The sequence below is a fragment of the Rutidosis leptorrhynchoides genome, chromosome 2, assembly GCF_046630445.1.
Source record: "Rutidosis leptorrhynchoides isolate AG116_Rl617_1_P2 chromosome 2, CSIRO_AGI_Rlap_v1, whole genome shotgun sequence".
NCBI lineage: Eukaryota > Viridiplantae > Streptophyta > Magnoliopsida > Asterales > Asteraceae > Rutidosis > Rutidosis leptorrhynchoides.
In genome coordinates this window covers 701,300,831-701,372,919 of record NC_092334.1, presented here as the reverse complement: position 1 = coordinate 701,372,919, position 72,089 = coordinate 701,300,831, and the positions used below count along the sequence as shown (strand labels likewise).

At 34.8% G+C, this 72,089-nt stretch overlaps 1 protein-coding gene and 1 pseudogene across 2 annotated transcripts; both read left to right on the top strand.

Moving 5' to 3' along the window:
* The first annotated feature begins 24,987 nt into the window (after positions 1–24,987).
* On the top strand, positions 24,988–25,940 carry LOC139894249 (amino acid transporter AVT6E-like; annotated as a pseudogene).
* Positions 25,941–33,771: 7,831 nt separating this feature from the next.
* LOC139894677 (uncharacterized) lies at positions 33,772–58,429 on the top strand. Of its 2 annotated transcripts, XM_071878080.1 has the most exons (8): positions 33,772–34,177; positions 51,620–51,775; positions 52,091–52,165; positions 54,864–55,022; positions 55,165–55,230; positions 55,611–55,754; positions 55,889–56,035; positions 56,124–58,429. In XM_071878080.1, the coding sequence occupies exons 1-8, from the start codon at positions 33,781–33,783 to the stop codon at positions 58,334–58,336; spliced, it is 3,357 nt and encodes a 1,118-aa protein (XP_071734181.1). In that variant the 5' UTR covers positions 33,772–33,780; the 3' UTR covers positions 58,337–58,429. The 2 variants fall into 2 exon arrangements, with proteins under 2 accessions (XP_071734181.1, XP_071734182.1); XM_071878081.1 differs by lacking the exon at positions 52,091–52,165.
* Positions 58,430–72,089: the final 13,660 nt, after the last annotated feature.

The window sequence follows — 72,089 nt, the reverse complement described above, 5'->3', positions numbered from 1 at the left end:
TCAACGGAAGTACTATTGTAAACTATTATTTACAGTGATTGTCTATATGTAGAAATCATCAGATGTTGAAAACCTTTGATTTAAAGATTCATTTATGGTGTGCCTTTTCAAAAGAATGCAATGTTTACAAAACGTATCATATAGAGGTCAAATACCTCGCAATGAAATCAATGAATGACGTATTGTCCATATGGATTTGGAGCAATCGTCACATTCATAGTGTACCGCTCTCGCGTGGCTTGGATTGTTGATCCAGGGGTTCACATTGAACTATCGAGCATCCTTGTGCATGTGATATAAGATATACCCATTAAGACAAGAAGCTAGAAATATATTTACAGATATGTACTCTAAGTTATGCTATTACAGATGAAAAGCATGAGGTTTATAGAGTTTGTGTATGCACATCTCAGAATATTCAAAATACTATGAGATCTACCCGAGCCATCTAAATTGAAGGTATAGGTTGAGGTAGAAGCCCATGGCTGACAGGAATATTCAAAATACTGAGAGAGTACCTCCTGATCAATTAGATCAAAAGTACGTGCTAGTGATAACGGACAGCGTCTGGACTTTAGTGCTCAATTGACTACCTAATACATCGTGCGATCTCAAATGAGGACTGATTCTACGATCTAATCTGACATATTAATATGTTAAAGTGATTAATCAACATGATCATCAAATGTCTACGAGAAAAGAATATGAAAGTTTAATGTGACTTGATATCTTTAACGACCCGTCAAAGTACACTTGACGACCATCGTTATCTTGGTCCCACAGCTTGATCATAACTCTATATGAATTTAATAAATAACCTTGCATTCTTTATTTCAAAATGATTTCCTATAAAGGAAACCTATCAAAATATGTAAGTTTAGAAAGAAAAAAAAAAAAAAAAAAAAACCTACATTATTACTTAACCAAAAGTTGACCAAAACAAAGTCAACAGCATCCACTATTAAATGTATCAAAATAGAATGCAAGTTATTGTTTAACAAAAGCTGCCATCATAAATATGCAGACTCTCTAAACACAGCGGAAGCAATCAATCATGAACCTGAGAATAAAACATGCGAGTAACTGTCAACAAAAATGTTGAGTGAATTATAGGTTTAATATTACAAACAATATTTAATTTAAACCATAAAAATTTATGTTTGAAAACATAAAAACTCCTTTTTGGACCACAAAATTATATGCTAGAAAACATATAATAAAACATTATTTCATTTTCCGTGAGCCACCTGGTAACCACTTAACCCTTTATTTACCCTTGCCAAACACAATAAATAATATACACCGAACAAGTGTATCTACAACAAAATACGAAGTACTAAACATTCCGATTATAAATTGCTAGCGCGACTAGCTCGAAATGGGATTGTCAAACCCGATAGATCTATCCGTAGGATTCGCGTTCACCAGTAGAAACCAGTGATTACAGTTACCAGACTAGGGAATATTTTTGTTCAACTCACAATGAATAATTTAAACCAACTTCCACATGTGTCCAAAATATAAAATAAATTGCATGTATTCTCATCCCAAAAGATTTAAAATAGAAAGATGGGACTATAACTCACCTTAATAGTAATGAAGTACCCAACACAATTAAATGAACAGAAAATGTAGTACAATGATCAGGAATGATCACAACGCCGACCTATAAATAAAGCAGGTCGATATAAATAACTAACTTAGGTCAAGTCTTAATATGATAGCTATTGTACATGTTGCAAGTAGTCATAGAACAATACTCAATATGCATCGGTTTGATCGGAACAGCTTACGGACACACACTTTCTATTTTTAGAAAGTTTCTATTTTTAGCAGGTTTCCATTTTTGGAAAGTTTCTATTTTTGGAAAGTTTCTATTTTTGGAAAGTTTCTATTTTTGGAAGGTTTCTATTTTTGGAAAGTTTCTATTTTTGGAAAGTTTATAAGTTAGGAAAGTTTCCTTAATTAGAAAGTTAACAAAAGTCAACTGAAAGTCAAAGTCAACCGAAAGTCAACTCAAAAGTCAACCTTGGTCAAACATAGTCAACGTTAATTTTAAAAGTGTAAGTTATAATAATAATGTAAGTTATAATGTTTATTAAAGTTAAATATGTCTAATTATGTCATAACATAAGTTTAATTAAATTAAAATGAATTATTAAAGTTAATATAAGTTTAAATGATATAATTAATATAACATAAGTATTTAATTAATTAATTAAATATTAGTCATAATATAAGTATTATTCATTAATAATAAATTTTAAATTATATCATAAGTATTATTAATTAATAATGAATTATTAATCATATCATAAGTTTCTAATTATAATCATTAAATCATAAGTATTTAATAATTAAATTATAATTAAATAATAACTAAGCCTTATAATAATTAAATAATTAATTAATCCTTATTATAAGTCTTATTATAATAATCTCATAATATAAGTTTAATACTTATCATAAGTATTTTCCATTAATAATGAAAGTATTATTAATCACAAGTTTAATTAAAATGTTAATTAAATCATAAGTATTAATTAAATGATATAATAAATATATATCATAAGTCTTAAATAATAATAATAATTACTTTTTATATCATAAGTAATTAAATGATAATGAAATCCATTATTTATATCATAAGTTTAATAATAAATCCCAAGTTTTAAATCAAAAGTTCATCGGGTCGTATCCTGAGCCCCGGGTGTCGGTTTTCGGCGAGCCTTACATATATCTCCGCCTAAGAAAACCACCCGACACTTTGGTACACTCAAGAACACACCATGAACAGCCCACAAGTCGTGATATACAGTCAATACACTACTTGGAACTTCAATTCAATCAAAAACGTGTTTTAGACGTAACGGGTGATTCGTGGCTCGGATTGAGATGACCCGAACATGAAAGTTCGCCCAACCATCAGTCCTAACACACTAACACACCCTAAATTCACCAAATATGGTCACAAAGTCGGACCAAACCTGGTTCATACCAAAATCACATTTCAATCTTAACAAAATACCACTTTGCTCGTATCTAGGGCTCCGGGAATCGAAACGACATGAATCCGGAGTCTAAAATTAATGTCTTGATGAGAGAAACTCATTTATATACTTTATTTTATGATCAACATCAGTTACAATATCAGAAACACACGAAAAAGCTGCTGTCCAATTTTATCAAACCGAAAAAATATGCAATCGAGCAATTCTACGCATACAATCAACAATACAATAACATAATATCATCATACTATCAATATAACATGTAAAAACAGAAAAATAATTGAAAAATTGAAAATCTAGGGTTAGGGTTTATACCCTAATCAACAATCAAGTAATATGAACGCGTAGAGATCGTTGTGTAGAATCCGAATATGTGAATGATTTCTTGATCCAAGTATTATTTGATGAAGATGATGATGGATTATGGTGGTGGTGGTGACGGCTAGGGAGGGAGAAGAGGAGAGAGCACCAAATGAATTTTAGGGTTGATAAAATTAGGAATAAAATGTGAAAATGAGGAGAATTGCAAAAATGAAAGGGGTATACCCCCTCCCCATGGGGTGTCCATCCAAAATCTATGGGGTGGGCCCCATTTCTGGGCCAAATTGATGCTAAGATAAATTGCTTGTGGCCCGGATGCCCGAACGAAGCCCTAAACGCGAAAACACCGCTACGCGATTGATTTTTCGGAGAGATAACAAATACGCGACGAATAAAATATATAAACACTATATATGACCATATGACATTAAAATATCATATTTAAAATAATTAGGACTTAAAAATCCCAAAAGCTCGACCGTTGGTTTGAAAACCGAAAAGATTCGCCGGATAGAAATCCGCGACACGTAGAAACGTACAATTAAAGATATGAATACAAATATTCATATAACACATAATAATTAATATATTATTACAAAGATAATAATATAGGTCATAGAAATGATGTGGCACGAATAACAGTTAACGATCGTTAAATAATTAACGGTAAAAGATAACGAAAAAGGTCGGGTCGTTACAGTACCTTCCCGTTACGGAAATTTCGTCCCGAAATTTAAGCAGGTGCAGGGGTTGACTCGGCATCTGAGAACAAATGCGGGTAGTTCTGCCTCATCTGATCTTTACGCTCCCAAGTGAACCCGGGACAGCGTCTGGCGTTCTATCTAACTCGAACAATAGGAATTCTGTTCTGCTTGAGAGTCTTAACATCTCGACCCATAATTTTAACAGGTTCCTCAATAAAATGTAGTTGCTTAACAACATGAAGCTCCTCCAGAGGAATAGTCTTATCGGCTTTGACCAAACACTTCTTTAAGTTCGATACATGAAAAACGTTATGAACAGCACTGAGTTCTTGTGGCAATTTCAAACGATAAGCCACGGGTCTAACTCTCTCAATAATCTCAAACGGTCCAACAAAATGAGGATTCACTTTCCCCTTTTACCAAAACGTATTACGCCCTTTCAAGGTGATACCCTCAACATAACACGATCACCAACCTGAAATTCAATATCGTTCCTTCTAACATCGGCGTAACTCTTTTGCCGACTCCTGGCGGTTTTCAATCTCTCCTTAATCTGTACAATCTCCTCGGTAGTCTCATGAATAATTTCTGGACCTGTGAGTTGAGCATCCCCAACCTCATTCCAATAGACAGGAGACCTACACTTCCTACCATACAGAGCTTCAAACAGTGTGGCTTTAATACTTGCATGATAACTTGTTGTTATAAGAAAATTTAGCCAACGGTAAGTATCTATCCCAACCATTACCAAAATCAATTTCGCATGCCCTCAACATGCCTTTCAATGTTTGGATGGTCCTTTCATTCTGACCATCCTACTGTGGGTGATAAGCGGTGCTCATATCCAATTTAGTCCCCAAAGCATCTTGTAAGGACTGCCAAAACCTCGATGTAAATCGACTGTCTCGGTCCGAAATAATAGATACGGGAACACCATGTCTAGAAACAATCTCCTTCAAATACAAACGAGTGAGCTTCTCCTTCGAATCTGTTTCCTTAATTGGTAAGAAATGAGCTGATTTTGTGAGTCGGTCAACAATCACCCAAATGGTATCATAACCACCCACAACTCTCAGTAACTTCGTAATAAAATCCGTTGTAATACCTTCCCACTCCCACTCGGAAATCTCAAGTTGCACCAAAAGTCCAGACGGTTTCTGATGTTCAGCTTTAACCTTAGTACAGGTCAAACACTTAGCCACATCAGCTTTCAAATTAGGCCACCAATACAGCTCCTTAAGGTCATGATACATCTTTCCTGAACCAGGATGAATAGACCCAGACTTATGAGCTTCATCTAAAACAAGTTGTCGCCAATCACCAAATTTTGGAATCCAAAGACGTCTAGCAAAATACCGAGTACCATCGATTCATACCTCTAACTGTTTAATCAAGCCTCGGACCTTCCCGTTACAAAATTCTCCTCCTTCAAGGCTTCTTGTTGAGCTGCAAGAATCTGCCTTGCGAGGTTTGTTCAAATGGTCATATTCAAGGCCCTAAACCTACGAGGTTCAGCCCTTTCTTTACGACTTAACGCATTGGCCACAACATTGGCCTTTCCCAGATGATATAAAAGTTTGCAATCATAATCATTCAACGTCTCAACCCATCTTCGCTGTCTCATAATCAGCTGTTTCTGATCAAGAATATGTTAAAGACTTTTGTGATCAGTGTACAATGTACTTTTGACCCCATTAAGATAATGTCCCCAAATCTTAAGTGCAAACACAACAGTAATTCTAAATCATGGGTTGTATAATTCTGCTCATGGATTTTCAACTTACGTGATGCGTAAGCAATGACTTTCTTTTGTTGCATCAAAACACAGCCAAAGCCCTGACGCGAAGCATCATAATAAACAACAAAATCGTTATTACCCTCAGGTAGTGATAATATCGGAGCGGTAGTCAACTTCTTCTTCAGAGTTTGAAAAGCAGTCTCTTGTTCATCCGTCCACTCATACTTTTTCCCCTTGTGCGTTAAAGCAGTCAGAGGTTTCGCAATACGAGAGAAATCTTGAATGAACCTTCGATAATAACCTGCCAACCCTAGAAACTGATGAACCTGAGTAGGAGTCTTTGGAATTTCCCATTTCTTGATTGCCTCAATCTTGGCAGGATCAACTTGTATTCCCTGTTTACTAACAATATATCCAAGGAATTGAACATCTCTTAACCAGAAAGCACACTTAGAGAACTTAGCGTACAACTCTTCTTTCCTCAACAAATCAAGCACCAACTTCAAATGTTCTTCGTGCTCTTCATCACTCTTGGAATAAATAAGGATATCGTCGACGAAAACAATAACGAATTTCTCCAAATAGGGTCTACAAACATGGTTCATGAGGTCCATGAACACAGCAGGTGCATTTGTCAATCCGAACGGCATAACAAGGAATTCGTAGTGACCATAACGGGTGCGAAAGGCAGTTTTCAGAACATCAGGTTCTCTAACACACAGTTGATGATAACCGAAACGAAGATCGATCTTAGAATAAATGGACGAACCTTGAAGCTGATCGAACAGATCATAAATTCTTGGAAGAGGGTAACGATGCTTAACAAGCTTGTTCAACTCGTGATAATTAGTACACAATCGGAACGAACCATCTTTCTCCTTAACAAACAAAACAGGAGCTCCCCAAGGGGACGAATTGGGATAAATGAAATATAGTTGCAACAATGAAGGAAGAAATATATAGAGTAGTCACTTCGGTGGCATAGATATATAAGGCAATTCTCTCAAGGGAGATAACGAGGATCATGGACTTCAAAGTAAATTTTCATTACATTTCCGAAAGGAAGACGTACGAAAGGTGTGATATTTCAACGAGAGTGAACTTCCTTGTACAATGAGCGAGAAAATCTAGGATTCATCCATATTCTTAAACTTATATGCGGATGAAAGGAAACGTGAATCATGGACTATAAAGAATGGCCGGCTCCAGGTGAGATGAATCTCCAAAAATAATTTCGTGCAATTCAAAGTATTGAATCCTAGGATTGATGTTTACGAGGGTGTTGCGGTTGACAGCGACATATTGAGAGTAGAAACTCCTCAAACGGTCTAGTGTAATATATATCCATGATACCCACTATAACAACAGTTGGGGTAGAAACCCACCTAGCGCCTTTTCTACAATAGGGTGACCACCGAGTGTACCCTAGAAAATTGATTTATCGGTCTGCGTTTCGGCAATGTCCAACCATAAGAGGAAAAATTTTATGAACGCGAAGACTCTCGCACAAATTTTATAAAACCGGCATCCAAAGTGGTGTAAGAGCTTCTATCAATGAACTTAATGGTAAGTTTCATCCTTAAACGAAGGATGAGAAGAACTGTGATCCAGACACTCTGTAGAGTAATGCAAAAATTTGATAAAATTAATCAAAGGAGTTTTGAAAAAGCTTTAAACGTTTGATGTGACAACATAAACGGAACGAAGTTCTTAGTAAATTTAGAAGCATGTACAACGTGTACCATTTTATATAAAAACAAATTGACTTCGTTAAACAGCTCAATAAATGAGTGGTCTTAAAATAATTTTGGAGGTATAATTTAGTATATACTAGCCAAAATAGGTAAGGGTAAATTTATTCTTTTGAATCCATACATACATATATGATTTTATAAATTGTATACATGACAAAATATTTCATTACTTCTATTCGCCCATAAATCTCGTGAGAACCGCCCAATTAAACAAATGTTTAAAACTCCCGATGATAACAGAGTATCTGTATTTCAGAGGTTACAAGTTGAAGTAAGATCGTGGAAGATCGAGTAAAGGACTTGAATCGTCGTGCGACATTTGACCAACAAATGTTACGGGGTCATGAAAACCAATGAGTTAAATGTTGTTTTGACTATTATCAGGACATAAGTCCTTGGCCAAAACTGTTCCCGAGCGAAGCTGTTGCTAACAAGTGAGTTATGAAGGATAGAGCATGAGATACATAATTTGGTTAAAACGAGCTTCTCGTATATCAACAAATAAGATAATGAATATTTTCCCTGCCCATGTAATACATCGGAATTTCTGAATAAGTAGTGTAAAAATTTTCTTTGACTCGCTTTCTATTCCTCATGTCACAATATTGGGACTTCTTTATAAATTAACGTAATATAATCACGTTGGCCTGACGCCATTATATTTCACTAATTCATAGTTCCATTCCAATAGCACTACATGAGGTCAGGACACGCGATCAACCTCGAATTTCCACACAATTTCTCTAAAACAATTTCTTAAACAATGTGCTAAGGATAGCACAAGAGACAAAACATCATAAGTAACGAATAGGAGTAACGATGACATAGAAATGTCTTCGAAGTACCAAAAATCTCTAAAAGTCAAGAATGACGTTTTCTGTTTAAAAACCCAAAGCACACAGGCTCAACGGCACAAAGGCACGTAATATAACAAGAATGTTATATACCTAAACATAATAGCTGACATTGAAATGCAGAGCATTTAGAAGTCAGGAATGACATCTCACGTAATATAACTCAAACATTATATACATAATCATAATAGATGACATAGAAATGTCTAGAATTTCAGAAGTCAAGAATGACATCCCTCGGTTTCACTTTCCGAGGTGATCTTATAATGATAAACTCGCATGAGTCGGAGAATACGTTTAAATCAGAATGGGAGTTCTTCCCGAATTCAGAACATAACCAGATGTATGTATGATAACAATATACATACCAATACGATACAAATAATCACATATAATAATACATTATAGGCCGGGCTGTAGACTAGACTCACTAATGCACCCTATTGACTCGGGTAACGACATCAATGCAGCCTAATTCCCTACAACCAATGCTCTGATACCAACTTTAATGACCCGTCAAAGTACACTTGACGACCATCGTTATCTTGGTCCCACAGCTTGATCATAACTCTATATGGATTTAATAAATAACCTTGCATTCTTTATTTCAAAATGATTTCCTATAAAGGAAACCTATCAAAATATGTAAGTTTAGAGAAGAAAAAAAAAACCCTACATTATTACTTAACCAAAAGTTGACCAAAACAAAGTCAACAGCATCCACTATTAAATGTATCAAAATAGAATGCAAGTTATTGTTTAACAAAAGCTGCCATCATAAATATGCAGACTCTCTAAACACAGCGGAAGCAATCAATCATGAACCTGAGAATAAAACATGCGAGTAACTGTCAACAAAAATGTTGAGTGAATTATAGGTTTAATATTACAAACAATATTTAATTTAAACCATAAAAATTTATGTTTGAAAACATAAAAACTCCTTTTTGGACCACAAAATTATATGCTAGAAAACATATAATAAAATATTATTTCATTTTCCGTGAGCCACCTGGTAACCACTTAACCCTTTATTTACCCTTGCCAAACACAATAAATAATATACACCGAACAAGTGTATCTACAACAAAATACGAAGTACTAAACATTCCGATTATAAATTGCTAGCGCGACTAGCTCGAAATGGGGTTGTCAAACCCGATAGATCTATCCGTAGGATTCGCGTTCACCAGTAGAAACCAGTGATTACAGTTACCAGACTAGGGAATATTTTTGTTCAACTCACAATGAATAATTTAAACCAACTTCCACATGTGTCCAAAATATAAAATAAATTGCATGTATTCTCATCCCAAAAGATTTAAAATAGAAAGATGGGACTATAACTCACCTTAATAGTAATGAAGTACCCAACACAATTAAACGAACAGCAAATGTAGTACAATGATCAGGAATGATCACAACGCCGACCTATAAATAAAGCAGGTCGATATAAATAACTAACTTAGGTCAAGTCTTAATATGATAGCTATTGTACATGTTGCAAGTAGTCATAGAACAATACTCAATATGCATCGATTTGATCGGAACAGCTTACGGACACACACTTTCTATTTTTAGAAAGTTTCTATTTTTAGCAGGTTTCCATTTTTGGAAAGTTTCTATTTTTGGAAAGTTTCTATTTTTGGAAAGTTTCTATTTTTGAAAGGTTTCTATTTTTGGAAAGTTTCTATTTTTGGAAAGTTTATAAGTTAGGAAAGTTTCCTTAATTAGAAAGTTAACAAAAGTCAACTGAAAGTCAAAGTCAACCGAAAGTCAACTCAAAAGTCAACCTTGGTCAAACATAGTCAACGTTAATTTTAAAAGTGTAAGTTATAATAATAATGTAAGTTATAACGTTTATTAAAGTTAAATATGTCTAATTATGTCATAACATAAGTTTAATTAAATTAAAATGAATTATTAAAGTTAATATAAGTTTAAATGATATAATTAATATAACATAAGTATTTAATTAATTAATTAAATATTAGTTATAATATAAGTATTATTCATTAATAATAAATTTTAAATTATATCATAAGTATTATTAATTAATAATGAATTATTAATCATATCATAAGTTTCTAATTATAATCATTAAATCATAAGTATTTAATAATTAAATTATAATTAAATAATAACTAAGCCTTATAATAATTAAATAATTAATTAATCCTTATTATAAGTCTTATTATAATAATCTCATAATATAAGTTTAATACTTATCATAAGTATTTTCCATTAATAATGAAAGTATTATTAATCATAAGTTTAATTAAAATGTTAATTAAATCATAAGTATTAATTAAATGATATAATAAATATATATCATAAGTCTTAAATAATAATAATAATTACTTTTTATATCATAAGTAATTAAATGATAATGAAATCCATTATTTATATCATAAGTTTAATAATAAATCCCAAGTTTTAAATCAAAAGTTCATCGGGTCGTATCCTGAGCCCCGGGTGTCGGTTTTCGGCGAGCCTTACATATATCTCCGCCTAAGCAAACCACCCGACACTTTGGTACACTCAAGAACACACCATGAACAGCCCACAAGTCGTGATATACAGCCAATACACTACTTGGAACTTCAATTCAATCAAAAACGTGTTTTAGACGTAACGGGTGATTCGTGGCTCGGATTGAGATGACCCGAACATGAAAGTTCGCCCAACCATCAGTCCTAACACACTAACACACCCTAAAGTCACCAAATATGGTCACAAAGTCGGACCAAACCTGGTTCATACCAAAATCACATTTCAATCTTAACAAAATACCACTTTGCTCGTATCTAGGGCTCCGGGAATCGAAATGACATGAATCCGGAGTCTAAAATTAATGTCTTGATGAGAGGAACTCATTTATATACTTTATTTTATGATCAAAATCAGTTACAATATCATAAACACACGAAAAAGCTGCTGTCCCAATTTTATCAAACGAAAAAATATGCAATCGAGCAATTCTACGCATACAATCAACAATACAATAACATATTATCATCATACTATCAATATAACATGTAAAAACAGAAAAATAATTAAAAAATTGAAAATCTAGGGTTAGGGTTTATACCCTAATCAACAATCAAGTAATATGAACGCGTAGAGATCGTTGTGTAGAATCCGAATATGTGAATGATTTCTTGATCCAAGTATTATTTGATGAAGATGATGATGGATTATGGTGGTGGTGGTGACGGCTAGGGAGGGAGAAGAGGAGAGAGCACCAAATGAATTTTAGGGTTGATAAAATTAGGAATAAAATGTGAAAATGAGGAGAATTGCAAAAATGAAAGGGGTATACCCCCTCCCCATGGGGTGTCCGTCCAAAATATATGGGGTGGGCCCCATTTCTGGGCCAAATTGATGCTAAGATAAATTGCTTGTGGCCCGGATGCCCGAACGAAGCCCTAAACGCGAAAACACCGCTACGCGATTGATTTTTCGGAGAGATAACAAATACGCGACGAATAAAATATATAAACACTATATATGACCATATGACATTAAAATATCATATTTAAAATAATTAGGACTTAAAAATCCCAAAAGCTCGACCGTTGGTTTGAAAACCGAAAAGATTCGCCGGATAGAAATCCGCGACACGTAGAAACGTACAATTAAAGATATGAATACAAATATTCATATAACACATAATAATTAATATATTATTACAAAGATAATAATATAGGTCATAGAAATGATGTGGCACGAATAACAGTTAACGATCGTTAAATAATTAACGGTAAAAGATAACGAAAAAGGTAGGGTCGTTACAATATCTATAATCAAAGTTTTAATATGTAGGTACTTAATCTTAAGAATTGAACGATGATGAATTGCTTCTATAGTTTAGTATTGATTCCATGTTAAGATCAACATCTCACAAAAATATGTTATTTTGTTTCCGTTAAAATGTTTGTTAGTATTTTAGTGTAACTGCGTCTGCTTTTCATACATGCATTCATACTATGAAAAATACAAAAATATTTTTAATGTCTTTTTACATAAACTTTATAAAATACAAAAATATTTTCTCCCTTATTTATTTTCTGGTTACTCATGTGAAATGAAATTGACGTATCAGACTGTAGCTAAAGGTTTGTTTGAAAAGTTAAAGTGTTTTGAAAATGTTTAAACATTTTGTTTTGAATGTTTGTGAAGAATGTTGAGTTAAAATGGTTAAACCAATGTGTGTTTAAACTGAATGTTTGATGACCAACATTTTGTCAAAGTTGATTTACGTACGAGCCATGTTAACCGCAAGAAGAAGTTAAAGTTGGAGCTTCTGGAGTTCTGATGAAGTGAAGGAATGGCGTACGTGAAAGAAAGGAATAAAGCTGCTTAATTAATCGTCTCAATGTTTATAATGTTTACGTTGTAAAGAAACTAGAGATTGATTATGTCTAACGTGCTCATGATTATATATGTCATTGTGCTTTGTGATGTTTACATGTGCAAGTTATGAAGCTTTAGAAAGAAATAGAAGTTACTGTGGGATAATCAGAAACGTCAGAGTATTTATGGGCCAAACATAGTCAAATCTTAAATTCCGCTGCTTCTAAGAAGATTTGAAAAGAATGAAGAACCTGAAAGTCATAAGTTAGGGTTAATCTGATGACTGGTGAACTTTGAAGATTGTCGAGTGTAAGTCTCCGAGTATCAAGCGATTTTGTTTAAAGGTTCAACATGTTGTATTTCTTGGTAATTGTATCGACTTGCGATTATCGTTGGAATGTGAGTCCTCAAGGGAGGTTGATGGTATACAAGTCCGAGTTAAGAAGGGATGTTGATCGAACTAGGTCCTAGGGGGAGTATGTTGGTGCATAAAGGCCCAAGTTCGGATCAATCACACAAGACGGGCCTGACGAATGACCGAAGCCCAAATGAGTATAAATAGAGATTAAGGTTTCTCATTTGTGGCTAATCACCTAATCGCCACTTTCAAGTTCTCTGGTTGTTTCTTTCCAATCACAACAGTCCCAAAAACCCACCAAGTCGAATTAAAGACTCTAGGCTTCGATCTAATCAATCATTCTTGAGTGGTTCGACTAAATCGACACCCGAACGTCACGAATTCGCTAGAACATCGATCCGAAGATCCAATCGGCTCCAACACCCCTCTTGCCCAATAAAGCTCTGCACCTCGGGAGATTGGCCAACATGAGGATTGATTGTTAATCCTTCAAATAATTTGCAAACCTGTATCGAGATAAAAGTTTGCGATGCATGATTCAACAATCAATCATCATATGTGATTATGAACTAATTTAGCAGATTAAGTTTACTTGTGAGTAGTGAATGGTGTCATAAATGGTAAATACTAAGTTAGTATTATAGGCAAGTACTAGAGTTTTGACTCATGAGCTAAATAGGATGGCGTGAACTCACCTGATGGACTAAACTTTGGAAATTAGAACTGAGCCTTTTAAGACTTACATGTCACAAATGATTAGGATGTGCTTGTGCGTTGTAAGTGTCTACAAGCCGGATCACTCGGACTTCACTCATAGTGTCATGCAGGGGCGAATCTACTTATATACCAGTGGTTGCACGAGCTACCAGTGAAATACGCAATTTAGTGGAAATGTTTTTGGGTTTTTAACTATCGACAATATTTGAGTGTAAATTTTTTGAGCTTTTAACTAGTGATACATGTGACTATAATCTCTAGATTCGCCATTGGTGTGGAGTGACAACATGTTGCGCTATCCAAACTTCGTTCTTAAGGTTGTGATGCCTGCATCGTAAGATGGGATGTTATCAAACTCATAATTTTAAATTTTATTAATATCCGGTTTCCATACTCCCGTCATAGATAGTTTCGTTACATTTTGAGAGTACGTATCAATATTCGAAATGGTGTTTAAATTTTGTTTGTTAACTGTTTCGAAAAAAAAGCGTGAGTTGTTAATTTCCATGTTGGGAAGAGGCTTGCTAGAAAAAACACTTTGATAAGGACTTGATTCACTTTTTTTTTATATTAGGGTCACTTTTGTAACTTTGAACAATTACTTTCAAACTTTGCATCAAAATGCCCCCATCAACGCACTTGTATATTTTAAATACTTTACCACATAAAACAAGTTTGTACGCTTTTTTCAGTACTTTTTGAGACTTTTAACGTGCATCAGTTAACACTTTTTATAATTGTTTTATCCAAATTATGGTATTATGTTATAGAAACTAATGCTGTTTATAAACTGCGATTGGTTTGTTATTCGAAAGTTATATCTCATAGTTTATATAGTACAATAGTTAATTTAATTATAAAAATAATAATGAATGTATTAAGTTTGTGATAGTTAAGGGTTTTTTTTGTTTTTTTTTTTTCCCTATCAAATTAGCCTGGGAATGCTTGGAGGGGAGCAAACCGATTGACCACTCGGGACACTGAGTTTTCAGGAGCTCAATTTTTTCAGAAAAACACAATTGAAGCAGCAAAGCACAATATGCCTAAAAAAAAAAAATTTAAAGACCCTAAAAAGATCAAAGTTCACTAACAATCTAGAATATAGTAAGGCTGAAAAAACCTTCTATAGTTTCAATAACTTCTCTAAATTATATTATATTTATATCAAATATAAAGACATGATGACAATAATCTTCCAAAGGAATAACCATAAGTCTCGTTTGTTGGTGTATTTTCAAAATATCGTTGTTGTTGTATGAAAACTTAATACAAACGAACGATAATCTTTACTAATCAATCAGAAACACGATTACACAACAAAGAATCAATCCAGAAATCACAATCTACCAAAATTAACACTATCAACTCTATACTCACATCAAACGAGTATACAGGAATAAAGAAAACACTCGATCAATAACACAAGATGTGTATTGATCTCTCAAACACAAAATAAAAATCTGGAGAGTAAGAAGATTGATCAGAGATTGATTAATCGATAGCTGCTCAATATAGAATGAGAATGTTAACCCTAATCAGGAAGATATGGTCTTCTTATATACTGCTCGACTTGTAGGCTTGTACCACTAGTTGGGCTTGTATCATTAGTTGGGCTTGTCTAATAAGCTTGATAAAAGAATTTCACCCTAATCCGGAATAATTTAATCTTCAAAGACACCTTCTATTATAAGCAATAATAATTTAATCTTCAAATGTAATCCAAAGCAATCTTGAATAAAATCCAGACTGCAACTCTTCAAGTAAGCTGCTACTCAGCAATCAAGAGCATCATCCTTGAAAAACATGTTACATTTCTAGAAAACACCACAAATAAGAAATAATAAAACAATATTATTCAAAATAAGTTTGAATGATATATCATTTTGAACATTGTATCTTTAAAATATTGTTGTTGTATTTCAAAATGATTCTTACTACGTTTAGATACTACGAGTATTTAATTAGCTACAAAAAAAAAATTAAAGTTTGTGATAGCTTCTTAATCACTCCATCATCATATCAAAAAAAAAAAAAAAAAAAAAAAAAAAAAAAAAAAATTGGAGACCACTCTACATATCTATAAATATAAATAATCAATATGATTTAAATACTATAATATTACATGTCATGAGGTGAAACACTATTCACAATGACATTTGATAATTCCTGTTAACTTTAGTGGTACTTTCATAAACCTTTTTTTTTCTTTAAAAAACTTATTTTAGTTATATTTTTATATTCCTTTTTCCCTAACCTTTTTACTTCAATAACGTCTAATTGCCTGACTGTCAACCATCTTTTTTACCGTTCAATTAACTAATCGTTAACCGACCCCTTAATTGTGTTTTTAACGTTCAGTTAACGGACCTTAACCGATCAAAACCATCCTGCAGCGAAGCGCATGCTTTATATCATCGTTTAATAACAAATGACAATTACGAGTAATTATTAAAAAGTAATATAAATTATACTACAATTAATGCTTTTATTAGAAACCCTGATGGGCCAAACAAATTTAACAGCCCATTTAAGTAACGTAAAGTCAAAATAAAATAAAAAGTACAACTAACACCTACTAATTACGGAGTGTTATGATAATTAAAATAATAATGTATATATGGATAGTCAAATTTGTACAAACTTTTAGTCAATTTTGTACCACTTGCATAGTATTTCTTAGTAGTATAAATACACCATGATGGTATGCTTGTAAACTTGCACCATTTCATAGAATTATATGAAACACATACTTATTCTCTCTTTACTAATATTTCATAAACAAATATAATTGTATTTGGTAGCTATAAGTTCAGAATTATAACACGTTATCAGCACGAAGTGCTCCGTATAATCAAGGTTTATCTAAGCAAGCGCAAGTCACTAATCAAGGTAATAATAATAATAAAAAAAAATTAACGATATCTTCTATTATTTATTAGTAAGGTAAATATTATTATTATCATAACTAACATTTATATTTATGTTATATACGGTCGGTTATACCGCCTGAATTATATTTCTGTAATCTAACTCTTATTAACTTCACTAACATTTATATTTATGTTATATATGGTCGGTTATACCGCCTGAATTATATTTCTGTAATCTAACTTTTATTAACTTCACTAAAATTTATATTTATGTTATATATGGTCGGTTATACCGCATGAATCATATTTTTGTAATCTAACTCTTATTAACTTCACTAACATTTATATTTATGTTATCTAACATTTATGATTACTTATACAATTAATCATTATTTATTTCATGCATACTAATGTTTATTCTTAAATTTATTATTTATGCATAATATGTTTATTCTATTAATCTTCATATTTATACTAAACGTATTTATACTAAATATATTTTATAGTAATCATATTTATACTAATAAAATTCTTTTATTAAAATTATTATTAATATAACGAGTATATAACAGTCATTAACATCAACTAACGACATTACAACGGTCATATATACATAACGGTTGTTAACGTCAACTGACGACGTTACAACGACTATATTTTTTCAAATATAAAATAAACATCTCCGTTTTCACATTTTCACAAATCAATCTTCATTTTCTCAGATTACCACTCTCAAAAAGTTTTTGTAAAGATGATTCACACAAGGATGATTTTTCCTATTGTATTGGTCATATTAACTATCATCATTATTGCTAATATACCACCGGGTGAACCTATATTCTATCCTGCCCTTGTGGTTTTATTATTTGTAATCATACCATTATTCTGTTGTTTGCTACTTATGAATTTAAAATGATTATAATTTCATGTTGTTAGAAATTGATTATGATTATAATTTATGTTGTTCATCTTTCTGAAAATAGAAAATGTCAAACTTATCAAAGCTTGAGTTTGATGCCCTAGACGTATCGGGAACAAACTACACATCATGGGTCATGGATGTAGAAATAAATCTTGGATCATTGGGTATTCTAGAAACTTTAAAAGAAAACAATACTTGTTCTGATCAAGATAAATTAAAATCAATTGCTTTTATTCGCAAACATATTGATATCACCTTAAAATATATGTATCTCACTATCAAAGATCCACATGTTTTATGGGAAAGTATCAAGAGTAGATTCGTTAATCAAAAGGAAATATTACTCCCAGCTGCGAGGGAAGAATGGAGAAATCTAAGGTTTCAAGACTTTAAAAAGGTAAGTGAATACAGCTCGGCCATGTTCAAGATCCGTTCAAAGCTTCAATTCTGTGGTCAAGAAATAAGTGATGCTGATATGATGGAGAAAACTTACTTTACAATGCATTCTGCAAACATTACTATACAAGAAAATTTAAGATTGCAGAATTACAAAACTTTTTCCAAACTTCAAACTTATCTCTTAGTTGCATAAGTGAATAAAGAATTACTGATGAAGAATCAAGAGTCTCATCCTACGGGTGTGCTAGCATTCCCTGAAGCTAATGCTATTAATAATAACAATAATAAAAAAAGAAATGCACCTGGACGAGGACGTGGGCGAGGTCGTGGTCATATTGGCCAAAACCATCATCATGGAAATTACCATAACAATAATAAAAATCATAACTATGTTCGAAATCACCCTTATGGTAATGGTCGTGGTGGTAGTCGTGGTCGTAATGGTTATGGTGGTCGTGGTCGTGGACAAAGAAATAATAATCCACAAAATTATAAATTTCAACCACCATACAATCCCACAAATCATAATGTTGAAGGAAGATCTTCAAAGAATATTGAAGATTCTTGTTATCGATGTGGTAAAATTGGCCATTGGTCTAAAAACTGTCGAACAAATCAATATTCTATTAATCAATATCAGGAATCCTTAAAAGGAAAAGGAAAAGAGGCAAATCTTGTGGATGACCTTGATACAAAAATCATTGAGCCAACAAGTGACTACTTTAATGAATAAATTTCCTATTATATGTCCATATCAAATAAATGGATGTAGATTTACGATCTATACCATATCTACTTTACTATATGTTTCCTTATTATGTACTTTCGTTTATAACATATTTTTGGATGTAATATATTGATGAATTGTGTACTCATTATTTGTTTCTCATATTTTAAAGTTCATGATGTACACTACTGGAGTGCAAAATCAGTCAAATGGTGGGGATCTTTGTATTGCAGACAGTGGTACCACACACACTATACTCAAATCTAAAAAATATTTCACTGATTTTAAAGTAACAGAATGAACGGTACATACTATATCATGTCCTGCAGATTTAATAAAAGGAATGGGAAAAGCAAAATTCATGTTACCAAATGGTACAAATTTTCTAATAAAAATTGCCTTATTTTCTCCTATGTCAAAGAGAAATTTGTTAAGCTTCTCTGACATATACCAAAATGGATATGATTATCAGTCAGTGACTACAGAAAATGATAAATATTTAAGTATCACTGACAAGAAGCATGTGATTGAAAAACTACCAAGACTTAGTTCTGGTTTACATTATACATATATAAATGTACCAAAAACACACATGGTAGTTAATGAAAAGGCATGTGATCCTGTAATGATCAATCTGTGGCATGAAAGATTAGGTCATCTAGGATCAACAATGATGAAAAGAATAATTCAAAATACACATGGACATCCATTGACGGATCAAAAGATCCCTCATGATGCAATTATCCCATGTACATCATGTTCACTTGGAAAATTGATAATAAGACCATCACCTCTTAAGGTTGAAAAAGAATCACCAATGTTTCTTGAAAGAATTCAAGGTGATATATGTGGACCAATTCATCCACTATGTGGACCATTTAGATATTTCATGGTCCTAATAGATGCATCTAGTAGATGGTCTCATATTTGTCTATTATCAAGTCGAAACATGGCATTTGCAAAATTTCTTGCTCAAATTATTAAATTGAGAGCACATTTTCCTGATTATACTATTAAAAGTGTGAGATTGGATAATGCTGGTGAGTTTACATCTCAAGCATTTAATTATTTTTGCATGTCTATTGGGATTGTTGTTGAACATCCTGTTGCTCATGTGCATACACAAAATAGTTTAGCCGAATCACTAATTAGACGATTGCAGTTAATAGCTAGACCATTGATAATGAGAACAAAACTCCCAGTATCCGTATGGGGTCATGCAATTTTACATGCTGCATCATTAATTCTTTTGGTTGTGCGGTTTATGTTCCTATCGCACCACCAGAACGCACTAAAATGGGTCCTCAAAGAAGGATGGGAATATATGTTGGATATGAAACATCTTCAATCATAAGATATATTGAACCCATGACAGGTGATGTTTTTACAGCACATTTTGCTGATTGTCACTTTAATGAAATATTGTTCCCTAGATTAGGGGGAGAAATAAAAAATAAAGAAAATGATGTTTCATGGTGTGAACCTCAATTAATGTATCTTGATCCTCGCACAAAAGAATGCGAGACCGAAGTTCAAAAAATAATGCATATGCAAGAACTTGCGAATAAATTGCCTAATGCATTTACAGATACGAAAAGAGTGACTAAATCATATATACCAGCAGCAAATGCTCCAGCTCGAATTGAAATTCCAAACGCTGGCAATAATGTCACTCTTGAGTCTTTACCATGCCAGAAACGTGGGAGGCCAATTGGTTCCAAAGATAAAAATCCTCGAAAAAGAAAATCAGCTGATAATGAGGTAAAAGAAAGTGTTCAAGAAGAACCACAAATCAATACTCCTTCTGCAGAGGAGATTGATGATGTCAATACGGAATTTTCAATCAATTATGTACATTCAAAAATACTATGGAACCGAAATGAAATAAAAAATCTTGATGAGATATTTTCATATAATGTTGCATATGACATCATGAATGATGATGATGATCCAGAACCAAAATCTGTCATGGAATGTCAAAATAGACATGATTGGGATCATTGAAAAGGAGCAATACGAGCTGAGTTTGAATCGCTCAATAAAAGAAAAGTTTTCGGATCTATCATTCTCACACCTAAAGATGTGAAACCTGTGGGATATAGATGGGTTTTTGTGCGAAAAAGAAATAAGAAAAATGAAGTTACAAGGTATAAAGCTAAACTTGTAGCTCAAGGTTTTTCTCAAAGACCAGGAATTGATTATGAGAAAACTTATTCTCCTGTCATGGATGCAATTACTTTTAGATACTTAATCAACCTGGTTGTTTCTAAAAATTTAGAAATGCATCTCATGGATGTTGTGACTGCTTATCTATATGGATCACTTGATAGTGATATATATATGAAGATACCTGAAGGATTTAAGGTATCAGAAGCAACCAATGCAAAACCCAAAGAAATATACTCAATCAAGTTACAAAGGTCTTTATATGGGTTGAAACAATCGGGTCGCATGTGGTATAAATGATTAATTGATTACTTGATAAGCAAAGGGTATACCAATAATCTTATTTGCCCATGTGTATTCATTAAGAAAACAACATCCGGATATGTGATCATAGCCGTTTATGTCGATGATCTTAACATCATAGGTACAAATAAAGAGATCCTTGAAGCCATTCAACTTCTAAAGAAAGAATTTGAAATGAAAGATCTCGGAAAAACCAAGTATTGCCTTGGTTTGCAGATTGAGCATATGTCTAATGGTTTACTTGTACATCAAACAACTTATACGGAAAAGATTTTAAAACGATTCAATATGGACAAGGCAAAACCATTAAGTACTCCTATGGTTGTTAGATCACTTAATGTTGACACTGATCCATTTCGTCCCTGTGAAGATCATGAAGATATCCTGGGACCAGAAGTACCATATCTTAGTGCAATTGGAGCTCTTATGTATCTTACAAATTGTACAAGACCTGACATTTCTTTTGCAGTTAATTTGTTGGCAAGGTTCAGCTCAGCTCCTACCAAAAGACACTGGAATGGGATCAAACACATATTTCGATACCTTCGAGGAACTACTGATTTAGGATTATTTTATTCTAACGAATCAAAACAAGATTTGGTTGGTTATGCAGATACAGGTTATTTATCTGATCCACATAAAGCTAAATCTCAAAATGGATATGTATTTCTAAATGGAGGTACCGCAATATCATGGCGTTCTCAAAAACAAACACTTGTTGCAACATCATCAAATCATGCCGAAGTGATTGCATTACATGAAGCTACTCGGGAATGTTTTTAGTTGAGATCAATGACACAACTCATTACTGATTCTTGTGGACTAGAACGCGATAAAAGTCTAACAACTATCTAGGAAGATAATGCAACTTGCATAGCGCAGATGAAAGAAGGGTATATCAAAAGTGACCGAACAAAACACATACCTCCTAGATTCTTCTCATACACTCAAGATCTCATTAAGAACAACCAGATTGAAATGAGATATGTTCAATCCAGCAAAAACTCTGCTGATCTTTTCACCAAAGCACTCTCAACTGCTATTTTCAGAACACACGTTCACAATATTGTAATGAGACATATTCAAAAGATGTAAAAGATCAACGATGTCTACTTGAGGGGGAGACAACTCTATACTGCACTCTTTTTCCCTTAGCTAAAGTTTTTTCCCACTGGGTTTTCTTTAGCAAAGGTTTTTAACGAGGCAGTAACTTATAGTTGATCTCCAAAATAAAATTTCTATCCAAGGGGGAGTGTTATGATAATTAAAATAATAATGTATATATGGATAGTCAAATTTGTACAAACTTTTAGTCAATTTTGTACCACTTGCATAGTATTTCTTAGTAGTATAAATACACCATGATGGTATGCTTGTAAACTTGCACCATTTCATAGAATTATATGAAACACATACTTATTCTCTCTTTACTAATATTTCATAAACAAATATAATTGTATTTGGTAGTTATAAGTTCAGAATTATAACACGGAGTTTTTTTATTTTGATTTGCAAAAACACTGAATTATATAATTTGCGGTTCCAATTCATCGAATAATGAATGGCCACAAATACATTGTAAAAAAAACAGAGATACAGTCTCAAACCTTGAAGCAAATGAACAAAAAAAAAAAAAAAAAAACTATCTTAATAATAAAAAGCACACCATGGGCAGATTGCTAAGCGTATTCGACTAGAGTTTCCGGTTGAGACATCCAAATGTGTAGTTGATGTGGATGGCAAAGCTTCGCGATTGAAGCCTATAACAAAACCTTAAGCTTTATTGATGTAACAAGAAACCTCCGGCATGTGAACTCTCCGCTAAACAAAGCTTTGTCCCGTGATCTTGAATAGACCAAATCGTTACGGCCCGATTCAAAAGCAAAATTTGAGGCTCCAATACCCATCCCCAACACCCATTCCTCCGTAAATTGTGCCATCTTCAGTGCAACACACAACGAAATTTTCCACCATCTAAACAAAGACATCTAAATTTGAGAGACTTTTAGACAATGTAATAATAAAGGTTCAACCGACTCAATTGATTCCGGACATCACACGCACCCCGCTTCATTGGGACTTGTAGGTATATGTTTTTTCTTTAGAACTTGCTTAACCCAAATCGCATCTTGATTGGCAAGCCAATGGATAATCTATAGTTAATATTAAAATGCTAAAATGATGATGTCATTATTAGACTAATTCCTTTGTTAAGAAAAAATCAAAAAGAAAAAGAAAAAAAATCTAAACATGGTGGGTGATGTCATTAATCTAAATAATTTTAAATTAAAATTAAATCTAATTAATTAATTATTATTATTATTAAATCTTATTAATAATTATTTTAATTTATTAAAATTAAATAATGTTTTAATTAATTATTTTGAATTGAGTACGGGAAGGTATAAAAGGTAGGAAGAAGGAAACCAATTCTAAATTTATATTTTAATTGACACTTTTAAAATAAAATCACAACCAATATCATCTCTTATAATTGGATGTGGATTGTCTAATACTACGTATGCATTATAGGTGTTTGATGAAATGTTCAGCTGACGAGTTTCTTAGTCGGACTCTGTGGTTCCACGGGTCATTAAACTAAATAACTTTAACATTTATGTTCACTTAATACCTAAAACATATCATTAAACTGTTTCGTTTAAACAAACCCGTGATTTCACGGGTCATTTCACTAGTAATAATAATAATCTTGGATGGAATCGAGTTGTTGCATATTTTTTCAGCACAAGACGACCTGCTTCCACGTTAGAGCACTGGGTGTGGTGACGCGTCAGTTCAGTGTTAGTTCAGTGTCTTGCTGATGCCTGGACGCTGACTGTACTGACATTGGTGAAAAAACAGGAGAATTGGGAAGATTGTCAGTTCAGTGTCTTGGAAAGAGAAAATATTTTATGTTTTTATTATTTAATTAATTTTTAAAAATAATTAATTTATTTTACCTTTTTATATTTGATTCGTTTTTCAATTATTACCATTATATAATAATTCATTTTTATTATTACTAGTTATAATTATAATTATTAATTAATTTAATCTATTAATTATAATTAGAACTTTTAAAATATACTCAATTGTTATTTTAAACATGCGTTATCTAAGAAGTAATAGTAATTGATTGAAATATTAGGATAAAGATGATAAACTATAAAATCTTGAAGGTCTAATTGGTCACTATTATTATATGAGAGGTAATAAAACATTCTTTAATGAAGGTCTAATTAAACAGTGCCTATTAAGTTTTTTCCAAATGAATATATTTATAATTATAATTGGGCCCACTAACTTACCACCCATCTTCCCCATTCTTTTCCTCTGTAACTGTTCAACGCATGTCTCAGAGGAAAAAATGGTTTCCACCGATTCAATATATATTTATAATTCATTTTTCGCATATAAATTCATGAATATAACACTCTAACGGTCGAAAATTTGAAAATTGGGACCCACTTAATGTTTAGATACACCGTCGTCTGCACGACTTTGATCTTCGCAACGCCGAAGCGACGCCGGCCGGGTGTCGAGTGACCGTCGGTGGGAAGCAAATCACCAACTCACGCTGGGCTGATGGCTTCCACACCTGATGCTCTTATAAAGCAACAATTGACGACACAGAATAGCCGTTAAATGGGAAAATTCTATTTGAGAAGCACAAACTTTATTTCATTCATTCATCAAAACATTTTATGAGTATTCTCACTCCTCAATACATTAGTCGTTAACTCAAGCCACTGAGATCTCAATTCAATTTTCAATAATAATCAAATCCAATTTCCCCCATTTCATCAATCTTGTAAGTACCCATTTTAACCCTTCTGTATTTATATTGTTTAAATCATAAAGTTGATTGCTTTTGCTTCAATTGTGGTATTTTTTAGTTAAAGATTCATACCCATTTGAACCCATAATGGGATATAACTATGAACAAATTCCCAAACATTCTTTTGTTGAACTGCAATTACAAGATGAAAATAGTCATAGGTCTCAAAACCCTAAATTAGGCCATCATGATGACTAAGATGATGACTTTGAGTTTGACAATTTGCTAAGATGTATCAGGTTCTGGGATTTATGGGGCTGTAGCTACATCTGTAATTGGGGCCGGAATTATGGCACTTCCTGCTACTATGAAAGTTTTAGGGCTAATTATTAGAATTTTTCTAATACTTCTGATGGGCATATTATCAGAAATTAGTGTTGAATTCCTTATTAGATTTACTGTTCAATGTAAGGCTAATTCTTACGGTGAAATTGTTCAATAAGTATTAGTGAAACTAGCAAGAATTTTATCTGACATTTGTATTATAGTCAACAATGCAGGTGTTATAATAGTTTATTTGATCATAATTGACGATGTTACGTCCGGTTCTCTTAGTCATATTGTTGTATTTGATCAATGGTTAGGTAACGGGTTTTAGGTTCATAAAAAAATTAAGTGATTTGATTGTGGTAATTGTTTGTCTTGCTCCATTATGTGTGTTGGATAAGATTGATTCTTTGAGTACTACTTCGGCTGCTTCAGTTGCACTTACGGTCGTGTTTGTGTTTGTTGCATTTGTTGTAGCGTTTATTAAGCCCGTAAAAGGTAAAACTGAACCTCCTAGATTGACCCTAAATTTTGGTTTAAAAGAAGCCATTCTTGATTTATTAATAGTGATCCCAATAGTTAGCGTTGTTGGTGTTGCTGGCAACATATATAGCATGCAAAGTAAATCTGAGTGATTTATTTGACCCATTCATTATGCTCAATTTGGATGGGTCATACCAATTTTGACGACACAAAAAAGTTACCCTTGTTACGTGACCGGATAATCGGGTAGTAGATAACGTCGACTTACATACAAAATAATATGTTTGTATCGTGTACGATTTTTTACATTTTCATTTGATTGAGTTTTGTTATTGTAACGATTAACCTTAGTGTAGTGTCGATTTGATCTCTCATGTTGTGACATTTCGTATCTAACTTCGAGTTGCAGTTAAGACCATATCTTGTGCGCCCGTGGTGTGCTCCCCGTTATCTGAGTCATCGATCTACAACGCCTCAACGGGACTTTGTGTGCCGCTGTAGGCCGAGTTCCGCAATAACCAAGTGAATTAAATCTTAAGGGAGAGGGGTTGGTTCCCAAATCCCTGCCCCGGGGACAAGGACATCTTTGTTACATGTCGACTCATGAATAGTCAACGTTCGTCTCGCCCAAATGCATTCACAGTAGACCACTAGCAATTTCAAAGAATCTTGGTTAAGGATTGTAATTTCAAATATACAACTTAACATAGTGCTTTGTTAAACTATACAGAGTATCATTTAACTATAACACGTGGAAGATATTGAACATTATATTTCTTGCGTTGTACACATTAACATGGCCAAAATATTCTTATATCATTTTATACATCATCATATTTGTAATTTATATTAGTAAATTTTTGCACAACTTATACTTGAGGTATATTGAACTAAGAATGTAAAAGGCACCAATTAGTTTTAGAAAATGATGGACTCTTGAACTTATATTGCAGGACATGTTGTGCGGGCTTATATTGATCCAACAAATTTATAGGCGCGGGTGATAGTGCCTAAGCTTGTTTATGGAGCAATGGTTTATTATATCTGGCAATAAAGAAATAATAGGCATTTTGGAAGAAACTCGAGGACCGTGGATCAGCTTTTTGAAGTGATATTCTCGACTGTTAGAATGAAGTTGTTATCAATGAAGTTTAAGGATTCAACTCCGGTTCGTTTAATGAAAGAGACATGGAAAGTTCCGTAAGCTTCTGATGGGATCTGGTTGGGTTTTAGGATATGTCTTTGTAATTTAGATATATTCTAGTTGGCTTGTTTGTTTTTGAGGTTACAAGATTCACTTGTAACCAAGGTTGTAAAAGTCGCGAGTCGGGGTCGCATCGGTCGAGACCTAAAAAGGACGCGTCGGTCGAGTCGGGGACGCGTCGGGGACGCATCGGTCGTTGACCAACGTTGACTTTATTAATAATTTCTTAATTATATATTTATATATGTATAAATAGTGATTCTGTACCATAAATTTCTTAAATAGAAACTTGAATTTAAATACAATCAAACTACAAACTCAATTAATGTTATCGAGTACATAATTAGTAAGGACATAGAGAAAAGAGCGGCCTAAAAAATGAAAACAAACCTTTTAAAACATATCACATCTTGACGAAAATTTGACTGATTTTGACCGTTTTTGACAAACTTTCACCGTCTTTGACAGACTTTGACCGAACTTTTATCTTTAACCGTCTTTTGAGTCGTTTTCAGAAAAAATAGGACGGACAACCCAAAAAAAGACGCATCGGCCGACGCGTCGGCCAAGTCGGCCGACTTTTACAACACTGCTTGTAACACTGAACTTTCATTGTATCATTTTTTTTTTTATTTTTTATTATTATTATTATTATTATTTTTAAAAAATTTATAGGCCTCGCTAATAAGAATATTTGACTTCTTTGTCAAATACATAAATTGCTTTTTGTGGCCACTCAATAAAGGAAACATGTGGATCAAATAGATCCATTCATTTATTTTAAATACAGGGTGTTATAATAATAATAATAATATAGATATGGATAGTCAATTTTGGTGTATACATATAGTCAATTTTGGTACACAAAGTATGTATTTTTATATTGAGATTTTAGGCTATAAATACTCATGAATGCAAGCATTAAACTTGCACCATTTCTCACACTTACAAAGTGTTTCTTTCTTTCTCTCCATTATCATCTTTGTTCTTACACTTCATTATTAGTATTCTAAATCAAGAATCAAATCACTAAAGGTAGTTATAAGCCTACTGAATTATAACATCAAGAATCAAACCACTAAAGGTAGTTATAAGCCTACTGAATTATAACATCAAGAATCAAACCACTAAAGGTAGTTATAAGCCTACTGAATTATAACACGTTATCAGCACGATAATCTTAATACTAAATATGGTTGGCTCTGCCACCAAAATGATATATGGTCGGTTATACCACCAAAATGATATATGGTCGGTTATACCACCAAAATGATATATGGTCGGTTATACCACCAGAATGATATAGGTCGGTTATACCACCTGAAAAAATATATGGTCGACACTGTCGCCAAATTTTCATTTATGTTTACTAATATTTATATTTTTGTTATATAACATTTATTTATGATTGCTTACACATGGTCGACACTGTCACCTACTTATCATTTATGTTATATTAAATTTATGTTTAATGTTTATATACTTATGAATATAAATTGACTCTAATTTATCATGATGTTTGTTTTAATTTTTGATAATAGAAAATGTCGAATCTGGAAAAGCTTAAATTTACTCCTTTAGAATCAACTGGAAACAACTACATGCCATGGGTTATAAAAGTAAAAATGCATCTTAAATCAATGGGCATTCTTGAAACCATAAATGAAAACAACACTTGTTCTGAAAAAGAACAAGCTACGGCATGTTGCTTTATTCATCAACATATTGATGAATGCTTACAAAATAATTATGTGACTGTAGAAGATCCCCATGTTTTATGGGAAGGTCTCAAAAGCAGATTCAATAATCAAAGAGAAATTTTACTTCCAGCTGCAATGGAACAATGGAGAACATTAAGGTTCCAAGACTTTAAGAAAGTAAATGAATACAGCTCAGCTCTGTATAATACATGTTCACAACTTAAATTCTGTGGACATGAAATTAGTGATGCAGACATGATGGAGAAAACTTTCTCCACAATGAATGCTGCAAACATCACAGTGCAAAGAAATTTGAGAATGCTAAAGTTCAAAACATATCCTGAACTTAATTCATATCTCTTAGTTGCAGAGCAAAATGATGAGCTATTAATGAAAAATCAGCAATCCCGTCCTACTGGTACACTTGCAATCCCTGAAGCAAATACTGCAAATAATTATAAACAGGGACAAGGACGCGGGCAAGGTCGTGGTTATAATAACCATCACCATCATCATGCCAAAAGCCATAACTATGGTAGAAACCATCCTTATGGTAATGGTAATGGGTGTGGACGTGGTCGTGGTCGTGGCCGTGGTGGTCAAAGAAATAGTAATCCACGAAAATATAAATATCAACCACAAAACAAGCCCATTAAACAAGATGTTGAAGAAAATTCTTCTAAAAATTCTGAAGAATCTTGCTACAGATGTGGTAGAATGGGCCACTGGGCTAATACTTGCCGAACATCTAAACATCTTGTTAAGATGTATCAGGATTCGCTGAAAGGTAAAGAAAAGGAAGTAAATTTTGTGGATAATATTGATCCAACAGTCACTGAGAAACCATCTGATTTATATGAAGATTTCTTGAATGTTTAAGTTGTGTGTCTTTTGAAAAATAAACGATTTAATATCGTCTGTCTTTGTCATTATGTTTGCTAAATGTTTCAGTACTATCTATTTGCGTTTAAAATATTGTGTAATATTAATGTACTCACTATTTATTTCTTATATATGAAGTTCAATATGAATTTTGATGGAATACAACATCAATCAAGTGGTGGAGATCTCTGTATAGCAGACAGTGGAACTACACACACTATACTTAAATCCGAGAAATATTTTATTGATCTAAAACCAACGGAAGGAACTATACATACAATATCAGGACCTGCTAACTTGATAAAAGGGATAGGAAAGGCAAATTTCATACTACCAAATGGTACAAAATTTTTAATAAATGATGCCTTATTTTCTCCCAAGTCAAGCAGAAATTTATTGAGTTTCTCCGACATATACCTTAACGGGTATGATTATCAGTCAGTGACAACAGAAAATGAGAAATATTTAAGTATCACTGACAAGAGTCATGTGGTTGAAAAACTGCCAAGACTTAGTTCTGGATTACATTATACACATATAAATGTACCAGAAATACATATGGTAGTTAACGAAAAATATATTGATCCTGGTGTATTCAGTTTATGGCATAACAGATTAGGCCATCCAGGATCAACAATGATGAAAAGGATTATTGAATGTACTCATGGACATCCACTAAAGGATAGAAAAATCCATCATGATACAATGGTTCCATGTACATCTTGCTCTCTTGGAAAATTGATAACTAGACCCTCACCACTTAAGGTTGAGAAAGAATCACCAATGTTTCTTGAAAGAATTCAAGGTGATATATGTGGACCAATTCATCCACCATGTGGACCATTTAGATATTTCATGGTTCTAATAGACGCATCTAGCAGATGGTCTCATGTTTGTCTGTTATCAAGCCGTAATGTGGCATTTGCAAAATTTCTTGCCCAAATTATTAAATTGAGAGCTCATTTTCCTGATTACACCATTAAAAGGGTGAGACTTGATAATGCTGGTGAATTTACATCTCAAGCATTTAATGACTATTGCATGTCTATAGGAATTGTTGTTGAACATTCTGTTGCTCATGTGCATACACAAAATGGTTTAGCCGAGTCATTGATTAAACGTTTACAGTTAATCGCTAGACCATTGATAATGAGAACAAAACTCCCTGTATCTATATGGGGTCATGCAATTTTACATGCTGCTGCATTGATTCGCATCAGACCAAGTGCAAGTCATAAATATTCCCCCCTACAACTTGCTTTTGGTCAAGAGCCAAATATTTCCCATCTTAGAACATTTGGTTGTGCAGTGTATGTTCCAATTGCGACACCACAACGTACAAAAATGGGTCCTCAAAGGAGGTTGGGAATATATGTTGGATATGAAACATCTTCAATATTAAGGTATATTGAACCTATGACAGGTGACGTTTTTACAGCACGTTTTGCTGATTGTTATTTTAATGAAACATTGTTCCCTAGATTAGGGGGAGAAATGAAAAATAAAGAAAATGATGTTTCATGGTGTGAACCTCAATTAAAGTATCTTGATCCTCGCACAAAAGAATGCGAGACAGAAGTTCAAAAGATAATGCATATACAAGAACTTGCAAATCAATTGCCTGATGCATTTACAGATACAAAAACGGTGACAAAATCATATATACCAGCAGTAAATACTCCAGCTCGAATTGAAATTCCAAAAGCTGGCAATAACGTCACTCATGAATCTTTGCCACGTCAGAAACGTGGAAGACCAATCGGTTCAAAGGATAAAAATCCTCGAAAAAGAAAATCAGCTGATAATGAAGTAAAAGAAAGTGTTCAAGAAGAACCACAAATCAGTACTCCTACTGCAGAGGAGATTGATGATGTCAATACAGAAATTGCAATCAATTATGCATATTCAAAAATATTATGGAACCGAAATGAAATGAAAAATCTTGATGAGAAATTTTCATTTAATGTTGCATATGACATCATGAATAATGATGATGATCCAGAACCAACATCTATGGTTGAATGTCAAAATAGACATGATTGGGCTCAATGGAAAGAAGCAATACGAGCTGAATTAGAATCACTCAATAAAAGAAAAGTTTTCGGATCCATCATTCTCACTCCTAAAGATGTGAAACCTGTAGGATACAGATGGATTTTTGTCCGAAAAAGAAATGAGAAAAATGAAGTTACAAGGTATAAAGCTAGACTTGTAGCTCAAGGTTTTTCTCAAAGACCGGGAATTGATTATGAAGAAACTTATTCTCCTGTTATGGATGCAATTACTTTTAGGTACTTAATCAGTCTGGCAGTTTCTAAAAATTTAGAAATGCATCTCATGGATGTTGTGACTGCTTATCTATATGGATCACTTGATAGTGATATATATATGAAGATACCTGAAGGATTTAAGGTACCAGAAGCATCAAATGCAAAACCCAAAGAAATGTATTCGATTAAATTACAAAGATCTTTATATGGGTTAAAACAATCGGGACGTATGTGGTATAACCGATTAAGTGATTACTTGATAAGCAAAGGGTATACAAATAATCTTACTTGCCCTTGTGTTTTCATTAAGAAAACAACATCCGGATATGTGATCATAGCTGTTTATGTTGATGATCTTAACATCATAGGTACAAATAAAGAGATCCATGAAGCCATTCAACTTCTAAAGAAAGAATTTGAAATGAAAGATCTCGGAAAAACCAAGTATTGCCTTGGTTTACAAATTGAGCATATGCCTAATGGTTTACTTGTACATCAAACAACATATACTGAAAAGATTTTGAAACGTTTCAATATGGACAAGGCAAAACCATTAAGTACTCCTATGGTTGTTAGATCACTCAATGTTGAAGCTGATCCATTTCGTCCATGTGAAGATCAAGAAGACATTCTTGGACCAGAAGTACCATATCTTAGTGCAATTGGAGCTCTTATGTATCTTACAAATTGTACAAGACCTGACATTTCTTTTGCAGTTAATTTGTTGGGAAGGTTCAGCTCTGCTCCTACCAAAAGACACTGGAATGGGATCAAACACATATTTCGATACCTTCGAGGAACTACTGATTTAGGATTATTTTATTCTAACGAATCAAAACAAGATTTGGTTGGTTATGCAGATGCAGGTTATTTATCTGATCCACATAAAGCTAAATCTCAAACTGGATATGTATTCCTAAATGGAGGTACTGCAATATCATGGCGTTCTCAAAAACAAACACTTGTTGCTACATCGTCAAATCATGCCGAAGTGATTGCATTACATGAAGCTACTCGAGAATGTTTTTGGTTGAGATCAATGACACAACTCATTACTGATTCTTGTGGACTAGAACGCGATAAAAGTCCAACAACTATCTATGAAGATAATGCAGCTTGCATAGCACAGATGAAAGAAGGGTATATCAAAAGTGACCGAACAAAACACATACCACCTAGATTCTTCTCATACACTCAAAATCTCATTAAGGACAACCAGATTGAAATGAGATATGTGCAATCTAGCAAAAACTCTGCTGATCTTTTCACGAAAGCACTTCCAACTGCTATTTTCAGAACACACGTTCATAACATTGGCATGAGACATGTTCAAAAGATGTAACAGCTGAAGCGATGTCTACTTGAGGGGGAGTCAACTCCATGCTGCACTCTTTTTCCCTTAGCTAAAGTTTTTTCCCACTGGGTTTTCTTTAGCAAGGTTTTTAACGAGGCAGTAATTTATAGTTGATCTTCAACAAAATAAAATTGCTATCCAAGGGGGAGTGTTATAATAATAATAATAATATAGATATGGATAGTCAATTTTGGTGTATACATATAGTCAATTTTGGTACACAAAGTATGTATTTTTATATTGAGATTTTAGGCTATAAATACTCATGAATGCAAGCATTAAACTTGCACCATTTCTCACACTTACAAAGTGTTTCTTTCTTTCTCTCCATTATCATCTTTGTTCTTACACTTCATTATTAGTATTCTAAATCAAGAATCAAATCACTAAAGGTAGTTATAAGCCTACTGAATTATAACATCAAGAATCAAACCACTAAAGGTAGTTATAAGCCTACTGAATTATAACATCAAGAATCAAACCACTAAAGGTAGTTATAAGCCTACTGAATTATAACACAGGGAAATTTAAGCATCATTTGTGACCTATTATTATCATTATTTACGTACTATATCTCCCAAAATGGATTGGTATTTGAGTAAGCTCAAATCTTGGTTTAACTGGTTGTTGATTATGATAATGATTCATATTCAACTGGCTAGAATTATTCACGGTAGTTGTATAGCGGAGGAGAGAAAGGCGCTGCTGGATATCAAAGCATCCCTTTTCGATTCATTTGTTTTCGATCATGTGGACCCGCTTCCAACATGGGTTGATGATGGCGGCGAGTGTTGTGATTGGGAAAGGGTCGAGTGCAACAAAACTACCGGGCATGTAATAAACTTGTTATTGGAAGAAGTAGTAGATTACGAAGACGGAGGCATTTGGCCATTAAACGTGTCTATTTTTCTTAATTTCAAAGAGCTCAGAAGTCTCATTTTGTCATTGGATCATCTAGATAATGGAATTGTGAGCACAGGTATCATTTACATCGTTGTCCGATTTATTACGAGTAATGATACATATTCAAGTGGTTTATCCGTTACTTTTAGTTAAAAATATTAACAAATTTTTTTTGGGAATATTAATTATATGATTATATCAATACCCTTTATGCTATAGATCCATGTAATTAACTGTGTTTAAAACTGTGAAGTGTAAGGGTGTAAACTGACAATTCTCAAAGATAAGTTTAGGGTGTTTTCTGTAAATGACTAAAAGAATAAGGGTTGATATGAACAAGTTCTAGTTTTCATTATCAGATTCCAATTCAAATTCATTATAGGGTATCGGCCAAGTTTTGATTGATCTCCAAGCAACTGGCATTCGATTATCTCTATAAATAGATAGGTTAATCGATAGTTTAGAGATAGGTTTTTTACGAATCGTTTTGTTTCTGTTTCAATAGTTAATTGTAATCAGTTTGTTTTCGATTTGTAATTCGATTAATAAGAACATCAAAGTTGATTGTTGCTTAAAATTGTTTCGATTAATCTGTGAAATCATTCAATTTTTTTCTACAATTGGTATCAGATCGGGTTAATCGTGATCCGGCTTTGAATTCGAATTGAAGATCTCACAGAAGAAGGTTACAAAGAAGAACTAGGGTTCCGGCAGAGGTAAAATAGAACAATGGTGAATGTTAAGTTCGATATTGAGAAGTTCGATGGCAAGAATGATTTTGGTCTATGGAGACTCAAGATGCGAGCACTGTTGACACAGAATGGATGTGTGGCAGCTCTTGAAGAGTCGTTACCAGATACAATGACAGATGCAGAAAAAGCCACATGTTTAGAGAAGGCACATAGTGCTTTAATTCTCTGTTTGGACGATAAAGTTTTGAGAGAAATCTCAAAAGAAACAACTGCAGCAGGTATTTGGACCAAATTGAAAGATCTGTATATGACCAAATCTTTGGCTAATCGATTATATCTCAAGAAAAGGCTTTCTATTTTTGTAATGACATCAGGAAAGAAACTTGATGATCATGTAGATGAATTCAACAAGATTCTACTGGATTTGGAGAACATTGATATAAAGATAGATGATGAAGATCAAGCTATCTTGTTTCTAGCTTCTCTACCATCACATTATGAACACTTTGTTGATACACTTTTGTATGGAAGAGAAGAACTTAAGATGGAAGATGTGTTTGCTGCTATTAACTCCAAGGAATTAAAGAAAAGAAACGATCAAGAAGAATTTGCAGAGGGTCTGTTGGTTAGAAAACCTGAAAGAAGAGATCAAAAGAATACCATGAAGTCAAAGTCAAAGTTCAAAAGAAGATGTTTCATCTGCAAGTCTGAAGGTCACCTAAAGAATGACTGTCCTGATTTTGATCCAAACTATGCTGCAAAGAAAAAGGCAAATTTGGAAAGAAGAAAAAGGAGGTAAAACAGTCTGATTCTTTTTCTGATACTGGTTATGATAGTGCAGAAGTAATGGTAGTTGCATCTGATAAGAACAAATTAGATTGGCTTATTGATTCAGGGTGTTCATATCATATGACTAATAATAAGAGTTTCTTGGAAAACTATAGGTCATTTGATGGTGGTTTAGTGCTTTTAGGTGATGATAGACCTTGCAAAATTATAGGTATAGGTGATGTCACATTCAAAGGTGAAAAAGGTGATGAATTCATTTTGGATGAAGTAAGATATGTGCCTGACATTAGGAGAAATTTAATCTCTTTAGGAATGCTTGATCAAGAACCATTTGATTTAAAAATCAAGAATGGTGTATTGTCTGTGTTTAAGAGGTCTAAACTAGTACTTCAAGGTGTTAAAGGCAAGTTTAATACCTATAATTTGAAAGAGAAAGCATTAAGTTGTGTAGCTGCTGTTTCAAGTGTTAATGATAACAAAGCAATAATGTGGCATAAAAGGTTAGGTCACATGAGTGAACTTGGAATGAAAGAGCTAAATAAGATTGGTGTTTTGGGCAGTCTAAATAGCACAACCATTGGGTTCTGTGAGCATTGCATTTATGGCAAAGCTCATAGGGTTAAGTTTAGCAAAGGAAGGCACAATACTACATGTGTACTAGATTATGTACATTCTGATTTATGGGGTCCAGCTAAAGTAGAAACAATGAGTGGTGCAAGATATTTTCTGTCCATCATCGATGATTACTCTAGAAGGGTATGGGTGTTCTTATTGGTAAACAAAAATGATGCTTTTGAAAAGTTCAAAGAATGAAAAGTATTAGTTGAAAACCAGACAGATAGAAAGGTTAAGAAACTTAGAACTGATAATGGGCTTGAATACTGCAATAAACAGTTTGAAGAATATTGTAGGCAAAGTGGAATATCCAGGCATAAGACTATACCTGGAACACCACAGCAGAATGGGTTAGCTGAAAGAATGAATAGAACTTTGTTAAATAAAGTAAGGTGCATGTTTTCACAGTCAGTGTTTCCTAAAAAGTTTTGGGGTGAAACAGTGACAACTGCAGCCTATTTGATCAACTTGTCACCATCATCTGCTATTAATTACAAGTCACCTATGGAGGTGTGGAACAATAAACATCCTAATTATTCTCATTTAAGAATTTAAGAATGTTTGGTTGTGTAGCTTATGCTCATGTTAAACAGGGTAAGTTAGAATCTAGAGCCATTAAGTGTGTATTGCTAGGGTATCCTGAAGGAGTAAAAGGTTATAGGCTATGGAGAATGGATGAGGGTGGGTCCAAAGTAATCTTAAGCAGAGATGTGACATTTGATGAAAGTAAGTTCTATAAAGATCTGTTAGCTAATGTGAATATTCAAAGTCAAACACCAGATGTTCAAATTGAGGTGGAGCCTAAAGCTGAAGATGAAAGTCAAGAGGACTTAAGTGGTGACAGTTCCAGTCAAGATAGAAGTCAATCATCTTCTAGTAGTTATCAACTAACCAGAGATAGGGTTAGAAGAACAATTAAACCACCTGCAAGGTATGGTCATGCTGATGTCACAGTTGAAGCATATACAGCTACTGACATCACAGCAGTTGCTTTTGCAGCTGCAGAAAAGGAAGACTGTAATGAACCACTGAGCTATGATGAAGCTATAAACTCACCTGAAAGAGATAATTGGCAACTAGCTATGCAAGAAGAAATAACTTCATTGCATGAAAACAACACATGGGAACTTGTTGAAAAACCTAAAGGTCAAAAGCTTGTAGGTTGCAAATGGATATATAAGTTAAAAGAAGGTGTTGATAGCATGTGTAACACTCCAGCTTAACATGACCACAATATTGTCCGCTTTGCCCGTAGGCGCACGGCTTTTTCTTGACGACCACACACGAGAAGCACTTTCCCAGGAGGTCACCCATCCTGGTAGTGCTCTCGCCCGAGCACGCTTAACTGCAGCGTACTCACACATCTGCTCTGCTTATGGTCCCAAAACGCGTTGTGTCATTTAAGCGTGAGTATTACCTTATAATCCCATGATCACTCATGTATGTGGGCGATGTGGGATTTGCCTAGGGTGTTACATTCACCCCCCCTCAGGGACTCATCGTCCTCGATGAGGTTTGCCCCACCACCCCCAACGGCACATGAGTGGCTCTGATACCATTCTGTAACACCCCAGCTTAACATGACCACAATATTGTCCGCTTTGCCCGTAGGCGCACGGCTTTTTCTTGACGACCACACACGAGAAGCACTTTCCCAGGAGGTCACCCATCCTGGTAGTGCTCTCGCCCGAGCACGCTTAACTGCAGCGTACTCACACATCTGCTCTGCTTGTGGTCCCAAAACGCGTTGTGTCATTTAAGCGTGAGTATTACCTTATAATCCCATGATCACTCATGTATGTGGGCGATGTGGGATTTGCCTAGGGTGTTACATTCAACATGTCATAACCCGACCTTTACCATAAGGACGAATACAATAACATATGATTTCATCGCGAGGTATTGACCTCTATATGCGACGTTTTTCAAAAACTGCATTCGTTTTTACAATACAAACCATAACTTTTATTACAAATACAAGGTTTAAACAAGATAATAATGATTATCGTTTAGCGATAATCTTAGACTTACAAACTTTACATGTGATAATAACAATACGACTTCCAACATATTTTACATTACAAATCCTCCGATATGCAGTTTTATTTTTGACACAAATATGCATACTCAAGATCTTGTTTAAATTCAACATGTTGCAGCGGAAGCTTTTAGTTATCACCTGAGAATAAACATGCTTAAAACGTCAACATAAAGTTGGTGAGATATAGGTTTAATGCCGGCAGCGTTATAAATATAGACCACAAGATTTCATATATAAACGTTTTAATAAAAATATTCTAAGTTGTTGAGCACTTGATAACCATACTTAACATTTAATCAACGTCGCATATTCCCTTTATTATGAAATCTTACTACACCGTACCAAGTGTAGTTACCGAAACGAAGTACTGTGCAACCGTTGAATACTGGTCGTCCAGTCCGGTTGGGGTTGTCAGGCCCGATAGATCTATCAACAGGATTCGCGTTTACAATACCTCATGTAAATAGTAGTTACCAAGTTACAGGGAAGTATGCCAGTGGTACAACTCAACGTAGAATATATATTTTTAATCACTTGTGTTCATAACGTAAATCATAAAATGCATGTACTCTCATCCCGAAATATTTAGAGTTTAAAAGTGGGACTATATACTCACTTTTGCCTTGAAGTTATTTATCACGACTTGGTCTCCGATAGATATCACGAACCTAACCATATATATAATATATCAACATATTTTCTTTTTAAGTAATCGTTATATATATATATATATATATATATATATATATATATATATATATATATATATATATATATATATATACTTTTAATACTTTTAATATTTTCTTAGTCCGTAGTTAGCAGTCCGATGTTAGTGGTCCACAATTAGTTGCTTAAATAAAATAAATAAAGACCCCATCGTATTCGTATTGATCAGAATTAATCTCGACCCACGGTACCATGTTGTCAAGTGACGTGTTGCGTACATAAAGTATCGTGTTGTCAAATGACGTGTTGCGTACAATCATGAGGTCTTATGATTAATCTTCTCGTGTTGTTTACGGGTGGTCCTGAAATATATAAAATCAAATCATAAGTAAATATATATGAAATATCATATTAATTAGAAATATATGATTAATTTAATTTTTCTCCAAATATTTTCGTAGCTAAACTAGCTTCGGATACCCGATCTTGTTTTAGTCGTAGTTTCTTCATTACAACTCCATTTTTGTTGGTTCAACTTGCCACTTCCTTGGATCGAGTCAAATTTTAAGAATATGAATTGAAAATACCTTAGTTTGTATTCGAAATCACAGGTTATAGGTCAAACTTTGGTGAAACTTATGAAAGTGATCATTTTCCATCATAAAAACAACATTTAATGATCATTTTTCTAAAAATACTTACACTTTGAGTTAAACCATGAAATTTTTATGTGTTAACATATTCATAATAAATATCATTTTTTCAGAACATGAACTTCCAATTCAAAGTTCAAGATAGTTTTTAATTATCCAACCCAAAACAGTCCCCGATTGTACTCCGACGACGTAGATTCAGTTTTTAAGATGTTCTTTGTAAAATCAAGTTATATCTTTTTAAGTTAGCATATCATTATGATATATTACAGGTCTTGAAGTGTTTTAAAAGTCAAGTTAGAAGGATCTATTTAGTTTGCGAACAAGTTTGAAATCATTCAAACTATGTTCTTGTTGTTAAAATTTTATACCAAAAAATAAGATAGCTATATGAATATGAATTGAATAAGATTATGAATAAGGTTACTACCTCAAGTTACTTGGACAAAGTTACTTTAAGAGATGAGAAAAATCCTAGAATCAAAAGAGTGGTGGAGTTGGATTGAAAGGTTGGAAGTAAACTTGTTTACTTGGAAGGATTTTTGAAGTGTTCTTGAATGGATTTTCTTATGATGATTAAGGGTTATTTTTGAAGCTAGATCTTCATGGTTATTTGCTGAGATTGTGAAGAACACTTAAGGTTCCTAAGAGTGTGTTTTTGGTTAGAGAAAATGTGTAGTAAAAATGAAAATGGAATGGAGTATAAATGGTGGTGAAAAGATGTATAAATTTGTAATATTGTGCAAAAGTCTTGTAATATGCCAAATTGATTAATCATGCATGCTAAGATCCAAAATTGGCTGACTCATGGCTACTAATAAAGTGATTGTGATGTGTATATACTAATAGTAAATACGTATAGGAGCTGGGTATGATACGAGTACATATACTCTAGGTATACGTGTAGAAATTTTGAGGAAACGGAACGAGAATTCAAATATAGCTATCTTTTGAAAATATACTTATATTGTTTTATGTATATAAGCCCTTTAAAAGTGATTAAATACATATTTATACGATACTTGTATAAGTATTATAGGTTAAAGGTATATATGTCAAATAACGTTACGTATAGTTATCATTTTGAAAACTTAAGTTAGTAGTCTCAAAGTATACTTATAACTTATTGTTATTAGTACACAATGAGATGTTAAACCATTCTTAGATCATGTTAAATATATATAAATACATATATATACACAAACGTATAATTATCGTTTGTTATATAGTTCGTGATATCATCGGTCAAATTGGACGGTCAAACGTTGTGTAAAATTTTTTTTAAAAACATAAATCTCAACAATTTAGATTACTTATCATGTTGGTAAGGTTTAATTTATATAAATATTAATCTCATAGGTATAAAATGATCGGAAAAATCCGGGTCGTTACAGTACCTACCCGTTAAATAAATTTCGTCCCGAAATTTTAAATTTGTACCTATTTTGCGTTCTCGGGAAACAAATGTGGGTACTTTCGTTTCATCTGATCCTCTCGTTCCCAAGTAAACTCGGGACCCCTTCAAGCATTCCAACGAACCTTAACGATCGGTATGTTGCTCTGCTTGAGTTGTTTAACTTCACGGTCCATGATTTCGACTGGTTCTTCTATGAATTGTAGTTTCTCGTCGACTTGGATTTCTTCAAGAGGAATGGTGAGATCTTCCTTTGCAAGACATTTCTTAAGGTTTGATACGTGAAATGTATTATGTACTCCGGCGAGTTGTTGCAGTAACTCGAGTCGATAAGCTACCGGTCCAATGCGTTCGATGATCTTGAACGGGCCTACATACCTTGGGTTCAGTTTACCCCTTTTACCGAAACGTATTACACCTTTCCAAGGTGACACCTTTAACATAACCATGTCACCGATCTGAAACTCTAATGGTTTTCTTCGGACATCGGCGTAGCTCTTTTGGCGACTACGGGCTGTTTTCAATCTCTCCTTGATTTGTACTATCTTCTCAGTCGTTTCGTGTATGATCTCGGGACCAGTTAATTGTCGATCTCCTACTTCATTCCAACAGATAGGGGATCTACACTTCCTTCCATACAATGCTTCGAATGGTGCAGCTTTAATGCTCGCATGATAACTGTTATTATACGAGAATTCTGCTAATGGTAGATATTTATCCCATCCGTTTCCAAAATCGATCACACATGCCCTGAGCATGTCTTCAAGAGTCTGAATTGTTCTTTCACTCTGCCCGTCAGTTTGTGGATGATATGCGGTACTCATATCCAAACGAGTTCCTAGGGCCTCCTGTAGTGATTGCCAGAACTTTGATGTAAATCTACTATCACGATCGGATATAATAGAAATAGGTATTCCATGCCTTGAAACAATTTACTTTATGTACAGTCGTAATAGTTTCTCCATTCTATCCGTTTCCTTTATAGGCAAGAAATGTGCAGATTTGGTGAGACGATCAACTATTACCCAAATGGTGTCATAACCCCAGGCAGTCTTAGGTAACTTTGTGATGAAATCCATGGTAATACCATCCCATTTCCATTCTGAGATTTCTGGTTGTTGAAGTAACCCTGACGGCTTCTGGTGTTCTGTTTTAACTTTAGAACAAGTTAAACATTCCCCAACATATGTTGCAACGTCTGTCTTTAAATTAGGCCACCAATAATGCGTCTTAAGATCTTGGTACATCTTTCCAACTCCAGGATGTATCGAGTATCTTGTCTTGTGCGCCTCATTCAATATCAACTTCCTTAATCCACCCAACTTCGGTACCCAAATACGGTTTACGAAATATCGAATTCCGTCTTCCCGTATAACGAGTTGCTTCTCATACTTCTTCATTATTTCATTTCCTATGTTTTCTTTAGTAAGAGCTTCTCGTTGAGCCTTTTTGATTTGTGAGTTGAGATTCCTGCGAATTTTTATGTTCATTGCTCGTACTCGAATTGGTTCCCGTTCCTTTCTGCTTAGAGCGTCAGCCACCACGTTCGCTTTCCCGGGATGATAGTGAATCTCACAATCGTAGTCGTTTATCAGCTCGACCCACCTACGTTGCCTCATGTTCAGCTGTTTCTGATCGAAGATATGTTGAAGGCTTTTATGATCGGTAAACACAGTGCATTTAACCCCATATAAGTAGTGTCTCCATATCTTCAATGCAAACACTACTGCTCCCAATTCTAAATCATGCGTCGTGTAATTCCGCTAGTGAATCTTTAATTGACGAGATGCGTATGCAATAACTTTCTTTCGTTGCATAAGGACGCAACCAAAACCTTGTCGCGAAGCATCACAATATATCTCAAAATCATCGTTCCCTTCAGGTAACGATAAAATAGGTGCCGTAGTCAACTTCTTCTTCAGTAATTGAAATGCACTCTCCTGCTCAGTGGTCCATTCGTACTTCTTCCCTTTTTGTGTTAACGCTGTTAATGGTTTAGCTATTCGGGAAAAATCTTGAATAAACCTTCTATAATAACCAGCTAAACCCAAAAATTGGCGTATCTGCGTTGGTGTCTTAGGAGTCTCCCATTTTTCAATGGCCTCAATTTTAGCTGGGTCAACCTGAATTCCTTTGCTACTAACAACATGGCCAAGAAATTGCACTTCTTTCAACCAAAACGCACACTTAGAAAATTTGGCGTATAATTGTTCTTTTCTTAACAATTCTAATACCAATCTTAAATATTGTTCATGCTCTTGCTCACTCTTGGAATAGATAAGAATATCGTCAATGAAAACGATAACAAACTTATCTAAATACGGACTACAAACTCGATTCATGAGGTCCATGAATACAGCTGGCGCATTCGTTAATCCAAACGGCATGACCAAAAATTCATAATGACCGTAGCGTGTCCGAAAAGCAGTTTTCGGAATATCTTCTTCTTTGACGCGTAGTTGATGATAGCCCGACCTTAGGTCGATTTTCGAGTAAACACATGATCCTTGCAATTGATCAAATAAGTCATCAATTCTCGGTAGTGGATACCGATTCTTGATAGTTAACTTATTTAATTCACGATAATCTATACACATTCGGAAAGATCCGTCTTTCTTCTTGACGAATAAAATCGGAGCTCCCCACGGTGAAGTACTTGGTCGTATGAATCCACGGTCCAGTAATTCTTTTAACTGACTCTGAAGTTCTTTTAACTCAGATGGTGCAAGTCTATATGGAGCACGAGCCACTGGTGCAGCTCCTGGTACTAGATCTATTTGAAATTCTACAGATCTAAATTGAGGTAATCCCGGTAACTCTTCCGGAAATACTTCAGGAAAATCTCTTGCCACAGGCACATCGTTGATGCTCTTCACTTTTTCCTCCGTTTCGACTTTATTAACATATGCTAAGATGGCATAGCACCCTTTCTTCAAGCACTTTTGAGCTTTCAAACAACTAATGAGTTTTAGCTTTGAGTTACCCTTCTCTCCATAAATCATTACTGGCGTTTTATCCTTACGAGGAATGCGAATTGCCTTCTTGGCACACACAACTTCAGCTCCTATTTTGGACATCCAGTCCATGCCGATTATTACATCAAAACTTCCTAATTCTACGGGTATCAAATCAATCTTAAATATTTCTCCGGCTAAATTTATTTTACAATCACGGCAAATTTTATCGGCTTTAATTAGTTTACCATTAGCTAACTCAATCATGTACTTAGCATCTAGAGGTAATGATGAACAATTCAATTTAGCGTAAAAGTCTCTACTCACGTAACTTCTATCGGCACCAGTATCAAATATAATAGATGCGGATAAGTTATTAATGGTAAACGTACCCGTAACAAGCTCCGGGTCTTCACACGCCTCTCTAGCATTAATAACAAATGCTCTTCCACGTGCAGATCCATTATTCTTCTCTGAATTCGGACACTGGCTCTTATAATGACCCTGTTTCCCACACCCATAACAGGTAACAGTGGCCAAGGCAGTTCTATTTGCATTAGTGGCAGGAGTCTTGGTGCCATTTGTATTTGTAACAGGAATCCGACAATCTTCAGCAAGATGACCCCTTCGATTACAATTTTCGCACACCACATTACAATAACCAGAGTGATGTTTGTGGCATCTGTTACATAAAGGATTTCGTCCTTTGTAACCTGAGTTTGAACCGCTACCCGCACCTTGCGTGGTTTCTTGTTTCTTGTTGGATTGTTGATGATTACCTTCTCACTTTCTTTTATTTCCCGATGTCTTGACATCGGTGTTCTTATCCAGAATAATCTGGTCCATCAACTCGTTCGCCATGGTGATGGCTTCGTGAATAGTCTTGGGTTTCGATGCTGTAACATTTGCTTTGACATTTTTAGGCAAACCATCTTTGTACAGTTCTATCTTCCGTTCTTCGGTTGGTACCAATTCGGGACATAGCAAAGCTAATTCCATGAATCGCTGATTGTAGTTGGTGAGTTCAGTACCAACAACTTTCAGGCTTCGTAATTCAGCTTCCAACTTCCTAACCTCGTTCCTTGGACAATACTTGTTGATTAGCATTGTTTTGAATTCTTCCCAGGGAGTATCATAAGCTACATCTCCTCCTACGGCCTTCACATAGTTTTTCCACCACGTGAGTGCACTATCTTGTAAGGTGCACGATGCATACTTGGTCATGTCCTTCTCAATACAACCACTGATTTTAAACACAGACTCAATCTTTTCGATCCACCGGGTTAAACCGACCGGTCCTTCTGTTCCACTGAATGATGAGGGCTTGCAACCTTGAAAAGTTTTGTAAGTGCACCCCACACGAGGATTTGGGTTAACTGCAGCACCTCTTGCAGCCTCGACCCATAACATTCTGTCGTTCACTCGTTGATTGATGAGTTCCTGGATTTCTTGTTCCGTCATTCGGTTCAATCGCGCCATAATCTTCAATAAGAATGAAAAAATAATTATTCACATGGAATATTATAGATGTAGTATGTATTTACAGTACATCGTAGCTTATTAATAATATGAACCAGTTATTATTATAAAAGTCTTTTCTTCTTATTAGCATTTTATAATTATACCTAGGGTGGTACCTACCCGTTAAAGTTCATACTTAATAGCTTAGTACGAAAATCAATTACTACCACCCAAATAATACTTAACCATGGAAAATTATTGCATTTCACACTTCACTATTTTACATATGCTTATCTTACATCAAACATTAAGCAAACCACACTAGTAATATTATACAAAACATTATATGATCCCATGGTTTAAAACAACAGCGCATCATTTAACCCAAAGCATTTGTGTTCAAAGAAATCGCTTAAAAGTTATCCTGGTTGTCTCCCTGCGTTTTGGCTGAGGGGCTGAAGAACTAGATGCCGGGATAGAACTAATAGGAATAGCGGGAATAGGTGTGGAAGTATCCGGTGGAGTTGGTGCCACAACATCCTCTCTAAACTCGGGATTTGGATTTTCCAATTCAGTAGCCTTTCGTTTCTTTCCTCGTTCGAACTTGTCTTTCGTAATTTCCTGTATTTCTTCCTCCTCAGGATCACCTTCCAGTTCCTCTTCAATTGATTCATCCGGAACTTGTGAGTCTTCCCCAAAGGTGTCGTTTTTATCATCGGATAGGTTAATGACTGGAACACCATCTGAAGATTCTGGTTCAGAGTCGCTGAATGTGATAACAAGTTCTAAGCTAGACATCTATCACATAACAACTAGCATGTTAGTATCACATAATATTTACATATTAATTTTTAACCAACAAGGATAAGCAATAGTTTTCTAAATCAAACACGGCCAAAGTCCAGACTCACTAATGCATCCTAACAAACTCGATAAGACACACTAATGCAAATTTTCTGGTTCTCTAAGACCAACGCTCTGATACCACATGTCATAACCCGACCTTTACCATAAGGACGAATACAATAACATATGATTTCATCGCGAGGTATTGACCTCTATATGCGACGTTTTTCAAAAACTGCATTCGTTTTTACAATACAAACCATAACTTTTATTACAAATACAAGGTTTAAACAAGATAATAATGATTATCGTTTAGCGATAATCTTAGACTTACAAACTTTACATGTGATAATAACAATACGACTTCCAACATATTTTACATTACAAATCCTCCGATATGCAGTTTTATTTTTGACACAAATATGCATACTCAAGATCTTGTTTAAATTCAACATGTTGCAGCGGAAGCTTTTAGTTATCACCTGAGAATAAACATGCTTAAAACGTCAACATAAAGTTGGTGAGATATAGGTTTAATGCCGGCAGCGTTATAAATATAGACCACAAGATTTCATATATAAACGTTTTAATAAAAATATTCTAAGTTGTTGAGCACTTGATAACCATACTTAACATTTAATCAACGTCGCATATTCCCTTTATTATGAAATCTTACTACACCGTACCAAGTGTAGTTACCGAAACGAAGTACTGTGCAACCGTTGAATACTGGTCGTCCAGTCCGGTTGGGGTTGTCAGGCCCGATAGATCTATCAACAGGATTCGCGTTTACAATACCTCATGTAAATAGTAGTTACCAAGTTACAGGGAAGTATGCCAGTGGTACAACTCAACGTAGAATATATATTTTTAATCACTTGTATCCATAACGTAAATCATAAAATGCATGTACTCTCATCCCGAAATATTTAGAGTTTAAAAGTGGGACTATATACTCACTTTTGCCTTGAAGTTATTTATCACGACTTGGTCTCCGATAGATATCACGAACCTAACCATATATATAATATATCAACATATTTTCTTTTTAAGTAATCGTTATATATATATATATATATATATATATATATATATATATATATATATATATATATATATATATATATATATATATATATATATATATATACTTTTAATACTTTTAATATTTTCTTAGTCCGTAGTTAGCAGTCCGATGTTAGTGGTCCGCAATTAGTTGCTTAAATAAAATAAATAAAGACCCCATCGTATTCGTATTGATCAGAATTAATCTCGACCCATGGTACCATGTTGTCAAGTGACGTGTTGCGTACATAAAGTATCGTGTTGTCAAATGACGTGTTGCGTACAATCATGAGGTCTTATGATTAATCTTCTCGTGTTGTTTACGGGTGGTCCTGAAATATATAAAATCAAATCATAAGTAAATATATATGAAATATCATATTAATTAGAAATATATGATTAATTTAATTTTTCTCCAAATATTTTCGTAGCTAAACTAGCTTCGGATACCCGATCTTGTTTTAGTCGTAGTTTCTTCATTACAACTCCGTTTTTGTTGGTTCAACTTGCCACTTCCTTGGATCGAGTCAAATTTTAAGAATATGAACTGAAAATACCTTAGTTTGTATTCGAAATCACAGGTTATAGGTCAAACTTTGGTGAAACTTATGAAAGTGATCATTTTCCATCATAAAAACAACATTTAATGATCATTTTTCTAAAAATACTTACACTTTGAGTTAAACCATGAAATTTTTATGTGTTAACATATTCATATGAAATATCATTTTTTCAGAACATGAACTTCCAATTCAAAGTTCAAGATAGTTTTTAATTATCCAACCCAAAACAATCCCCGATTGTACTCCGACGACGTAGATTCAGTTTTTAAGATGTTCTTTGTAAAACCAAGTTATATCTTTTTAAGTTAGCATATCATTATGATATATTACAGGTCTTGAAGTGTTTTAAAAGTCAAGTTAGAAGGATCTATTTAGTTTGCGAACAAGTTTGAAATCATTCAAACTATGTTCTTGTTGTTAAAATTTTATACCACAAAATAAGATAGCTATATGAATATGAATTGAATAAGATTATGAATAAGGTTACTACCTCAAGTTACTTGGACAAAGTTACTGTAAGAGATGAGAAAAATCCTAGAATCAAAAGAGTGGTGGAGTTGGATTGAAAGGTTGGAAGTAAACTTGTTTACTTGGAAGGATTTTTGAAGTGTTCTTGAATGGATTTTCTTATGATGATTAAGGGTTGTTTTTGAAGCTAGATCTTCATGGTTATTTGCTGAGATTGTGAAGAACACTTAAGGTTCCTAAGAGTGTGTTTTTGGTTAGAGAAAATGTGTAGTAAAAATGAAAATGGAATGGAGTATAAATGGTGGTGAAAAGATGTATAAATTTGTAATATTGTGCAAAAGTCTTGTAATATGCCAAATTGATTAATCATGCATGCTAAGATCCAAAATTGGCTGACTCATGGCTACTAATAAAGTGATTGTGATGTGTATATACTAATAGTAAATACGTATAGGAGCTGGGTATGATACGAGTACATATACTCTAGGTATACGTGTAGAAATTTTGAGGAAACGGAACGAGAATTCAAATATAGCTATCTTTTGAAAATATACTTATATTGTTTTATGTATATAAGCCCTTTAAAAGTGATTAAATACATATTTATACGATACTTGTATAAGTATTATAGGTTAAAGGTATATATGTCAAATAACGTTACGTATAGTTATCATTTTGAAAACTTAAGTTAGTAGTCTCAAAGTATACTTATAACTTATTGTTATTAGTACATAATGAGATGTTAAACCATTCTTAGATCATGTTAAATATATATAAATACATATATATACACAAACGTATAATTATCGTTTGTTATATAGTTCGTGATATCATCGGTCAAATTGGACGGTCAAACGTTGTGTAAAATTTTTTTAAAAACATAAATCTCAACAATTTAGATTACTTATCATGTTGGTAAGGTTTAATTTATATAAATATTAATCTCATAGGTATAAAATGATCGGAAAAATCCGGGTCGTTACAGCATGGAACCACCTAGGTTCAAAGCAAGATTAGTTGCTAAAGGATTCACCCAAAGGGAAGGTATTGATTTCAATGAAGTTTTTTCTCCAGTGGTTAAACATAGTTCAATTAGAATTATGTTAGCTTTAACTGCACATTTTAATCTAGAGTTAGAACAACTTGATGTTAAAACTGCTTTTCTGCATGGTGATCTAGAAGAAACAATCTATATGAAGCAGCCCAAAGGTTTTGAAGGTCATAAAAAAAATGGTGAATTGGTCTGTTTGTTAAAAAGGTCACTGTATGGGTTAAAACAGTCACCAAGACAGTGGTACAAAAGGTTTGATCTTTACATGATTGAAATAGGGTTCAAAAGGAGTGCTTATGATAACTGTGTCTACTTCAAGTGATGTGAAGGAGGTAATTACATTTATCTTTTGTTATATGTAGATGATATGTTATTAGCATGTAAATACAAATCTGAAATTGAAGCCACAAAGGCAATGTTAAAAGCTGAGTTTGATATGAAAGAATTAGGAGAAGCTAAGAAAATTTTGGGGGTTGAAATTTCAAGGAATAGGTCTGAAGGTTGGTTAAAGTTAACACAACTTGGCTATATGTCTAAAATACTTGATAAGTATGGATTCAATCAAGCAAAACAAGTGGCAACTCCATTAGCTCAACATTTTAAATTGTCAAAAGGTGACTGTGCAGTAAATGCTGAAGAATTAAAAATGATGAATAAAATACCTTATTCAGGGGTGGTTGGCAGTCTTATGTACCTTATGGTTTGTATCAGGCCAGACATAGCTCAAGCTGTTAGTGTTGTGAGCAGATACATGGCTAATCCAGGCAAGAAACATTGGGATGCAGTCAAGTGGATTATGAAGTATATTAAGGGAACTTCAAATATGGGATTAATTTATCACAAGACAGAATCAGATGAAGTCTGTGTTGAAGTTTATGTTGACTCAGATCATGCTGGAGATAGAGATAAGTGCAGATCTTTAAGTGGTTATGTGTTTAAGCTATTTGGTTGTACAATAAGCTGGAAAGCATCATTACAACACATAGTGGCCCTATCCTCAACAGAAGCTGAATATATTGCATTAACAGAAGCAATTAAAGAAGCCATTTGGATTAAAGGTTTTGTTGCTGAACTTGGGTTAAGTGACCCAATTGCTATAGTTCATTGTGATAATTAAAGTGCCCTGCATTTGTCTAAAAATCCCATGTACCATGAAAGAACAAAGCATATAGATGTTAGATTGCATTTTATTAGAGATGTAATTGAAGCAGGTACTGTAGAAGTTCTGAAAGTTCATACTTCCGAAAATCCGGCTGATATGCTTACAAAATCATTACCTGGTACTAAGTTCAAAGGGTGTTTGGAGATTCTTGATATTAAGTGATAATTGTCACTTTAAGGTGGAGATTGTGAAGTGTAAGGGTGTAAACTGACAATTCTCAAAGATAAGTTTAGGGTGTTTTCTATAAATGACTAAAAGAATAAGGGTTGATATGAACAAGTTCTAGTTTTCATTATCAGATTCCAATTCAAATTCATTATAGGGTATCGGCCAAGTTTTGATTGATCTCCAAGCAACTGGCATTCGATTATCTCTATAAATAGATAGGTTAATCGATAGTTTAGAGATAGATTTTTTACGAATCGTTTTGTTTCTGTTTCAATAGTTAATTGTAATCAGTTTGTTTTCGATTTGTAATTCGATTTGTAATTCGATTAATAAGAACATCAAAGTTGATTGTTGCTTAAATTTGTTTCGATTAATCTGTGAAATCATTCAATTGTTTTCTACAAAAACAGTCTAAAAAACTAAAGTAATTAAAGTTAGTGGCCTCAATGTCCTCGTCATGCAAAATCTTTTTCACTTTTACTTTTAATTGATTAATAAATAATTACCCTTTTCCGTTGGTGATGCGCCAATTATATGACCCATAAGTGTGCCTATAACTATTCGACAATCGAAGATATATATACCAATCACAAGCCTTTCAACCTTCTGTTATTAAAAATCATATTTATAGAGTCACTTTATGGAAACAACGATATATATAACGTTGTTGTTGCAGGACTTGAAAAGTTGTCGAGTTCGAGAAACTTAGAAACATTGGATCTAAGTGTGCTTATTATATGTTGATTAGAAATATTGGATCTAAGTGTGCTTATTATATGTTGATCGACCACCTTCGACCATCGAAGATATATATGCCAATCACAAGCCATTTAACTTTCTACTTTATAAATTCATATATGTAGAAGGTCAATTTTAGTGAAACACGAATATAACTTTTTTGTTGCAGGACTAGAAAAGTTGTCAAGTTTGAAAAACATAGAAATTTTGGACCTTGGGGGTAATTCTATTACAAACGGGATATTTCCCTCTTTGGGTGCGCTTACTTCACTCAAAACTCTGGATCTTGGTTACAACGAATTGGAGGGAAAATTTCCGGCTTACGGTATGTTTTTCGTCCAGAATTTTTTTGTATAACATACATACATGCGTGTTATCATGAGGCTTATATATTATATGGGTGATGATATGTACACAACCTAAAATTGTTATGTACACAACCATGATGTTTTACAGTGTTGTACAGTACAACACTGTAAAGTATGAAGGTTGTGTACATACAATTTTGAGTTGTGTACATATCACTTCCCATATTATATATATATATATATATATATATATATATATATATATATATATATATATATATATATATATATATATATATATATATATATATACCTTTTTACACATATTCTAGAGTTTGAAGCTTTGGAGAATTTGGAGGTATTGAATGTCAACGACAATAAATATTATGGTCCCTTCCAAATGCATGGTAATCACTCTCACTTTTAGTAAGTCTATGGATGATAATTGATCGGATATGTACCGGGTGATGTCGTATCCATATCCCATCCATTATTCATATTTATATCCATTTACTTTCGGTTCATCCATTTATATCCATATCCAGTGGATTAAGCGAGTTAATGAATTTCCATTGGATATTCAACAAAATGTTTTAAAATTTCATAAACGTAATGTAAACAAAAACGTAATATAACAAAAACAATTATAACACGATATAAATAAAATCTATCCACAAGAATAAGAATATGTAATCTCTGTCAAGTACATAATACAATTTGGTAAATTTACTACTCCATTAAATATAGACTGTGACAAGTTAAATGTGTTATATTTATTTTTATTTGGTTAGATATACACGTTTTCTTGTGATATATCATAATAAATTCATTATATGGTTGTAAACAAATGCATGTATAATGGTAAATACATTTCTAATAGTAATGTGTACGCATATACATGTACTTCGGATGTTAGTGGCCGGATATATCCATAGATGAAATTTTTCATCCATATACATTTCGGTTCATTCATATTCCACCAATAATCGGAGGAATCGGATGGATATAATCGGAGGAATCGGGTGGATATAATCGGAGGAATCGGGTGGATATGATCATATGTGATCATTGTCATCCCTATACCCAACATAACCATGTGATGTTGCATTGAAAAAGTAATCGCTGATCTTTTATTGATAGAGTTGAATCTGATAAACTGAATTTATTGATTTGAATTGATACACACAAATTGATTTCTCAAAAAGTTGACTATGCTATTTGTTTAAACTCGTATTTTGATGTGATTTGTACTAGTTACTAGAGTGCTTAAATCCATTGTCAAGGATGTATAGCATATAAATACTTACCTCTTACTCATTAAGCAACCAAGCCTTAAAACGTCAATACACACTAATCTCCAAATCCTCTCAACCTTATAACCAACTCTTATTTCTTGTAACTAATCCATTTCATATGACAATAAAATGATTACACATTATTGATTATATTGATATTCATCATAATCAAACACTCACAGATTCATACACGAGCATATTGATATTCATCATGATCAAACACTCACAAATTCATACACGATCTTATCTATTCACATTTAGTCTCCTGTGTTCTTAGTGTGATTCATGAATTCATCTCTAAAAACGAAATCTGAAAATAACGCTATTTATAATACATATAACTGCTAATTCCATATATATGGAATGGAGCCTTAAGAGAATTGGTCAACTATCAATACCAATTCCAATTACCAAAGTAAGACTATAACAATTAAATATTAAACAACATTAAATATTCAATACCTAGTAAACCCAAACTAAGAACATAATCCGATCAACCCAACAATCACCCCTTTAATCGGTTTATCCATTCTACCCATTCACCACAATTGTACCATATAACGCGACTTTTTCCGAACACGTTCATTAACATCTCAACTTTTTTCACACCCACGACCTCTTCTTTCAGCCACGTTCAAAATCATGTAGATTTGAACCTTCATTCCCACAATGTACACTAACGTGCGATTTTCTTGACTAACCAACGATAAACCACATGTAATGCTCTCCAGCTTCTCGATTAACCAATACATCTTGTCGACACCCTTTTGATAGCTTCAACCCCGTTACAACCAGATTTGTTACAAGAGCCTTCTACACCTCCTAGAAATACAAGTCAACCACTCTTTATTGTCTTCTTGTACCTCCACCGTTTAGTCTCTTTTCACGAATAAATTTGATTAAGTTTTAGTGACGTCCTCCTTAACCCTTTTGACAGCTTCAAGTTTTTTCGATCAGGTTGTTCCACATTTTTACTCAAAACAAATAGGCTATACTTATAGCCCTAAAGGTTACAATGCGCATACTTGAAAAAAGCAACTACTACTTCACCCAAAGAGCGAGTACACCATTATACTACTTCACCCATATATCACACCATAGAGTTTTCTATTTTTGACACTACAATCTGTATCTGCTAATGCTTTGTACAAAGATTCAGTTGATGATGTAGTTACCGTCTTTTGTTTTCGAGTTCCCATGACTACAACTCCTACTCCGTGGTGTGACAATCTTGGTGCCGCCTTCTTATCTGCCAATCATGTCTTCCGTTCATGCACAAAGCATGTTGAAGTTGATATTCACTTTGTTCGAGAAAAGGTAGATGTGAAGAAGCTTATTGTCCAGTTCATATCTACTAATCATCAATAGCTGATGTATTTACAAAGTCACTCTTGTCACAACGATTTGCGAATCTACAATCCAAGCTGCAGGTCGTTTCCCGACCTTAGCTCGCGAGGGAATGTTAGACAAGCTTTATATAGTAGGGGGTAGAATATGTTAATGTATATTCTATATATACAACCCCTAAGTAGCTCATATTAATAAAATCAATATACAAACACACACATTTCACACTTTAGTGTGCATTAGAAATAGTCAACTATCAATACCAATACCAATACCAATTACAAAAGTAAGACTAAAACACTTAACATAACAATAGTAAATATTTAATGCTTAGTAAACCCAAACTAACTAAGGTTATAAACCGATTAACCCCAACGGAGCCATCTTGGAAGGAGAGTCGGCACAAAAAACAAAATTAACAAGCAGATAATTTGGCATTGATAATTTGGATGCTTGATTGTAGGTTTTGAAGAGAGATCTATGTTAAAGAAGTTGAAAGTTTTAAATCTTGGGTTTAATCGTTTCAATGAAAGCCTAATAACATCTTTAAAAGCTCTTCCATCACTCCAAGTACTAGATCTTAGCCACAATCCTTTTTCTTCTGAATCATTTCCAGCTCAAGGTACAAGCGTCCTGCACTTCCATGGATGGCAACTTTACAAAATCATTCATGTAAAGTGTTTTCACAGACATTCATGAAAATGGTTGGAGTTTTTAGTTTGATTTAATCAAATAAGTCAACGTGTTTTTTTTTCCCATTACAGATTTAGCCAATTTGACTAACCTGGAGAAGTTGGATTTAAGTTCTACTGGGATCAAAAGTATTCAAGGTAAATGACGATTTAAATTCTTTTAGCTAGCCACAATTATTTGCAGACAGTTCAAAATATAAAATTGTTTAATTAAATCAAGCAACTTAATTACACTTGTTCAATTCACTAAAACAATTGTTTTTATTAATACACAATTTATTTTCCAACCTTCTAAAAAGTTGGAAGCTTTTGTTATATTCCTCCCATTTATTTATATCATGCCTAATTAGTTCCCTCTCATCCATCAAGAATTCAAGATTCTTTATCTTGATCTTAGTGGTTCTGATTCATTTCATAAACATATATACGTAGACATTATCAAACATCCAAGTTTCATCTTATACTCAATCATGTTGATAACTCCGTATTACTTCTTATTTTGTCTGATAACGTTTTAGGCACAATGAACACCCTGGTGCACTTGAATCTCGATGGGAACTACTTCAAGAAAGACGACGTCATGCAGGCAATGGCTGCTTTTCCATCCCTAAGATTTTTGTCTTTAAGGCATAATAATATCAATGGAACACTGCCAACGGAAGGTACGCATACTAATTACTTTTTCTTAATTTGTCTACAAATTTTATTGTTGCTTTAAAGGCTCCAACTGGTGCTGCAAAATCTAATCCAGTTTCAACTTTACATATATATTCTGCTTTTCATGTAACTAATCCAGCTTTCGCATCTTTACGTCATCTGGAGGTCTTGGATATGAGTGATAACTATTTAGGTGGGAGCATCCCATCTTCAATAAGTGCATTAATTTCGCTTAAAGTTTTCTCGTTTGCTTACAATGAGCTCAACGGCTCATTACCAGATCAAGGTAAGTTATATAAATAATATATTCACGTGATGTGGTTTCATCAATGCACTCCTAAAGCATGACTGTAATTTTTTTGATTTGACTCCAGCGTTCTGCCGGTTGAAGAACCTCGAAGAGTTGGATCTTAGTCAAAACAAGTTTAGTGGAAACCTTTCTGAGTGTTTCAGCAGTCTAACATCTCTTAAACTCTTTGATATTTCTTCAAACCAATTCACCGGAACACTTCCCCCATCACTGTTTGCTAATCTCACATCTCTTGAGTATGTTGATTTTAGTTTTAATAAATTTGAAGGCTCATTATCATTTAGCTCTTTATCCAATCATACAAAGCTACAGTTGGTTGCATTCATAAGTAACAACGACATATTTGAGGTTGAAACAGAAGAGCCCATAGGTTGGGATCCGATGTTTCAATTAAAAGTTCTTGTGCTATCGAATTGCAATATAAACCGGCTTAAAGGAAGGGTTGTTCCCAGTTTTCTACTTCACCAGCATAAGTTACAACTACTTAACCTGTCTCACAACTCACTGGAGATGCAATTTCCAAATTGGTTGATCAATAGTAATCCAGATCTGGAAGTTGTTAGTTTAAGGAACAACTCAGTTGCTGGTACTATTCGTATGCCGTTGTATAGGAACGATAATATAAAATGGTTGGATATGTCAGATAATCAAATAACTGGTACTTTACCTCTTGATTTAGAAAATATTTTTCCATATATAGACTACTTGAACTTGGCCCGCAATTCTTTGAACGGCCCTCTGCCTTGGTCAATGGCCAATTTGAGTGGCTTACAAACGTTGGATTTGTCTAACAATAATTTCTCAGGAGAAGTGCCGGAGACATTGCTCTTTAATTGTCAATGGTTGTCGGTTTTAAAGCTCTCGAACAACAATTTGTACGGTGAAGTACTTCCCAGAAAAATCAACATAAGTAAAAGGCTAGAATTTCTGTTGTTAGACAATAACCAGTTTACAGGGGTGCTCACAAAAGAGTTCAGTACTGAAGGTGTTTCTTTAAAGATATTGGGTATAAGTGGCAACTTGTTTTCAGGTGTCATTCCAGGATGGATAACCAACATCACAACCTTATATGCACTCGCGATACGAGACAACATGTTCGAAGGACAATTCCCATGTGGGACAGCATCCTTCTTGTATCTCGATATCTCACAAAATAATTTCTCTGGGTCCATTCCATCCTGCTTAGGTGCATATAGTGGTATGAAGCATCTTCTAATGGAGTCAAACATATTCACCGGTTCAATACCTGAATCTTTTCATAATCTGACAAATCTTTTGACTTTGGATATGGGCAATAACAAGCTATCAAGTAACGTTCCAGAATTCTTAGGTGAACTATCAAGTTTAAGAATCCTGATTTTGAGAATTAATAACTTGGTTGGTTCTATTCCTAAGCAGTTGTGCCACTTAAGTTATTTGAGGTTGTTAGATCTATCTAGAAACTTTCTTTCTGGTTCAATACCTAATTGCTTACAAAATATTACTCAAAGTGGCCAACTTGTCTTTTTACAATTTCAAAGATTTGACTCTTGGATGTGGTACTACCCATATTCGTTTATTGGTGGTATTGGTCACGGGTGGTCCTTCGAGATGGATCGACTGAATGGCATCTTCGATAAGCTAGATGAAGTTCAGTTCCTTACCAAAAGCAGGCCTGATACCTACAAAGCTGGAATCCTTGATTACATGTCAGGGTTGGATTTATCTTGCAACAATCTAACCGGTGAAATACCAAAAGAACTTGGAATGTTGGTTCACATTCATTCGGTTAACTTGTCTCATAATCAGCTCACGGGACCCATACCAAGTTCTTTCTCAAATCTAGCAGATATAGAGAGCTTGGATATTTCATCAAATCATTTGAGTGGTAAAGTTCCATCGGAACTGATTGTCTTGTATTCTCTCTCTACTTTCATTGTTGCTAACAACAATCTGTCTGGTAGCCTCCCACAAGTGAACCAGTTTGCGACGTTTACTGCTGATAGCTATAAGGGCAATCCGTTTCTTTGTGGACCACCATTAGCGAAGAGTTGTGCACCTACGAAAACAAATTCAACAATGATGGCACCAGAAGAAACTGAAGAAAAATGGTATGATGTGGATATGGTTTTCTTTCGTGCAAGTTTGTTCTCCACATGGTTCCTGTTCGTGATGGGATTTTTTGGTGTTCTTTACATAAATCCTAATTGGCGCAGGAGGTGGTTCGTTTTAGTTGAAGAATGTTTGTATACTTGTTATAACTTCCTTTCTGATTGTTCCCATAAGCGTAGGTTTTGATACATGATTTATCTCTCTGTTTGTTATTGTGGTTCGTGTGTAGTAAAACACAGACAAACGAGCCTTACGTACTATATAGATTCCTTTGAATGATAGCCTCTCGTTATAAAATACACATGTTTAAAAGATTTTAAATACCAACTTGATGTTGTCTCTATGTCTACTGGTCTCACCACCGAGTTGTCTCCATATCAAGAACCTGAACGATCGATGAAGATGATCACTCGAATTGATGCAGATTTCCGCTATAGCTTCCACCACAAATTTCAGGAAAAACTACATTCTATTCCAATTTATTCTGTTTTTAGTTTTGTTATATGTTAATTAAATTTGGGTTTATGGGTTTGTGTAAAGCCACAATTCCACATCGTTTATGTTTATGGTGAGAGGTTGAAATTTTATAATGTATTACGCAGGTTATATATTTTCTTAAAAGCATAGTTCGTTGAATGAAAAAAATATATTTGCGCTATTTAGCACTGAACCCCAGTTATTAGAGGTTAAATTTTTGTGACATATGAGGCACAAAGGAGCTATATATGATATCTGGCAATTGTAAATTGTAATTTTGTACTGATATTAATTAAACATTTATATTTTATGTAGGACTACTGATGATGTGATTTTTAAGTTAAATATTCCACTTCAATATTAGATTGGTATTGTTTATACTCTGTTGTGTTCTTAAAGCACTTGAATTATTTAGGGCAAAGAAAATCTGGTCATAAATAATTGGTCTAAAGCTGGTCAACCTTGCTTACTATCCTTATCTTTGTGCATTTGTGTATGGTATTCTTAGCTCCTTTGTGTTACATGGTTTATGTCAGAATGCAACAACAACATAACCAAATAACCATGTTTGGTTATTTGGTTTAGTGGGATCAGAGACCTAGTTTCATCATCTCCCAATTGAGTCAAGTCACATGATGCCAGAAGTCAAGAAGTCTAAAACAGAACAGTCTAAGACAGAAGGCAACAAAAGCAAACGGCTACTAAGTCAGGCACAATCACCAAAAAGAAAAAAACATATTGGATAGACACTCCACTTGAGAATTAGCCGTTATAACTTTTGCAATATAAATAGAATAGCTGATCATTGTATAATTGTATCAATTCAAGTCAATATTACAACTGATCAATACAAATTGCATTTATAACATTAAATTCTCTTGGATAACATGGTATCAGAGCTGACGGTATAGATCGAGGGATCAATACATCCGGTTTTTAGCTTCAATCATTTACCCGGAAAAAAAAAAAAAAAAAACTCAAGCTGCCATGTCAAAAGATGACGGTAGCTCAAGTCATAATGATTTCAGCATACAAAGTATGAAATCTGAGCAATCAAGGGTAATTAAAAACAGTTACCTTAATGTTCTCTGTCATTCACCACCGATCACCATCAAAACCGACGAATTAGTGACCAATCAAGAAGGTAAAGGGCTGAAGACGACGGTGATGGCGACAACGGTGGCGACTAGAACAACGGCCGGAGACAACCGTGTGGCAACCGGCATCGTCACTTCCGTAATCAACCGAAAGAATCACAATTTTACAGCTCAGAGATCAACGAGAGGTAAATCGAACTCTAATCTCTCATATCAAATACATAAAATGACTGAAAGGGTGAGAAAAACACCCTCAAACCATGTTTATAGAGCCAAATCGGCTGTAGCAAAATTAGGGTTAAACCCAAATTCCTCTTATCATATATCGATAGATGATGAAGCAACATGGGTAAACCCTAATCGCTTCCATTGCCTTCAAGAGAAAATCAATAAAGGAAATATAGACTCTATTGATGAATCTTCGCAGATGGCTTATAGTACAAAAGGGGATGGGATGAACTGGAAAATAAAACACTCTTCCCAAAATAAAGAGTCAACAGACTCTTTTAATAACCATAAGCCAAATGCCTTTTCAATAAAAGAAGAGTCAAAAGTGACTCACGGCTGTCACCCAAACAAAAACAAAAAGATAAATTTTTTGGTGGATTCATATAATTCCATTAATATACAAAGTATTCCCTCTAAAACTAAATCCCGCGAATTTGACCAAAAAAAGTGTTACAAACTTTTTAAAGATTTAAAATTTGACACTAATTTTAATAAAACTTATATTTTTGATACTAGCATTTTAAAAGGTAAAGCAAATTTAGTTTCAAATAATATTAAAAATAACGAATGGATTTTTGATTGTGGTGCCACTCACACCATGAGTTTTGAAAAATCAGATTTTTATGCTCAATCAAAACCCCGGGTTAGTAAAATTCAAACGGCCAATGGTGGTGTGGTACAAGTTGAAGGGGGTGGAAAAATTGAGATCACTCCGACTATGAACTTATCTAATTGTTTATATATTCCAACCTTGTCACACAAACTTTTATCCGTTAGTCACGTTACAAAAGAGTTAAATTGTTCCGTCTTACTACACCCCACGTTTTGTATCCTACAAGATATTCGAACTGGGGTGATTATTGGACGTGGCACCGAACGGGGCGGGTTGTACTATGTGAACGAAGTAACCCAACATGGTACCGTGACGCTTGCTCACGGAACACCTACGAGGGAAGCTTGGTTATGGCATAGGAGATTGGGTCACCCATCTGCCGGATACTTACATGCTTTATTTCCGAGTCTTTTTCCATCAAACGTTACTTTAAACTGTGAAACTTGTATTTTGGCTAAAAGCCACCGAAGTACTTTTAGACCTAGTAATACAAGAAAAGATGTTCCTTTTGCTTTAATCCATTCGGATGTTTGGGATCCTGCACCGGTCACTGGAGGGAAAAACTTCCGATATTTTGTCCTTTTTATCGATGACCATTCACGCATGACCTGGATTTATTTTCTAACTCACAAATCGGAAGTGTTTGAAAAATTTTCTCACTTTTATAAAATGGTTCAAACCCAATTTAATAAAAACATACAAATGTTAAGATCCGATAATGGAGGTGAGTTTGTAAATTCATCAATGAAATCTTTTTGCGAAAATAATGGGATTATTCATCAAACCTCGTGTGCTCATACCCCCGAGCAAAATGGCGTAGCCGAACGGAAAAATCGACTACTTTTAGAAATGACAAGAGCATTATTAATTGAATCCAAAGTTCCGAAGAGTTTTTGGCCCGAAGCTCTTGCTTCCGCTACTTATCTTATCAACTGACTACCTACCAAAGTTTTGGGCACAAAAACTCCGAAAGATACACTTTCTCAATTTCATACGCTTCCGACTTCATTTAGCATTGAACCTCGAATATTTGGGTGCTCGGTCTTTGTCCACATTCCAAAAAATGAACGCACCAAACTAGATCCATGTGCGGAAAAATGTGTCATGGTGGGTTATGGAATTAACCAAAAAGGGTATAGGTGTTATAGTCCCAAGAGACGTCATGTTTTTACTACAATGAACTGTGACTTTGTCGAAACCGAATATTTTTATAATACCCAACTCACGAGTGAGGGGGAGAAAGAAGATAACGACACTCTCAGTTGGATAACATGGATACCTAAACCTGGGAACATTCAAACACCAACATCAAATCCTGATCCAGAATCACCGAATCCACCAACATCAGATCCTGACCCCGAATCATCAAATCCTGATCCCGAATCACCAAATCCTAGTCCCGAATCATCAAATCCTAATCCCGAATCACCAAATCCTAGTCCCGAATCACCTAACATTGAACCAAATGAAATCTCCTCAAGTAATGAAGTTCAAGAGGAACAAAACAGTCAAACTCACGATATACCACTTGACAACAATTCCACTTCCGATGAAACCACAGAAAGATATGTTCTACCACAAAGAGCCAACAGGGGAGTACCGCCAAAGAGATACTCTCCAGAAAAAGAAGCTCAAAGATCAAGATACCCAGTTACGAATATTGCACACGGGAACCTATCAAGTGAAGCACAGAAATTCAACTCTGCTTTATACTCTGAAGAAATTCCAGCTACAGTTGATCAAGCAATGAAATCTGACAAATGGAGAAAGGCCATGGAAGAAGAAATGGAAGCACTCAAGAAAAGTGATACATGGGAAAAATGTGTCATTCCGCAAGGAAAAAACCCTGTAGGGAATCGATGGGTGTTTACAATAAAATACAAACCAGATGGTACCATTGAAAGATACAAAGCCCGGCTAGTTGCCAAGGGATATACTCAAAAATATGGAATAGATTATTCAGAGACTTTCTCACCAGTTGCAAAGATTGATACCATCAGGGTTCTCTTCTCTATCGCTGCAAATGAAGACTGGCCACTTCACCAATTTGATGTGAAGAATGCTTTTCTCCATGGTGAATTAAAAGAAGAAGTCTATATGGATGCTCCACCAGGATTCTCAGGAAACTTCAAAAATGGGGAAGCTTGTCGACTTAAGAAATCTTTATATGGGTTAAAACAATCTCCACGGGCTTGGTTTGGGAGATTTACACTATTTATGAAAAAATATGATTTTAAACAAAGCAACTCGGATCATACTCTCTTTTTTAAACGAAGAGGAAATTTAATCACATGCTTAATCATTTATGTTGATGATATGATAATAACAGGAAATGATAAAGAAGAAATTTCTAACTTAAAAATGAACTTATTTAAAGAATTTGAAATGAAAGATTTGGGCAGGCTTAAGTATTTTTTGGGGATTGAGGTATTACGATCCCAACAGGGAATATTTATCTGTCAAAAGAAGTATGTTCTTGATTTTCTTGCAGAAACAGGTATGATTGATTGCAAACCAGCTGATACTCCAATGATTCCAAACCAAAAGTTATATATGGAAGACGAAGCTGATCTTGCTGACAAAGGGCAATACCAAAGGATGGTGGGAAAACTCATCTATCTTGCTCACACTCGGCCAGATATAGCACATGCAGTTGGAGTTGTGAGCCAGTTTATGCATCAACCACAGATTCACCATATGGAAGCTGTAATGAGGATCATCAGATACTTAAAGAAAACATCAGGCAATGGAGTTGTATTCAAAAAGAATGGGCACCTTGAAGCGCAAGTTTATACAGATGCAAGTTGGGCTGGAGAGAAAGGAGATAGACGATCGACTTCAGGTTTCTTCACAATAGTTGGAGGAAACTTAGTTGCGTGGAAGAGTAAGAAACAAAAGGTCGTTTCCTTATCAAGTGCTGAATCAGAATTTAGAGGAATTGCAAAGGGAGTGGTGGAAGCTTTATGGATTCGAAAACTCTTGACAGAAATAGGATTTACTCCAAAAGAAGCTATTCAGATTCTCTGCGATAATGAAGCAGCAATCGCCATATCAGAAAATCCAGTTCAACATGACCGAACCAAACATGTGGAAGTTGATCGACATTTTATTAGACAAAAATTAGATGATGAAATCATTTCTCTTCCATCAATCAGATCCGAAGATCAGCTTGCCGACATCCTCACCAAATCAGTTAACGGAAGACTCTTCAATGAAGTTCTTGGCAAGTTGAATATCGGAAACCCCACTATTCAACTTGAGGGGGAGTGTCAGAATGCAACAACAACATAACCAAATAACCATGTTTGGTTATTTGGTTTAGTGGGATCAGAGACCTAGTTTCATCATCTCCCAATTGAGTCAAGTCACATGATGCCAGAAGTCAAGAAGTCTAAAACAGAACAGTCTAAGACAGAAGGCAACAAAAGCAAACGGCTACTAAGTCAGGCACAATCACCAAAAAGAAAAAAACATATTGGATAGACACTCCACTTGAGAATTAGCCGTTATAACTTTTGCAATATAAATAGAATAGCTGATCATTGTATAATTGTATCAATTCAAGTCAATATTACAACTGATCAATACAAATTGCATTTATAACATTAAATTCTCTTGGATAACAGTTTATATGACTAAGTTAGCTACCTACAACATGTAAGTGTTCGAATTTTATTAATTTTCATTCTCCGTTTCTTTTTGGTCATTAATCTACTTTGTTTCCCTGATTAGATGTTTAACTACACCTGTTTTTGGTATTATGATTGCAGATATTGCTGCGCTGCGAGGTCAGGCTTCGGGGATTCGAGTTCCCTTACCCATTGAATAAATTGTCGCTTGATTATGTGTGCACATTCGTTATGAAGTCAAAATATGTGTTCATGGATATGAGTTTGCTAGTGTGTTAGCTTACATTACAAATAAGTTAATACAACTCTATGTGGTTATCGGTTGGTAATTTACTGAATCATAGTATCAATTGATTATCGGTTGGTAACTTGCTTGGTTATTTTCCTGACATAATGTTAGATGCTCACTTTCCCTGTATCTCCATAGGAGGCAAGAAACCAATAGTCAACACAAAAGTCAACAGCTCAGTGTATAACTTCCTGTATTTGATACTTACAGTTCTAACCCAAATCTTTCAGTTTTTTTTTTTTTTTTTTAAACTCTCACCTATGCCGGTGCATTTTGTAGCTACTGAACTAAATTAAGACTTCTAAATTACCTTAGGTGACCAATTCCTTTGCATAAACAGTATATGAATCTTACGTAGTATTACTTTGCATAGAAAGGTCTTGCTAATTAATATACATGTTACATAGTCAAAGGTCATTAAAAAATTCGTGTCACAATAACCTCATAATTTGGTACAAGCAAAGTATTTAGACAATTGTTATAATAATTTGGTTTATATAATCTTAACTAATCCAAGGGAGGTAAAACATGCAATAAGTTTTCGGTACTTACAGTGCAGGTAAAATACTAAACCCCAAACGCACGAGCAACATGCCAACACACTCGGTATAGTTTTGCTATAATTTGTGTCGCTAAGTTTCTAACTATATCTTTGCCCCGCCTTTTGTAACAAAATAGAATAGCCTGGAACTGTATGTAATTAAACTATATCAACCTCTGTAGCAAACACGTTGTATGTGAATGAAACACATCTACTAGCAACACATATCGTGTATGTAACATCCCGCCTTTTTCCATTTACTTTTCCGTTATACTAATATAAAGTCCGTTATATGTTTATAACATCTCCCGTTGATACGCGTTTTAAATTATCTCGTTTAGGTAATTCCCGCACCCGAACGAAAGTTGAGGGACTAAACTTGACAAGGGATCAAACCCTTGACTAGGTCAAAGGGTCAAACCCCTTTCACCCATTCATTATCATCTCCATCTCTCTCTCTTTCTCTCTAGCAAGAACACACACCCATTTACCAAATTCATTCAATCATCATCTAAATTCGATCTAGGAGGCTTACAACAAAATAAACTACATATTTGTGATCCTCTCTTCATCCTCTTCATTTTGGTACCAACTTCATCTCATTTGGGTAACTTTCTAAAATCACTAGATTTTGTGTTCTTGATGTTTTTAACTTATAAAAGTGTTAATTAGTGTCTATGGCTCAAGTCTAACATGAATATATGATTTATATGCTCGATCTCGTTGTTTTAGTGTAACTAGCATGAACTTGAATTTTGGTGTGTTGTTCTTGAATTTTGGATGATCATATGTTGTTAGATGTTAAAATTTGATGTTTTAATTGTGTTACTAGCATCACTAGCTTCAATTTGATGTGTAGGTTGCCTTAGAAAACTTCATGAACTTGATTATTGATTTTGGTGAATTTGGGTTAGGGTTTGATGAACTTGAAATGGACTTTTGATGCATTGAATGCCATGGATTATTATTGGTAAGTGTTTAGTTGGATTGTATGCTTGATTACCTTCGAAACGGCATATCATTCATGTAAATTGGTTGCCCGAATCATTGAATTGCATTTATGAACTTGTATGCGGTTAATGTTAAGCATTAGATGCGGTTTTGGTTGTTGTAATAGGTAGATTGATTGATGAAATGTGTTTAGTTGTTTTTCTCGTCAAATTACCTTCCCAGCGGTATAAGATACTTGTCTTGATTGTTTGCGGATCATAAATGGTGATTGTTTGAAGTTAGGTTCGTGCATAAAACTTAAAAACTGCCAGAATTCTCTGCACAGGTAATGGCGCGGCGCGCCATATACCCGCGCGACGCGCCATTTTGGTCTGTCCAACTTGGTCAATTTTTGAATAATGTTTGCTATGCTACGCACCTCCGATTCACATGTAACTTGTCCTAACATGCTCATACATGATTAAAAACCTCAGAAAAATAGTTCGGGACACGACCCGAACGTGTTGACTTTTTCGTTGACTTTGACCGACCAAGGTTTGACTTTTTGTCAAACTTAACCAAATGATTATGCAACCTTCCTAACTTGTTTATATACTTGTATCTTGCATGAAACTTGACAATTTGATTTCACATGCTAAATAATCGAGTCGTAACGAGCCATAGGACTAATTGAACATCTTTGACCTATCGTGTTTACCGTTATTGATACGACCTATTTGTTTAGGTCAAGACTAGCACTATCCTTCACACACGTTATTTTGTGAAGTACTTTTCGTACGTGCACTCAAGGTGAGATCATAGTCCCACTTTTACTCTTTTTGAACTTACATTTGGGATGAGAAAACATAAACATTTCTTTTACTAAGTGAACACAAGTACAGGAAAACAAACATTCTACATACGAGTTTAGAACAAAATCCTCAATTCGATTATCATTAGTTACACTTGCCGGGTGTAAGCGAGAACTTATGTTGTATGGATCCATATGGGTTTGACAAACCCTCATTCAAACGGTTCGCTACCGTTTACGAATGAAATATATTTTCGAGAAACAGTGTATGTTCTAGCACTAAGTGATGGGGTTCAATGGAAGGAATGTTAAGCATTGATAATTGGGTGCTCGTGAAACAAACTTTTGGAATGTATTACTATTATTTCATTGATGCAAATCTTGTGGTTCACGTGTACTTACTTACTTAAACCTATGATTTCACCAACGTTTTCGTTGACAGATTTCTATGTTTTTCTCAGGTCCTTGAACGATACATGATACATGCTTCCGCTCATTATTTTGATACTTGCATTGGATGTCGAGTATATATGCATACATGGAGCGTCTTTTGGATACTTTTAAATTGTGTCGCATAAGTTTCATTTGTACTTAAAACTTTGTATCGTAACTTGTGGTGGAACTATTCTTGTAAACTTGAACAATCTTTACATTTGAAATGAATGCGACATATCTTTTGGTCAAACGTTGTTTTAAAGACTTATGACCACGTAACGGGACCTAAGTAGACGACGCCGTCAAATGACGATTTTGTCGGGTCGCTACAGATGGTATCAGAGCGTTGGTTGTAGGGATTTAGAGTTCATTGGTGTCAACCTCGAGTCATAGGGTACATTGATGAGTCTAGACTACAACCGGCATATAGACTTGAAGTAGGAATTACTTGACTACTTGTGCATTTATACTCGAACGCTTCTACTCATATCTACTCTTAGTTCATCTTAATCTCACGTTGTTTAATTTGATTGACACGCCACCTTGACTTTATAGAATAATGTCGAATGCACATATGAATCAGGGTAATATAATTTCCGGGATTATATTACGGTGACTCATATGAACGTTCCGACATTATGGCATAAAGAATTTAAGGCGAGTCGAGGAAAAACTTCTCTTTATCTTTATTCTATATCACGGTTAGTATTATTGAGAATACTAATCAATGATATTCTTGTGTCTTGAAGGAACAATGGCTCCTCGTCGTGTACGCCGCAATGAAACTCCCGAACAAGCTCTCGAACGGATGATAGCTACCGCCGTAGATGCGGCCATGTCCGGTCACTCATCCAACAACAATAATAATAACAACAACAACAACAACAACAACAACAACAATGGAGCCGGAAACTCAAACGAGGGATGCTCCTATAAAGCTTTCATGGGGTGCAAACCTCACACTTTTGATGGAACCGGGGGACCGGTCGTGCTCACCCGATGGTTTAAGCAAACGGAAGCCGTCTTTAGCATAAGCGGTTGTCGGGACCAAGACAAGGTCAAATACTCCACTCACACCTTCGCCGGTGTCGCTCTTACATGGTGGAATACTTATGTACAATCGGTGGGTACCGATGAAGCTCACGCCCTCTCTTGGGCCGACTTGAGGGAAAAGATGATTGTCGAATATTTCCCTCGTGAAGAAACCCGAAGGCTCGAACAAGAGCTAAGAACTTTAAAGGCGATCGGAAATGATCTCAAGGCTTATAATCAACGATTTTCCGAACTAGCCTTGATGTGCCCAAATCTTGTGAACCCCGAAGCTTTAAGGGTTGAACTTTACATGGATGGTCTTCCAAAGAGCATCAAACACGGAGTAATTTCATCCAAACCCACTAATCATCAAGAAGCTTTGAACATGGCCCGCAAATTGATAGAAACGGTTGACGAAATCGTAGTTCCGGCACCTAAGGCCGAGGATAAATCGGGCGGCAACAAAAGAAAGTGGGAACCCTCCCAATCAAGCAACAACAACTTTGCTAAGAAGCCTTACACCTCCGACGGCAAGAAAGGTTATGCCGGGAACCTACCTCTTTGCAACAAATGCAACAAACATCACTTTGGCGAATGTAGTAAGTTAATTTGCCACCGGTGCCAAGGAGTTGGTCATAAGGCCAACGATTGTAAAAGTGCCACTCCCGTCGCTCGAAAGTGGCCCAATGCACCAAAGACGGGCACTTGTTACGAATGTGGCCAAACGGGTCATTATAGAAATGCATGCCCAAAGAAGAAAGATAACCCCAATACGCGCGGCCGAGCTTTCAACATAAACACCGAGGAAGCCCGGGATGACACTGAACTAGTCACGGGTACGTTTCTTCTCAACAATTCTTATGTCTCTTGCTTATTCGATTCAGGTGCCGATAAATGCTTTGTATCCAAGACTTTGACTCATTCTTTTAGCACTCCACCTCTTCCATTAGATACCACTTATACCATTGAAGTGGCTAACGGGAAACTATTAAGTGCCGACACATATTACCGGGGGTGTACGATAAACATTTTGGGTAAGGAATTTGAAATTGACTTGATACCCATGGAACTAGGAAGCTTTGATGTAATAATCGGTATGAATTGGTTAGTCAAAACGAAATCTCACATTCTTTGTGATCTTAACGCAATCCGAATTCCTATCGAGAATGGTGAACCTTTGATCGTCTATGGCGATAAGAGTTGCACCGGACTCAACCTCGTTTCGTGTATTAAAGTTAGAAAACTACTCCGTAAGGGTTGTTTTGCGATCCTTGCTCACGTTAAGAAAGTCGAGTCCGATGAGAAGCACATCGATGATGTGCCAATTGTTAGTGACTATTCCGATGTATTTCCCGACGAATTGCCGGGTCTTCCGCCTCATCGACCGGTTGAATTCCAAATCGATCTTATTCCGGGAGCCGCACCCGTAGCACGTGCACCATATAGACTCGCTCCATCTGAAATGCAAGAATTGCAAAGTCAAATCCAAGAACTACTTGATCGTGGTTTTATCCAACCTAGCCATTCACCTTGGGGCGCTCCGATTTTGTTTGTTAAAAAGAAAGACGGATCCCTACGAATGTGCATTGATTATCGTGAACTAAATAAATTGACGGTTAAGAACCGATATCCTCTTCCTCGCATCGATGACCTCTTTGATCAACTACAAGGGTCTTGTGTATATTCGAAAATCGATCTCCGCTCGGGTTATCATCAATTAAGGGTTAAGGGGGAAGATGTCTCCAAAACCGCTTTCCGAACTCGCTATGGTAGTTATGAATTTCTTGTAATGCCATTTGGTCTCACTAACGCACCGGCGGTGTTCATGGATCTTATGAACCGCGTGTGCAAACCGTATCTTGACAAATTCGTTATCGTGTTCATCGATGATATTTTAGTCTATTCAAAAAGCGAAGAAGAACACGAGGAACACCTCCGACTTGTGCTTGAACTTTTAAGACAAGAACAACTCTATGCCAAATTCTCCAAGTGTGAATTTTGGTTAAAGGAAGTTCAATTTCTTGGTCATGTTGTAAGTGATCAAGGTATTAAAGTCGATCCCACGAAAATCGAAGCCATTAGTAAATGGGAGACTCCTACTACTCCTACTCACATTCGTCAATTCTTGGGTCTCGCCGGGTACTATCGTAGATTCATCGAAAATTTCTCTTTGGTTGCACGTCCTCTAACCGCATTGACTCACAAGGGAAAGAAATTCATTTGGGCGACCGAACATGAATCCGCATTCCAAATCTTGAAAACGAAGCTAACCACCGCTCCTATCTTGTCACTTCCCGAAGGCAATGATGACTTTGTTGTATATTGCGATGCCTCAAAACATGGTTTTGGGTGTGTATTGATGCAATGAACGAAAGTCATTGCTTATGCTTCTCGACAACTCAAAATTCATGAACGAAACTATACGACACATGATCTCGAACTCGGAGCCGTTGTCTTTGCACTTAAAATGTGGAGACACTATCTTTATGGAACCAAGAGTACTATCTTCACCGATCACAAAAGCCTTCAACACATTTTCGATCAAAAGCAACTAAACATGAGACAACGAAGGTGGATTGAAACCTTAAACGATTACGATTGCGAGCTTCGTTACCATCCCGGGAAGGCAAATGTAGTAGCCGATGCCTTAAGTCGAAAAGAAAGAGCGGTGCCTCTTCGTGTCCGAGCCTTAAACATCACCATCCACACAAACCTTAATAGCCAAATTCGGGTAGCCCAAGATGAGGCTCTCAAGGATGAAAACCTTTCACACGAGCTCTTGAACATTCTCGTCTCTCGATTCGAAATTAGGGAGACCGGACTCCGATATTACGCCGGAAGGATTTGGGTGCCTAGTTATGGGGACCTACGAAGCCTTATTTTAGATGAAGCCCATAAGTCACGATACTCGATTCACCCCGGTGCCAATAAGATGTACCACGACCTTAAACAACTATATTGGTGGCCGAACATCAAAAGGGACGTAGCTACTTATGTTTCCAAGTGTTTGACATGTTCCAAAGCCGAACACCAAAGACCGTCCGGACTACTTCAACAACCCGAGATCCCGCAATGGAAGTGGGAAAGGATAACGATGGATTTTATCACCAAGCTACCAAAAACGACGGGCGGTTATGATACCATTTGGGTTATTGTTGACTGTCTCACCAAATCCGCACACTTCCTTGCCATAAAAGAAACGGACAAAATGGAGAAACTTGCACAACTTTACATTAAGGAGATCGTAGCCCGACACGGTGTACCTTTATCGATTATCTCCGACCGAGATGGCCGTTTCGTTTCTAGATTTTGGCGTACATTGCAAGAAGCGTTGGGAACGCGTTTAGACATGAGCACCGCATATCATCCTCAAACCGATGGACAAAGCGAACGTACAATTCAAACCTTAGAGGACATGTTACGAGCTTGCGTGGTTAATTTCGGAAAAGCTTGGGACAAGCACTTACCTCTCGCCGAGTTCTCTTACAACAATAGTTATCACGCGAGTATTAAAGCCGCACCTTTTGAAGCGCTATATGGCCGCAAATGTCGTTCACCTCTTTGTTGGGCCGAGGTAGGCGACGTGCAAATCACCGGACCCGAACTCATTCACGAAACCACCGAGAAAATCGTTCAAATCCGAGATAGGCTTAGGACGGCCCGAAGTCGTCAAAAGAGCTATACCGACAAACGACGCAACGATCTTGAATTTCAAGTCGGTGACCGAGTAATGTTAAAAGTCGCACCTTGGAAGGGTGTAATCCGTTTTGGGAAACGCGGGAAGCTAAATCCGCGGTATATTGGTCCTTTCGAAATCTTGGAGCGTATTTGAACCGTTGCTTATCGTTTAGATCTTC

Coding starts and splice junctions, on each gene's coding strand:
- LOC139894677 (XM_071878080.1), top strand. CDS start 33,781: ATGGATTGGTATTTGAGTAAGCTCAAATCTTGGTTTAACTGGTTGTTG. Junction 34,178..51,619: donor TAATGGAATTGTGAGCACAG/GTATCATTTACA, acceptor TTTTTGTTGCAG/GACTAGAAAAGTTGTCAAGT. Junction 51,776..52,090: donor GGGAAAATTTCCGGCTTACG/GTATGTTTTTCG, acceptor CACATATTCTAG/AGTTTGAAGCTTTGGAGAAT.